General features: G+C 39.4%; 5 protein-coding genes across 9 annotated transcripts in view; 4 read left to right on the plus strand and 1 right to left on the minus strand.

Annotated features, from left to right (window-relative positions):
- Positions 1-8,725, plus strand: part of LOC103426921 (DDT domain-containing protein PTM) — a 9,990-nt gene extending 1,265 nt beyond the window's left edge. Inside the window, exons 1-11 of one of the 3 annotated variants that reach the window (XR_011579346.1) lie at positions 1-759; positions 866-1,480; positions 2,340-3,300; positions 3,542-3,806; positions 3,923-4,047; positions 4,249-4,709; positions 5,176-5,204; positions 6,270-6,920; positions 7,118-7,329; positions 7,914-8,268; positions 8,364-8,725. The exon at positions 1-759 is cut by the window's left edge and continues 1,265 nt beyond it. Coding sequence is in view for 1 of the 3 variants with exons in the window: in XM_070819156.1 (XP_070675257.1) it covers positions 1-759; positions 866-1,480; positions 2,340-3,300; positions 3,542-3,806; positions 3,923-4,047; positions 4,249-4,709; positions 5,176-5,204; positions 6,270-6,920; positions 7,118-7,329; positions 7,914-7,928 (4,093 nt within the window). In the remaining 2 variants the exon portion in view is untranslated. Of the gene's footprint in view, positions 760-865; positions 1,481-2,339; positions 3,301-3,541; positions 3,807-3,922; positions 4,048-4,248; positions 4,710-5,175; positions 5,205-6,269; positions 6,921-7,117; positions 7,330-7,913; positions 8,336-8,363 lie in introns of those variants that run through there. The other 2 variants (XR_011579347.1, XM_070819156.1) reach the window with 2 other exon arrangements.
- Positions 8,726-19,889: 11,164 nt separating this feature from the next.
- On the plus strand, positions 19,890-34,868 carry LOC103426929 (magnesium-chelatase subunit ChlD, chloroplastic). Its single transcript, XM_008365014.4, has 15 exons — positions 19,890-20,292; positions 21,994-22,172; positions 28,992-29,076; positions 29,151-29,467; positions 29,563-29,686; positions 30,470-30,562; positions 31,650-31,745; positions 32,304-32,441; positions 32,564-32,788; positions 32,887-33,042; positions 33,322-33,429; positions 33,910-34,044; positions 34,125-34,286; positions 34,440-34,560; positions 34,648-34,868. Exons 1-15 carry the CDS (start codon positions 19,999-20,001, stop codon positions 34,731-34,733), a joined length of 2,319 nt encoding a protein of 772 aa, XP_008363236.3. The 5' UTR covers positions 19,890-19,998; the 3' UTR covers positions 34,734-34,868.
- A 15,869-nt stretch (positions 34,869-50,737) lies between these two features.
- Positions 50,738-54,295, plus strand: LOC103427160 (uncharacterized). Its single transcript, XM_008365233.4, has 9 exons — positions 50,738-51,085; positions 51,172-51,219; positions 51,484-51,553; positions 51,711-51,801; positions 51,904-51,965; positions 52,612-52,844; positions 52,930-52,960; positions 53,052-53,180; positions 53,993-54,295. The coding sequence occupies exons 1-9, from the start codon at positions 51,077-51,079 to the stop codon at positions 54,181-54,183; spliced, it is 864 nt and encodes a 287-aa protein (XP_008363455.3). The 5' UTR covers positions 50,738-51,076; the 3' UTR covers positions 54,184-54,295.
- A 9,595-nt stretch (positions 54,296-63,890) lies between these two features.
- LOC103427272 (ubiquitin-conjugating enzyme E2 20-like) lies at positions 63,891-65,859 on the plus strand. Of its 3 annotated transcripts, none has more exons than XR_011579349.1 (7): positions 63,891-64,316; positions 64,511-64,538; positions 64,683-64,910; positions 64,997-65,060; positions 65,173-65,232; positions 65,358-65,535; positions 65,749-65,859. XR_011579349.1 is itself a non-coding variant. In XM_017330086.3 (6 exons), exons 1-6 carry the CDS (start codon positions 64,201-64,203, stop codon positions 65,402-65,404), a joined length of 543 nt encoding a protein of 180 aa, XP_017185575.1. In that variant the 5' UTR covers positions 63,891-64,200; the 3' UTR covers positions 65,405-65,859. The 3 variants fall into 3 exon arrangements, 1 of the variants encoding a protein (XP_017185575.1); XR_011579348.1 differs by having other exon boundaries at positions 65,358-65,526; positions 65,736-65,859; XM_017330086.3 differs by having other exon boundaries at positions 65,358-65,859.
- Positions 65,860-66,179: 320 nt separating this feature from the next.
- Positions 66,180-70,458, minus strand: LOC103427270 (uncharacterized). The gene is made up of 7 exons (XM_008365339.4): positions 70,089-70,458; positions 69,846-69,965; positions 68,446-68,976; positions 67,317-67,456; positions 67,099-67,219; positions 66,602-66,742; positions 66,180-66,460 (listed from the first exon to the last, which is right to left on the minus strand). The coding sequence occupies exons 1-7, from the start codon at positions 70,149-70,151 to the stop codon at positions 66,377-66,379; spliced, it is 1,200 nt and encodes a 399-aa protein (XP_008363561.3). The 5' UTR covers positions 70,152-70,458; the 3' UTR covers positions 66,180-66,376.
- Between the last annotated feature and the right edge of the window lie 354 nt (positions 70,459-70,812).

Below are 70,812 nucleotides of genomic sequence, written 5' to 3' on the forward strand. Positions count from 1 at the left end.
TTCTAATGAGACCTGGAAGGAAGTGTATATTGATATTAATGAAGATATTCCCATGACGAGCGTTGATGACCCCATTGACTGTGCAGCTGGTGAACGGCTTGATAATACATATTGTTGTTCCAGTGGAGATCTGAAGGCTGATGGTTCTCTTGGGATTTTTGAGACTAGCTGCATTAATGATAGTGGATTGGTGGAAGTTCCGGTGAAGGATAGTCTCTATGAGGCCCGCACTCCAATGATTCATGGAAACCTAGGCGATTCAGGAAGTCCATGCATTCAAAAAAGTAGCCGTAGAAAGAGAAGAAAACTACTGGATAATTTGATATCTACGACTACAGAGACAGTTTTGAGGAGAAGCGCTCGTAGAGGTTCTGCTCAAAATCATGTTTCTGTCAGCGATCCATTTTCCTCTTCTGCAGTGAGTGCAATAACAGAGGAAAAACCATCGATTTCTGGTTGTGAAGAGGCTGAAAATCCTAGTGTTCTTTTTCAGGAGCTGGAATTACCTCCTTCATCACAACATTTAAATCTAGATGGAATTCCCATACTTGACGTTTTTTCTATTTATGCTTGTTTAAGATCATTTAGCACTCTATTATTTCTGAGTCCCTTCAAGTTGGAGGATTTTGTGGCCGCACTGACGTGCAAGTCTCCTAGCTCATTATTTGATCATGTTCATGTTTCTATTTTGCAAACACTGAGAAAACACTTGGAGTGGCTTGCAAATGATGGTTCCGAAACAGCTTCTGATTGTCTGAGGTATATTCTTACCCCCCTCCCCATTTTCATATTAATCTGATGTCACTGCTTGTGTTACTTGGAACTTCCTTTATTGATTGTGAACATTTTGTGTTCTTCGATGCAGGAGTCTTAATTGGGATTTTCTTGACTTGATTACATGGCCAATTTTTATGGTTGAGTATTTCTTGATCCATAGTTCGGGACTGAAGCCAGGATTTGATCTCAGTTGCTTCAAGTTATACAAAACTGACTACTACACACAACCTGCTTCTGTAAAAGTTGAGATACTGCGGTGTCTATGTGATGATTTGATAGAAGTGGAAGCCATGAGGTTAGAAATTAATAGAAGGTCTTTGGCTGCTGAGCCTGACATGGTCAATGACCGGAATTTGAACTATGAGGTTTGTAAGAAAAGGAAGGCTCTAGTGGAGGTTGCTGGTACCTCTAATGCGAATGATGAGGTTGATGATGACACCACCGACTGGAATAGTGATGAATGCTGCCTCTGTAAGATGGATGGAAATTTAATCTGCTGTGATGGCTGTCCTGCTGCATATCATTCAAAATGTGTTGGAGTTTCTAATGATCTTTTGCCGGAGGGTGACTGGTACTGCCCTGAGTGTTTGATTGACAGGCATAGACCTTGGATGAAATTGCAGAAGTCACTCCGAGGTGCAGAGTTATTAGGAATTGATCCTCGTGGTCGGCTATATTTTAAAAGTTTTGGGTACCTTTTGGTGTAAGTCTATCATTTTTCATCTTTACATGGCTTAGTAAGTTAGTAATATATCGCTGCTGGTGTTACTAACTAATAGCAAAGATGACTATTTTTGTTATTCATTGGTCATTTTGCTCTTAATTTTGGCCTACGCAAACATGTTCCTTAAAATCATTATTCATGAGAAACAAACATGAATTATACCAAGTTCCATTGACGTAATTTGGAAAACCTATCAAGAAGTGTGGAATTGGTTGGTTGTCCCATGTTCATTTCATGGTGAATGTGTAATAAAACAAGTCATCTTAAGATTCTTCCTAGGACATCTAACTGAACAAGGTCTTAGATCTTAAATAATTAATTGCTAGACCAATCAGCTGTATTTCCATTTTGCCTAGTCAATTAACATGGGGAATCTTTTCTCCTCTGATTCCTCCACTGCACAAGTTGTCTATTTATTATCCTTATTCTTTCCTTTCAGAATCTCAACATCATAAAGTTGTTTTCAAAGTTTGGTTTATAGTTTTCATTGTGTGTGACATTCCACATGCATATCGTATACATTGTTTGCACCATTCCTTCCTCCACCCTTTTTTATTCTTCCTTTCTCCTACATCTCTCCCTTTATCTTAGAATAATAAATGATGGAATGAAAACTCAAATCTAAAAACAAAATGGTTACCAGATGGGCCTTTAGTGGTTGAGCTATTCTCAGATCCTTATGTGAAATGATATGTTCATTTTTCTTTTGGGATAATAATTTTTTGATTAAATGTAGATTTAAATGTTGTATTTTACTTCTCTAGATTATGTACCACTACTTGTCATCATATTTGGGTATGTGTTTGGCTTCATCTATTTATGGTTGTTTCTCTTGCAGATCAGATTCTTTTGATAGCGAGTCCGCATTCAACTATTACACCAGAGATGATCTGAATAAAGTTATTAAAGTGCTAAGGTCTTCAGGTTTTTTCTATGGTGGGATATTAGTGGCCATCTGCAAGCACTGGGACATTCCTGTTAGCTTTGATGGAGCATATAGTGAAATTGGCTGCTTGATGCCCCCGTACCCATTGGCATTTTCAGAAACATGTGCTGTTAAGAATGAGACTGATAAAGATAGAAAATTGCAAGAGAATTCAGGGACTGTGACAGCAATTCCAAATATAGCTTCTGAAGTGTCAGCTGAAACCATGCAAGTGGAAAGGTCAGTCATGCTGTGCGATCCAGATGAACCTGACTTTGTGGGACTTCATCCTGAAGACTGTTCTTTACCATCTGCTAGCTTGCATGTCAGAAAAGGAATCACTAGAAAAGGGGGAACTTCAGAAATGCATTGTGGAATTGGTTATATGAACTATTACAGTTTTGGCCAAATTGCTTCATCTGTTGCTGAGGAGTTGACGCGTAAACCATCAGAAAAAATTAAAGAAGATAAAATAATAACAGAAGAGGAAATAGTATCAGCACAGATGAAGACCATTTTAAAAAAATCTTCCAAGTTTTTCTGGCCAAATATTGAGGACCTAAATACTGGTGCACGGAAAGAGAAATGCGGTTGGTGCTTTTCTTGCAAAGCTCCTGCTGATGACAAGGATTGCTTGTTTATCATGAGTATGGGGTCTATCAAGGATGCTTCTAATAGTGATAGAGTTGGCCTTCAATCCAAAAAGAATGGGAAAGGTCATCTTAATGATGTCAGCTGTCAAATCCTATCTATTCATGATCGTCTGCAGGGACTTCTGTTGGGCCCATGGTTGAGTCCACTTCACACAGAACTCTGGCGTAAATACCTTCTTTATGCATCTGGCATTGCCTCCATTAAATATTTACTTCTCATGGTAAGGATTTTATTTAATTTTAATCTGTTTATAGTATAGAATTTGTTAATTTACATATGCTAAACTTTTAAGCTGGTGTTCCTGTCAACTTCTTGTTATTATTATGCTCTGGTTTTCTGGTTTTTTAATGTATCTCATTGATTTATTGCAAAGAGAATTTTGTATTACCATTACTTGCTTGGCTATCTTGATTTTGTTCTTTAATTCCATCTCTTAACATTGGTGGATATACATGATACAGTTGGAGGCAAATTTGCGTCATCGTGCACTTTCAGCGGATTGGTTGAAACATGTAGATTCTGTTAATACCATGGGTTCAGCTTCTCATGTTGTGACTTCATTACGTAGCAGAAGAAGGCCCAAGTGTTCAGATAGTGAGTCCAACCCCTCTTTAAATGCTGCCAGTGGATTGGGAATGTTTTGGTGGAGGGGTGGTAGGCTTTCTCGTCAGGTTTTCAGTTGGAAGGTTTTGCCTCGTTCCTTGACTTCCAAGGCTGCCAGACAAGGTCTGCTATTTTTTATTTCTATTTATTATGTGTAATTTTGCATTTTAGAGTTTTTACAGTTAAATCATCAACTGAATAATTATTCTCAATTGATTCGAAGTTGTAATATTCTGCAGCTGGGTGTACAAAGATACTGGGTATATTATATCCTGAGAATTCAGAATATGCTAAGAGAAGCAAATCTGTTGCCTGGCGAGCTGCTGTTGAGGCCTCAACTAGTGCAGAACAGCTTGCTTTACAGGTATATTTTCCATACCTTTTCATTTAAAATGGCGATGTTTAGATGTTTCACTGGCTTCTTAAATATTTAGTTTTTCTCTTTAGTTGATTGGCCCCAAAGCTGAGTGATTCAGTTTTAACATTTTTGGGTCCCCATTATAATTCACTCTCTTGAATGAGTAGTTTAGAAATTTGGGTCCGTAAAAATTTGTTATTGTTTCAGGTTAGAGAGCTTGATTCAAACATTAGATGGGATGATATTGAGAATTCACATCCTCTGCCAACATTGGACAAAGAATCTAGAAAATCAATCAAGCTGTTCAAGAAAGTTATTGTCCGCAGGAAGTCCTCTGAAGGGGGAGCAGTTAAGTATCTTCTTGATTTTGGTAAGAGAAGAGCTATCCCTGACATTGTGAAGGGATTTGGTTCTTTGGTTGAAGAACTGTCTAGTGAGAAGAAAAAGTATTGGCTGGATGAATCATATCTTCCCTTGCATCTTTTGAAAAGTTTTGAGGAGAAAAGGATTGCCCGCAAGTCTACTGATGTGAAATCTGGTAAAGTTCTTGAGGTTGCTAGAGTAACAAAGAGGCCCCGGGAAGAAAAGGGATTTATGTATTTGTTTTCGAAGGCTGAAAGATCTGAGTATTATAAATGTGCACACTGCAACAAAGATGTCCTGATAAGGTAATAAAAATTTATTATTCTCCATGTACTTGTCATTTCGTATTGTTTGTGCTTGTCATTGCTTATATTTCCCAAAATAGCTTGTTTGCTTCTGATTAAAATAAACTAGGAAATTCCTTTTTCTGGAACAGTTGATTTTCGAAGTCAGTTTGAGGTAATTTTATTTCTGATATCTACTGGATAGAAATGAATGTTAAACTAGTGGAGTTTCGTAGGCCTTTCACATAGGTTCATCTGTCAAAACATTGAGGTTCCTGTTAAGAAAAATTAGGAGGCATTTGGAAGATTCATAGTTGTGATGTTTGAGGAGTAAGTTCTATGATATGAATAGATGGGCATCTCTTGTGGCTTCCTAGTCTTGTTAAAGGACCAATTCTTGAGATTCTATTGTCGTGGTACATGTTAAATGTTGTATTACTTATGTTTTTACCAATCATCTTATATAAGTTTATTTTCAATATAACAGGGAAGCTGTGAGTTGCCAGTCTTGCGAAGGTGTGGTTTCCTCCCTCCCTCTCGGTTTTTTTCCTTTTTCCATTATAATATATATAAATTTTTAATACTTTGTCAAACAATCAAGCAAGCATGCCAAGCAATCAAATATTTGACTATTATTATTATTATTATTATTATTATTATTTCTCTAATTCTCATCATAAAGTCATAATAAACTAATAGAAACTAAGTTAGAAACATAAAATTAGCATGAACTTTATGAAAACCCTACCCAAAACGACATTGTTTTGGGTTTGGCCTTTTTGAAAGAAAAATAAGAAATTCAAACGCCCAGGTGGCACCTCAACAACGCCTCAGGCGTGCCTCCCAAAGACCTAGGCTAGTCTAAAGCCCACTCCCGGTGGGCAGAGGCATTTTGTTGATAGCCCCACCTAAAAACCGCCTAGGCTAGCCTCAATACTAGTTTTTTTTTTAAACATTGTTCCTTTGTTATGTTATTTTGAAACATTGCTGGTGGAACACTTTGTATTAGTATTTTGTGAAGTCTTCAAGCTTTTATTTATTTTACCAACTCATCAACCTCACACTTAAAGGCCTTATAATCCCAGTATATTAAATTCTCCGTTAATGGTCTTTTGCTTTCCTCTTGGCCCTCCTTCAGGCTTCTCCACGAAACCCTGTAGTTATCTTTCATGCTTGAAAGTAACTGATAGAAAGTAAATATGTAATATGTACCATTGATGGGAACTATTTGTGACACTAGACTTCATATGGAACACTATCCAACCTTATTTGGTTGACAATCATGCTCCTGTTAATGTTCTGAATCATTGTTGGAGTTCTTTTCTGTGGACAGTTCTTTCCATATTGTTTCCATTTCATTTTGGCAACTATGTTGAAGTAGTAATAGTGGTTCTTTCTGTTATTTTTCATTTTGATTTTGATGTACATACAAGTTAGACCCATTAAGAGGCAGCATTACTTATTGACACACAGCATGTTTTTTCGTTACTTTCTAATGAATAAAGGGTGCCCCTACAACTTTATGCTTGATGCCTGTCAGGGATTTTCATTGTCTTAACCTTGTAAGGTACAAAATTTCAGGATTTTTTCACAAAAGGCATGCCAGGAAGTCTGCTGGGGCAGTGGTGGCTCGGTATAAATATACATGCTACCAATGCCAGAAGGGATTGCGTCCGAAGATTGACACAAAAAGAAGGAAAGTTGAAACAAAAGGAGGGAAAGTACAGCCACATAAATGTAAACCGAAAGGAGGGAAAGTACAGTCACAAAAGTTTACAAATTCTCAAACAGGTCGCAGATCGATGCGTTTGAAAAACAAAAAAAAAGCTTTAGCTGGAGGACGACAAGTAAGATTGAAAAATAGCAAAACAGTTCCAGCAAGTGTACCCCTACGTCGTTCTCCTAGAAAAGCTAAATGTTTACCGGTGCAAAATAAAAGGCATAGCAAACGCAAGAAAGGGAAAAAAGGCAAATCCAATAAGGGCACATATAAGAAACCAAATACAGCTACATGGCAGAAGAAGAGAACGCAAGTTTATCACAGTTACTGGCTTAATGGTCTGCTGTTGTCCAGAAAACCAAGTGATGAACGTGTTATGCATTTTAGGGATAAGAAACTCCTTGTGCATTCAGAATGTGTGTCAACCATTCTTGATCAACTCAAATGCCACCTTTGTTGTGAAGCAAGATATTCGTCTTCTTTAAATTATATTTCTTGTGAAATATGTGGAGGTAAATGACTAGCAATGCAAGTGTAGTTTTAAATGTAATTAAAGTTATATTGTTATCGTGATTTCAGCAAGTTTTAGCTGAATTGTTGGCTCTCTGTTTTAGTATGCCATAATGCTATTAATCTCCACAGTTTGGATCCAATTCCTCTTCAATTTACATATTTTAACATATCCTTCACTACCTTTTCTACCATGCAGTGTGGTTTCACGGTGATGCTTTTGGACTGAATTCGGAGAACATTGGTAAGCTGATTGGATTTAAGTGCCACATGTGTCGTGAAGGGAACCCTCCTATCTGCCCCCACTTGGAAGATGTGAAAACTGATGTCCCTCAATTGGCTGAAGCTCAAATTGATGGTACCGTTGATTGTTCTGAGGAAGTACCTAACTCTGTCCCACCTTTAAGTGAGGTATATATGCATGTCAAACTTTGGCTCTAATAAATTGTGCCGGCTGTGTTGATGCAATAGCATCCGTACAATGAACATCTATGTCTCTTAATTTGGGCTTATATGGTATTAAATTGTAATTGGTTCAGTTTCCTTCATTCTAAACGTTACTATATCAACAGTGCGCTTAACCCCTGGCCATTCTTTTAATGATTTGGTTTTTATTAAAATAATAATAACAATAATAATGAACAGTAACCTCCAAGGCGTTGAGAAGTTCTTTGGTATTAAATTTTTAGCTTCTGCTCGGTGTTCTTTGTCAAAGAATTTAGGTGTCCCTTCTAGTGCCAACTTTAATTTCTTATTATCCTTTTTTCGGAGGAGTTTGTACTTGAAGTTATAATCTGTTTGGGTTTTGAGGTCGATGACACCTCATCTGTATTGTGGCTTCTTATAATTTTCTTTCAAGTAAAGTTTGTGTTTTGTATAAAATTTAAAAAAGTCGTTTAGAAGAAGTTGAGTAGTTGATGGGGGAGTGAAAATATTTGTCATTGGTAGTTCAAAGTTTGTGATATACTTACCAATTACCTATGTATGATTTGCAGATCACATGCAATTGAACACTTTTGGCATTATTGCAAGATGGGTACATCAGTGTGCTATTTGTTCTTTCTACACGAAGGCATTCTTATTAGTTGAGGTACTTCATTGATTAAAATTGAAGGCAGAGTTGTGGGAAGGAATGGGTTTCAGGATCCTCAGCTCGAGATTTTCGGTGACAGTGAAGGAAACCATTTTCTTAGGCGAAGGGGAATATCGCGAGGTAAGTTGCTTTCCTGTGTGAAGTTGTGGCAACAATGCCATATATGAAGAACCATCATAAAGAGCAAAGGAACCGACAAAAGAGGCAGAAGCGGTAGAACATAGGAAAAAGAATGTCCCTTTCTTGCTACAAGATCTGTATGTGTGTTGCGGTTACCTATTGTTTACTGTTGCATCTGGTGATAGAGGACATTTGTTCTGGATACTCATGTGTTATTTTTCTCTTGTTGCAGGTTTTTAATTATCTTTATAAGAGTTGTGATTGTAACGTGAAACCATTGAGGACGACCTGAGGCTGCGTTCCTGGTGGAGTTGCTATCTGACGTTGTTTAGGTTTGGACTTAGTTCAATTAGGTGATACTAACAATTATTAGGAGAGGATTAGTTTCGTGTTAGGGACGATGGACGATAGACCGCAGATGCTATTTATTCTTTCAATCAAAGTAACTAATTAGATTTTAAATTGTTGGTAACAGTATGAAACAGTTTCACAAGTTTGAGATTCCTAGTCTGCTTGATTTATTTGTATTGGTACAACTTGCAATGATATTGTACAGTTATCTCCAGAAAAATAAAAAAGTATGGGGATGATCAAGGGTTTGTGATTGTATAGGCGTCTGAGTATTTATGCATTTGGAGTATAGCATCGTTGTTTAAAAGAAAAGTTAAGAGAGAACTATGTTAGCCTTCCCCCATGCAAGTGTAGGCGATGAGAACAGAGAGCACATATGCGAGCAGACGAAGCCAAGGCCTTAGCAGTCCCGTGGTTTCCCCAGGCAGGGTGGGCGTTCATGCGAGTCCCTTCCAATCTCATTAATTTTAGTCCCTGCATATAACAAACACAAGATTACATTAATAAGTAGTCCAGTGAAAGATAATGAGGGCCAAATAGAAGCACCCAATGCATTTCATTACTTATTTAATTTAATAAGTGAAAGGTTTTAGGTTCAATTCTTGCCAAATGAGAAGTTGAATCACATTATTATGGCAAGCTCATTGTAATGTTCAACCCCCTTTACTGTAGATACTATCATTTGTTCAAAAAAGAAGAAAAAAATGCAAAGTGACAGTTAACTATTTTCTATCTACGTGAGTTGTGACAGTAAACCATTCTAAGCAAGTATTTTTGGGCTAGGCAAAGCGTCTAGGCAGAGGTGCCATTATTTTTCTTTAAAACAAACAATACTATTTACAGTAAGCGGGAAGAGTTTTTGGGCTAGACAAAGCGTCTAGGCAGAATTAGGTGCCATTTTCTTTAGAACAAACGATACTATTTATACTAAGCAGGAAGATATGGGCTTAGTCTCAAAGGAAGATAGCAATAATGTGGTTCAAATTTGCTTTTAGCGAGAATTGAACCTAAGACCCCTTACTCACAAGTGAAGAGGAATATCATTAAACCGTAGTATTAAGTGACGTCATTTTTTTTAAATGCTTATTTAGATGCCTCATTTTAGACTTTTATAGACTAAACATTTATGCTTTTTGAGTTTTGATTAAGCTTTTGATTAAGATACTCTGACTTGAACTACTTCAGATTAATTGAAATTAATTTACATTTAAATATCTTCTATATATTTTAAACAATTTCAACTATATTTAAGTCTAAAAATTTAAACTTTTCAAATCTAAATGTACACCCACGCCAAATGGAAATGTACCAACGTTAAAAGAAAACGTGCAACGTCAAATGAAACATACCAATGTCAAACGAAAACGTACCAACCCCGAATTAAAACGTACCCAATGCTCTAGATAGTTTTGTTTTTTGGTAGATAAGTCTCTTGAACAACTTTTAATTGAATCAGAGATAAATCCTTATTATTGTAGATATTGCTAAATCATAAGGATAAATCACATAATTTTGAATTAACAAAAAGTCTATTGTTCGTTGATTAATATAAAAAAAATGTTGAATAAAAACTTGAAAAGCATAGATGTTTAGTCTATGAAATTCAAAATTCAAGTGTTTGTATTAAAATACCTCTAAAAATTAATTGAGATAGTGACCAACCGCATAGCACCTAAGCAGAGTACAATATAGCCGTTCATGAAAATCGTCCACAACATCACACACGCTCGCAAATCCACTCACACTTGCAGTCATGCCTCCCATTATATTATCCTATATGTTGTAGGCCTTTTTAATTGAGCTATTCTAAGGGAATAGAGAGAGGGAGGCCGGCGGCAGTGAGAGAGATTTAATTGTGAGGTGTGTGTTGTATATCACCCCATTGTGCCTTTATTTATAGTAGTATGATAGGTTAAATCCTTACCCTTTTAGGATTACAACTCTTAATAGGAATTAAACTACTAAAGGGAATATAAAAGATATCCCTAGATACACTATGATTTACACAATCACATTCCTATTCCAAATATGACTGCAACACTCCCCCTTTTGTGTGTAAATACTCAACAAAACATCGCATCAGATCTTTAGCAGATAAGGTAGAACAGTTGATGAAGTCGTCAGCACAACGGGTGAATGCGAGTCTCAAATTTAAAGAAAGTATGCATTGGTAGTAAAACTCACAAAATCTTGCTATGATAAAACCCAAGGTATGGGGAAAACCCATAAACTAAGGAGAAAAGTGAGAAGTATGCATAGTGTCTAAAACGAACGTCAAACATAACGAAAGTAATGAACTCAACATAGTATGATCATTCCAGGATGGGTGCCTCGTTAAAACCTCGTTAGGTAGCAAAAACCCAGTGGGAAAACTGCTCCTAGTCGTAGGAAAAATAGTACATTAAGATTAAGTAAGTATGCTTCTAGATACTCCCCCTGAGTTAGACATAACTTCCAAATAAGAGAATTACAAGCGATTCAACTCAGATAATTTACGCATACTGATTCCTTGGACGAGCTTCTAAAAAGTAGACTTGGTGAAGAGATCGGCCAGGTTGTCCTGGGAACGGATTTGCTTGACTTCAATGTTCTGATGTTGTTGTTACTGATGAGAATAAAAGAACTTCGGCGCTATGTGCTTAGTGTTGTCTCCCTTGATGTATCCATTCTTTAACTGCTCGATACATGCTGCATTGTCTTCAAAGATCGTCGTAGGAAGGTCAACGATGGAAGTAAGACCACTAATGCTTCGAATATATTCCATGACTGCTCTAAACCAAAAGCACTCATGCGATGCTTCATGCAGGGCGAGAATCTCAGCATGGTTCAAAGAAGTCGCAACTAGCATTTGCTTGGTAGACCTCCAAGATATAGTGGTGTCTCCAACAGTAAAGACATAGCCCATTTGAGAACGTGCCCTATGTGGGTCAAATAGATATCCAGCATCTGCGTAACTAACAAGGCGGAAATCAATCTGAGAACCGATGGGGGCGGCAACTCTTGAAGATTTGTGGGTATATAACAAGCCCAAATCCGTCATACCCTTGAGGTATCGGAAAATGTCTTTAACACTATTCTAGTGTCTGTGTGTGGGCGCATTGTTGTATCTTGCCAAAAGATTAACAGCGAAGAAGATGTTGGGTCTAGTGCATTGAGCCAAGCACAATAAAGCCCCAATTGCACTTAGCTATGGAACTTCAAGTTCCAAAATCTCATCCTTATCCTCATTTGGATGGAAGGGATCTCGTTTAGCATCTAGAGTCCGAACGACCATAGGTGTACTCGAAGGCTTAGCTTTATCCTTATTAAAACGTTGCAACACCTTATGGGTGTAGTTCGATTGATGTACTAGGATTCCATCAGAACAATGCTTGATCTCCAGGCTGAGACAATATCGAGTTTTCCCAAGATCTTTCATCTCAAATTCCGATTTCAAGTGAGCGATAATTTCCTTAAGCGCTGCCGAAGTTCCAATGAGGTTCATGTTATCGACATAAACTGCAACGATCTCAAATCAAGAATGTGACTTCTTTATGAACACGCATGGGCATAATTCATTGTTCACATAACCCTGACTTGTCAAATATTCACTCAGACGGTTATACCACATCCACCGGATTGTTTCAATCTGTAAAGTGACATCCTCAATCTAATCGAGAGAGTGTTCCGTGGTCTAAAACTATTTGAACCAGTCAATGAAAGTCCTTCTGGAACTTTCATGTAGATTTTCGTATCTAGATCCCCATATAGATATGCGATTAACACGTCCATAAGCTGCATATTCAGTTTTTCGAAAACTACCAAACTGATTAGGTAACGGAATGTTATGACGTCCATTACAGGGGAATATGTCTCATCGTAATCAATCCCAGGATGCTGAGAGAAGCCTTGCGCTACGAGACGTGCTTTGTATTGCACTATTTCATTCTTCTCATTACGTTTCCTCATGAAAACCCACTTGTAGCCCATAGGCTTCACATGTGGTGGAGTATGAGCTATAGGTCCAAGCACCTTATGTTTCACAAGTAAATTAAGTTCAACCTGGATTGGTTGTTTCCAGTTTGACCAGTTTGACCAATCCGTTCTACGTTAGCATTCATCAACGGAACGTGGTTTAATGTCATCGCTAAGCATGATGCCAATAACTACTGTGTACTTAAATGCATCGTCGACGATCATCTCATTCCGATTCCAAACCTAATCCAATACTGCATAGTGGACCGAAATCTCACGATTCTTGGAAGGTCGGTTTGTCTCGTCTAAGACATCACTGTAATCTAGAATAACCTCATACGTTGGAACGGATGAGTGAGTGATTTTCATATTCAAACTAGGGTCACTAGTTGGTGTCGATTTCCTCTTCCGGGGTTGTGAATCCTTTGAACCAAGGGGTTTACCACACTTCAGGGTCGGAGTAAATGATTGGCTAGCCACCAATGTACCGGGCTACGTGGAAGGTGAGGCCTCCCCACCTTCGAGGATAGTTTGGCCTTCACAGACGGGATTATGATGTATGCGAGGTATATCTATCCTTGCAGGTGCATTTGAAGCAGGTATATGTGATCTTGTCACCTTTGCTAGATCAGTAAAAGCATCTGGCATGCTCTAAGCAATGCTCTGAAGATCTATAATTCGTCGCACCTCAGTTTCAGACTGCGCAGTGCGGGGATCTAAATGAGACATAGTGGGAGCATACCACGACAATTCGCAGCGTTCTACAAGAATGTTAGCATGCTTATCTCCCACTAACGATGAAAAGACTGTCTCATCAAAGTGACAATCTACAAAATGTGTGGTAAAGAGATCTCCTGTCAACGGTTCTAAATAGCAAACAATTGATGGTGAATCATAACCGACATATATTCCCATTTTTCTTTGAGGACCCATTTTTGACACACCCTGACCCGGATTGTCCACTAAGGCTCCGAATTGAGCTGTGTTAGCCGACACCTAGAAGGTGACGAAGCCATAAAGTGTAGTGATGTGGAAAATATGAATAAATTTAAACCTAAAAGTGCCTAAATACAAGAGTGCGCTGTGAGCGGGAATGAACCCATTTCATACGTGACGTTAGAGCATAAGTAAAGTACAATAGAGTGGATTGAAAATCATACCATCGAAGGTAATCTCCAATACTAAGATTTGCCACGAATCCTCGTCGATATGAAAACTCTGCTTCTAGAACCTGGAGGGATAAAAACAAGAGTGAGTGGGCCTGAAAATAAAGCTTTAATAAAGACCTTCTAAAAGATATAACCCCTCACTGTAATACCTGTATAGGGTCCAGGAAATCATACTACATATAAGTATGAAATCAAATGTAAATCAACAGTAAATCCAAGAATATTCCAATCACTACATATCGGCAACAGCATAATAAATCAAGTGCTCATCAATCTATGGTAACCCATGAGTCGGAGTTGCCTAACGCAACCTGTACGACTCATAAATCAATCTATGATAACATATGAGTTGGAGTTGCCTAATGCAACATGTATGACGCATAGGCAACTTGCACGATAATGTCGAAGTTACCTATTATTACAACCTGTGCGACAGTGCTGGAGTTGCCTATTATTGCAACCTTACAACAATGTCGGAGTTGCCTATTATTGCAACCTCTTGTACGATAATGCCGGAGTTGCCTATTATTGCAACATGTACGACAATGTCGGAGTTACCTATCATTACAACATGTACGACAGTGTTGGAGTTGCCTATCATTGCAACCTGTACGATAATGTCGGAGTTGCATAAAACATAAATATAGTCATGCCATCAATCAATCATTTCAAATAACACTATAAATTCACCTGAACTTACCTGTACGTCCCGCGTTCACCTTAACACTTCAAGGCATTCACAACATTTATATGTAGGAAATATGCATATGGTTATACCATAATGCAATCTAAAACCCAACCATATCATAGTATTTTAGAATATACAAATGTATATATGACATGGCATAAAATGCATAAATCAATTTAAAAGCGTTTGTGGAATTATCAATGATATACATACGATTAAAAGGAAAAGACCCACTCACATGAGGTTCGCGTTACGACACCTTAGCACAAACATCGGGATGTCACGAACGATCCTCACCTAGAACAATTATTCAGTCACATCTCATAACTCTTATCAATAGAATACATAACCTACATAAGACACATCCCAAGGACGTTCTAGAATGATTTGAGACCCATTGACCAAAAGTCAATTGTTGGTCAAAGATCAACGGTAGGGTCCACAACACTACGTAACTCAATCTGAAAGATTCGCATCTCAGATTTCCGATCCGTAACTTCCAAAGATACACATTGTGCTTCTAAAACATCATACTAAAGTTTCATTAGAATCCAACGGTTGGATCTCCACCAATTGCCAATTAAAGTGGCGGTCAACATTTTATTTTACGAACTTACAAATCCAATTTGGGAAGATCCATACGTCAGATTCCCAATCTGTAAGTTTCTAATATCCTTAAATATTACATAATATAATGTATTAAATTTTGGTGACGATCCAACGGTCGGATCGTCAATTCACATAATGTTCAAGTAGCGGTCTTTATCAAAACTATGTTCAAACGATGAGTTTCATCAATTGGACTTCACCTATGGAATTAGGGTGTCAAACTTAGCTTAGAAAGGATAGGGGTGACTCGGCTCACGCGTCGCGGCACACGGCGGTCGGCCACCCTAGTTCGCCAGAAAATTCAACTATCTCCAAAAATTCTCAAATTTTACAAAAATGAACATCTAAAAGAGTAGAGCAAGTTTTATACATGTGGCCAAGTCCAATTTAGCCAGGAAAGGCTCCAATTTCACTCAAACCCGCCAGAACCCTAAAATGGGTGAACTTCAATTCTTCTTCCTCGGTGTTCCAACGTCTCTACCACTGGTTGGGTCTTGATCCTGGGTCCAAGGGAAGTTGATTAAGGGTAGTTCTAGGTGGTGGAACTCGCTCGATCGGAGGAATCACCGTTGAGCACCTCTGGTGCTCTGGTAGGGTTCCTCACGATTTTGGACCTAAAAACCCTCAAATATGGGTGGAGATGGTAGAGGGAAGGTCACTGAGTATTTTCAAGTGTTGGATGGTAGTGGTTCAATGAAAAAAATGGCGAAAATCATCGGAGTTTGATCGGTGTAGGGGTGCATTGCCCGACGGTAAGGTTTCTTTATTTTATTTTCTTTTCTTTTTCTTTTTCCTTCTCCCTTCCTGATTGGTTCTCCTTTATCTATCCTTGAAGCTAATTGGCATTTTTCCCACAAGGTGGGAGTTCAAATAATTTATAAACTAAAATATAAATAACCACTTTCAAACGTCCATAACTATACTGTTACAATCCGGACTCGCGAACGGTCTTCACCTATGCGTTTGTACCAACAAGTACTACACAAATACGCCAAAAGAATAAGTCATACATTCCTTTAGACGATGGTCAACATAAGTCAAAATCCTTGCCTCTAGGGCATTTTCGTCAATTCCCTCGATTAAAATAAATAAAAACGTAATTTTTGGGACGGGTTGTCACTATCTACCCACCTTAAAAAATTTCATCCCTGAAATTTGAAATCATTTGCTAAACATATATATATAAGGAGGAAATCAAGCTATAGAGGTTTCATAAAAGAGACTGTCATTCCGTCGCGATCAAAGTGCAGTGATTCCTCTTTCATGCCTCCAAACTCAAACTTTCCTTCTCCTTTAGTACAATGCTAAAATATACAATCCTTTATAAAACATCAGGTAGAAAAATAGATGTATAACAACGTAATGTCAAAGTACGTATATAATAAAATGAAGTTAAAATAGTTGTACTGAAAACAACATCAAAAATAGCAAACTTCACCTACACACCAATTGATTGAATTGGTCACATGCATAAATATAAATCCATTCATTCAATTACTCAATTCGAGAAACAATATCCATAAAACGATTATCCATAATTCAAAACAAACCAAAACCAAACAAATTATTCCAAATACTTAAAAAAAATTGTCCAAAATTAAACCATAAACCTAGAAAAATAGGAAGGAAGGTCCGGCCACTCCTACTGGGTTCGGCCACTAGGGGTAAAACACCCTAAAACATGCATAAAATTTATTCATCCATAGGAGCTAATGCCTCCTAAAAATCTAATATCTCCACGGATGTAGTAGCATCTTCCGGATGTTCCACATGTTCAAAGTTAGACTCATGACATGAATGATACTTGGCAATGGCCTCGGGGGTAGCTTTGCATACACGTGACCAATGATCGTTTGATTCACAGCGGTAACACATGTCCATTTCAGTGGAAGCCGATTGGACGATATCTTTTCCCTTCTTGAAGTTTGAGGCCTTAGGGGTAAGGGTTAGCGCTTCTAGGTCAAATTTCCTCCCTTGGGTGGGCCTTGACTTTATGGACCTTGGGCCCGTGGTTGGGCTTGTTGCCCATTGCCACGGCCACGATGATTTTTATGTTGTTTGTGGCTTCTAGAATTTGTCACAAGCGTTTCAGGCGCGGCGTTCGAGCCAGTCAGTCGAGCTTGATGATTCTTCATCAAAAGCTGGTTCTATTTTTCAGTGAGAAGTAAAATAGAGATCAAATCCGAAAATTTGGTGAACTTATGTGCCCTATATTATTGATGCATGACAATATTGGTGGCATAGAAGGTCGAATAGGTATTCTCCAGAAGATCTGATTCGGTTAATTCCATTTTACAGAACTTTAGAAGTGATCAGATTTTACAAACTTCAGAGTTGTATTCATTCGCGGACTTAAAGTCTTAGAAGCGAAGATGCTGCTAGTCGCGTCTTGCTTCATGCAAGTAGATGTCTTTCTGGTGATTGAAATAGTTGGCCAGAGCAAGCCAGAAAGTGCATGGGTCCTCCTCAGTAGGTACTTGGTCTGCAATGCATCATGGATGTGTCTTCGAATGAAGATCATTGCATTAGCTTTCTGAGCTTCGTCGACGGGTTTGTCGTCGATAGGTGCCTCGATGGTGGCTCTAATACCCTTTGCAGTAAGATGGAGCTTCACGTCTTGAATCCATTTCAGGTAGTTTCTTCCATATACTTCCAGAGCAGGGAAATCGAGGGTACAACAAAAACGTGGTTAGTCATATGGTGATCCATAGACATATATCATAGAACATTCGAGTTTTATAGACATGTATTGGTTTAATTTATGCATGAAAGCTACAAGTTTCATGTGGTAAGTTTTGAATGAAAACTTCAAATTTCAAAGGCACTAAATATGAAACTACAGGTTCAATTTAGTTTTATGAACATTTAGTTCATAAAGGAGAGGTTCCTGCAAAAACACAGAATGCAATATGCTGATTTAAGTGCAGTGGATTTGAGTTGCTGTAGGAACTCAAGTGTGAGAGCTTCGGGACTATGAAAGGATGTCAACGGTTCAAAGTATAAAAATAAATTATTTAATCGTTAATGTCCAAAAGTGATCTTCAGGTCAATAATTTTGGATTAATTATTAAACTAATGGATTGCAGGTCACTTTTAATTAATTCAATATATTGGGACCAAATAAGGTTGATTGTAGAAGCAAAATAATGATATACAGGTTGAAAAATACGGGAGTGGGCCCTGCATTTCGGCTGCAGGTTGATTGGGCCTTGGGTCGTGTGGTCTGGGAGCCCAGCAACAATAATTGCTGGCTTTGGGCAAAAAATTGGACATAGGTGTAGGCCCATCGAAAGTTGCCCTTGGGTTGGTCTAGGGAAGCCCAACTGAAGCTGGGTTTCATGTTTTTGGGTTGGGGCAAACTAAGCCCAGGATCAAAAGCTACGAGCAAGCAGGCCGAAAGTTAGGGCAAGCCCAGTAAGCTATGGGCTGCTTCGGGCAAGCCAAATCATGGGACAAATAAAAGCCCAGCATCACTGGGCTACCTGGAGGTGGGCCAGGAACTTGCGGGACAATGGGTAAAGAAGGTTGCATACTTTCTTGGTTGGGTTAAGGGACTTCAGGCCCATGAAGCTTATTAGGCCGAAGGCCTGGAATGTTCGGGTCAGCGCAACATAGCCCAAAGGCTGCTACCGTGTGGTCCAAGGTGTCAAAACGATACCGTTCCATGATATGCTCCACTCGACTAGGCTTCATGCTAGCAACGGTGGTTCAGCGGAGCCACAGTGGTGGTGCGGCGGGCGTGCCACACTGTTTCCCAATTTTTTTTTCCCAACATAACTAGGGTAATTGTTTCTAATTTATTTATATGCTTTGACTCACAAATTTCACATAGCAATATCATGGCGTAATGCATGAAACATATACATATACACATATATATATACATATATATATATATGTATATATATAGGAAAATATAAACAAGGGGATTCATGCATCATGGGGAATGTTTTCATGCTTCATGGTCATTTCAAATATCTTCTTTTATTTTAAGCGTACCTGATTGACATAAAACAAATAAAAAGCCTTTGAATTTTGTGGAAGAGAACCTCCTCCTACGATCCATCAGTTCCTTAGCTTCTAGTAAGAGTGTGCTGATAATGTGTTGTATGCTTATTTAATTGAGCTATTCTAAGGGAATAGAGAGAGGGAGGCCAGCGGCAATGAGAGAGAGAGAAAAGAGATTTAATTGTGAGGTGTGTTGTATCACCCCATTGTGCCTTTATTTATAGTACTTAATAAGTTAAATCTTTACCATTTTAGGATTACAACTCTTAATAGGAATTAAACTATTAAAGAGAATATAAAATATATCCCTAGATACACTAGAATTTACCAAGGTTCTAAAAGTCACTAGGTGCTAGTCGGGCGGCGGGCTGGGGCCTAGCGCCTAGGCGGCTAGGCGAGGCCTAGGCGGACTAGGCGGATTTAAGTAAATCTATCATATTTCAGGTAAATAAGTGTCTGCTTCTACTTGAAATATATATAATTTCATCATAAACTACAAAATAGAATGCATATATATCATGAACTATTGGAACATAATGAAAACATGTGAAATAAGGATATAATGTTTGTTCATTCAAGTATGCAACAAGTCTCTTACAATTTATTGGAAAAAAACAAAATGCAAAATGAAAGTTATGTATTTTCTGTCTAAGTGAGTTGCAACCTAGGCGGGTCTAAGCGGGTGCCTAAGTGGGCTAGGCGGGTGCCTAGGCGGGCTAGGCGGGTGCCTAGGCGGGCTAGGCGGGTGCCTAGGCGGGCTAGGCGGGTGCTTAGGTGGTTTAGGCGGTGGGCTGGGGCCTAGGCATTAATCGGGGCGGTGGGCTGGGGCCTAGCGCCTAGGCGGCGCCTAGGCGGCGCCTAGGCGGCGCTAGGCAGAGATTTTTAGAACAGTGGAATTTACACAATCACATTCCTATTGCAAATATGATTGCAACACTATGTACTACTAAAAGCTCTCCGACAAACTCTTATGTATTCGGCTTCCGTCAACGAAACAGATTGCATAGAAGATAAGAGAGCAATATACAAACCTGTCCATCACATCCATTTCATACAAGTTCTCTCCTCTCCTCCCTAGTTTCAATTCAATGGCTTTCTCACCAACATCTTCGCCGTGTACATCTCTCTCACACCTCCATTCTTCTTCTTCTTCGCTACTTACCCTCTTCAGATTACAGCACCCTCTTCTCCTCTCTCCTTCCTTTTCTTCTTCTCTCAGTGCAAAACGTTTCGAGAGCCGTCGCACTCGCATTCGCGTCACCGCTTCTGCGGCGGCTGCCACTATTGAGTCTGGAAACGGCGCCTTACTCACCCCAGAAAAGAGCTTCGACTCCATTTCCTATGGAAGACAGTTTTTTCCTTTAGCTGCGGTTGTTGGCCAGGTACACATAAAATTTAAAATCCCATCTTTCTTTCTCTTCGCAAATGCTGTTTGGAGTTTTTATTCTGCATTTGCTTGCCCAAATTTGAATTGGGTTTTTCTAGCTTTTTGAATTTCTTCAAGGAATTAATTCTGTCTTGGAAGTTTATTTGTGTATGCTGCTGTGGGTTGGTTTTCTTTCATTTGGGTATTATCATGTTGGGATGATTTTTTCATAAGTAAATGTGGTGTTCTGGGGTTCTGGAGTTTTTTTTCTTTTTTCTTTTTTCCGTCAAATGATAGATTTTGTTAGTTTAGACGTTAGATTAGCGTCGATAGGGTATGAACCCACGCCAAGGGAAACATTCTTCTCCACCACTGCGATAGAGGGCCACTTGCCTATGGGGTTCTGGAGGACTAAATGGAATAAGGGATTGAACTCATCACATTTGATTTGAGGAGTATGCAGCAGCACGTAGTGATGATGGTTGGTTGGGTGAAGATAGTTACCTTTGTTTTAAATTACTCAAATTAATTATAATTAGTGGTTTGGTGATGAGTACATGGCATTAGGGAAAGATGGGAGGTTAAAAATATGCATACACGTGGAAGATAAGAAAGGCTTTGACTAAAGGCTATGTGTCGGTTGAGAAAGCAAGTGAAAGCCTACGGGATATAGGATACCCTATCTTGGTAAAATTTCAAGAAAGCTTATCTTGGAATTATTTCAGGAGGTTAAAGGATATAGCATACAGAATCTTCACCTGCTATCGGGATGTACAATGTGAAAAGGACCTTCAACGCAACACTGCAGTTGGGATGTACAATGTGAAAAGGACCTTCAACACAACACATAAATTTGCTCTGCGTAAATTTTCACTCCAAGCGAAATCTTCTCATCTTTGAGAAAAACACTAACTTTCCTAACTTCGTCCCTATGTTGGCAACTGGCATCTTCACTTTGGATTAACAGCACTGAAGCCATAGAGTCAGGCGAATGAGGAGCACCTTTAAACTGCTTCAAGTTGGTTGACTGTTTATCCATGTCTCTGCCGATAAGGAGTCTTCTGTCTTCTTGAAAGAGGTCATTTCATTAGCTTTTTCGACAAAGTGAGGTGTTCCCAGTTACTCAGTGTTCGGCACATTGAAAGTCGAATTGTATTTGGACTTCATAGTGACTAGCAGCCTTGTCTTCAAGATCTTTCCTCTGCCGCAATTGCTTGGATAACTGAAATCAACAGCGCGTTCGACACCACCACCACATTTCATTCTACTCATCGACCGAGCTCGGTCGTCGAGTTGGCACAACCGCATTCAACCGAAGGACATAGTTAGCTCATTAGTTATTTGGCCTGCTTGCCACGTAGGCTTAGTAGTTTCTAGGGTCAACATATATTTATGGTTAAACTGTTGCATATGTGGATTTGGCAAGTTGCCAAGGCAACCCAGTTCGACCCATTCCAGTAATTTAGAATACAGTCTTGTCTAAAGAGGCGATAGGCGTGCATTCAGAAATACCGTTCTGATTTCGAATGGTTGTCATTTTGCATTATTGATTCTTTTTTTTTCTTTTCTGTTTCAAGTCAGATGGCTGAATTGAACTTTTTCCAAGTTTTAGTATTAGATTAAATCCTTGTATAACAATCAACTTCTGTCATTGGTTAATCAGTGAAATTTCCATCTATGCACATTTTATGAATACTTTTTATTTATTTATTTGTAGGATGCTATCAAAACTGCTTTGTTGCTTGGGGCTATAGACCGTGAAATTGGAGGAATTGCTATCTCCGGAAGGCGGGGAACAGCGAAGACAGTAATGGCACGCGGGTTGCATGCTATTTTACCACCCATTGAAGTAGTCGTTGGTTCAATGGCAAATGCTGATCCTGCCTGCCCCGAAGAGTAAGTATACTGAATGCTTACAGGTTATTTTGCGATCAACGTAGATAGAGGGGATAATTATGGATGTAAACTCCCTGTTATGACATGATTCGCTTGGTTTTCTTGACTAAAGCAAAAACGAATTTTGGCTAATGCAGTTTGCAAACTTTTTCACACATGACAAGTTATGGAACTTTTCTTTGGAATGTTTGACACAATTGAGGTGACTTGAGCTAGAAACACATCTATGGAACACATTTACAACTGACATCTCAATTTTTCCCACACCAGATCATTTTTCCTTATGCATTCCTCCGCCCCGCACCCCCCAACCCAAAATGCATTTCATAATGGATTTTCAGCATCATCTGCAGGTTCACTCTATGGTTAGGTACCTCTAACCTTAAACGGTTTTTTTTTGCTCACAAAATCAGACTTAATTGACAAGCAGAAAGTTCATTTTCAGAACCTGCCTTAGGACTTACCGATGATATTAAGATCAGAATCTAAATATATTGGTGTTGTTAAAATATATTTATATACTCTTAACTTATTACAAGTGTCTCTGAGAACTTAGAAAATTTCTCAATCTTTGCTTAGTCTATCTTCTGAGAAAATTTTTAGGTTAGAACCACAGAGAAGAAGACATGTTTTGTTGCTCAAATAGTAAATGATGTTTTCTGCCCAAGAAACTCTTTTTTGAAATTTAAATTGGATCAACAACAACAACAACAACAACAAAGCCTTTTCCCACTAAGTGGGGTCGGCTATATGAATCCTAGAACGCCATTGCGCTCGGTTTTGTGTCATGTCCTCCGTTAGATCCAAGTACTCTACGTCTTTTCTTAGAGTCTCTTCCAAAGTTGTCCTAGGTCTTCCTCTACCCCTTCGGCCCTGAACCTCTGTCCCGTAGTCACATCTTCGAACCGGAGCGTCAGTCGGCCTTCTTTGCACATGTTCAAAATCACCGGAGCCGATTTTCTCTCATATTTCCTACAATTTCGGCTACTCCTACTTTACCTCGGATATCCTCATTCCCAATCTTATCCTTTCTCGTGTGCCCACACATCCCACGAAGCATCCTCATCTCCGCTACACCCATTTTGTGTACGTGTTGATGCTTTACCACCCAACATTCTGTGCCATACAACATCGCTAGCCTTATTGCCGTCCTATAAAATTTTCCCTTGAGCTTCAGTGGCCTACGACGGTCACACAACACGCCGGATGCACTCTTTCCATCCAGCTCGTATTCTATGGTTGAGATCTCCATCTAATTCTCCGTTCTCTTGCAAGATAGATCCTAGGTAGCGAAAACGATCGCTTTTTGTGAGCTTCGCTAGATTGCTCCGGTCATTAGTGTGGATAAGTATATAAATGGATAGAGATAGGAAAGCAAACACAAGATGTACGTGGTTCACCCAGATTGGCTACGTCCACGGAATAGAAGAGTTCTCATTAATTGTGAAGGGTTTACACAAGTACATAGGTTCAAGCTCTCATTTAGTGAGTACAAGTGAATGATTTAGTACAAATGACATTAGGAAATATTGTGGGAGAATGATCTCGTAATCACGAAACTTCTAAGTATCGGAGTGTGGTGTCGTCTTGACTTGCCTTATCTGTCTCATAGGTAGATGTGGCATCTTCTCTGGAAGTACTCTTCCTCCATCCAGGGGTGGTATCTTTAACTGGTGGAGATGCACAAGGTAATGTATCAATTTCACTTGAAGCTTACTTGTAGTTTCAGGCTTGGTCAAGCGCGATACAAACCATGTAGTAGGAGTCCCCCAAGTCGCCGAGCTCGGGGGTCTGCTGAAAGAGGTGACAGACAAGGTAAGCAATCAGAGCTCCGACTGATTGTTCACCTTCTCCCCATCTTGCAGCAGCATGAAGGATAAAGAGAAGAAAAATGAGAAGAGATGATATGAGATACTTTTGCTTTTGAAGAAGTAACTTTCCACAGGCTTATTCTTGAACTGAGCTGGAGGGTTTTCTGGTTTCCTCCAGAGTATAAGGCCGACTGAAGAATTTGAGGGTCAAAACAAGTCCATCAAATCTAGAGTACGTTCCACCCTGCTGATATGGGATACTTTTGCTTTTGACAGAGTAATGAATGTATCGGCACGTGTGCTGTTACGCTTGTCTCCACATGCTTCCTTGTATCCTTCGCACTTGCCCTATCTGTTCCTCAAGCAGATGCGGAATCTTCCCTGGAAACATAAGATGTTGAAGATGAGTACTCGAGAGCAATGCCAGGTAAGTAATCAGGTAAGGGGTTCCAGGCAGTCAGTTTCTGGCTGGAAGCTTGATTCCAAGTGCTGACTGATTGCTCTCTTTCTCCTTGTCTTGCAGGTAAAAACAAGGCAAAAAGAAAAGACAGGGAAAAAGCATGATATGGGATACTCTTGCTTTTAACCCTGATGATATGAGATATTCTTGCTCTAGTATAGCTTGTTTGCAGAGGTATTATCGGGGGGAAAGAAAGCTGAATATTTCGAAAGGCTTCGTTGGGAGTGCCCTCTCAGATATGATGAAGGGTTGAGCATTTTTGCAGGTCTGCCTGTCCGTTGGGGATGGAGGTCGACATATATAGGAGTCTCCCTAACAACAAGTAGTAATGCTATTCCTTTACCCTGCTTGGTCATAGCACGGTAGTGGGAGCTGCCAGTTTCACATGTTTTAACTCTGTCAGAGCACTTTGAAAAAGTGGTCTGTGGTATCTGGCTCTCGAGATTCGGAGAACGATGCCTCTTCGATTTTTGAGAAAGCAATCATGCTGGGGGTATGACTCTCGAGATTCGGAGAGCAGTGTCTCTTCGATTTTTGAGGAAGTAATCATGTTGGGAGTCTGGCTCTTGAGATTCGGAGGGCGGTGCCTCTTCGATTTTGGAGCAAGCAATCTTGTTGGGAGTGTTGTCTCGAATGTGAGTAAAGGTTGGGCATGTTTGCTAGTCTACCTTGCCACGAAGCACAAAGGTTGACACACAGGGACTTTCCAATTATCCAGCAATGGTACTGTTCCTTTACCCTCTCTTCGATTTTGAGAAAGTAGTCATGTTGGGAGTCTGGCTCTCGAGATTCGGAGGACGGTGCCTCTTCGATTTTGGAGCAAGCAATCTTATTGGGAGTGTTTTCTCGAATGTGAGTAAAGGTTGGGCATGTTTGCTAGTCTACCTTGCCACGAAGCACAGAGGTTGACACACAGGGACTTTCCAATTATCCAGCAGTGGTACTGTTCCTTTACAGTTGTGGGTAATAATATGGTAGCTAGACCTTCAAAATTTATGTGTCTAAACTTTTGTTAGTGCTGTTTCTTTGCTATTCTTTTACCTTTCTTGGTCAGAGCGATGTAGTGGGAGCTGCAAGCTTCACGTGCTCAACTTTGGCAGAGAACTTTGGCAAAGTTATTTGTGGTACCCATGAGCTATTGTTGCGTGTGGGAAGTGGGTGATTGAACAGTAAGATTCATGTGCTTTCTACTTCACCAGAAGTCTTCGACAGAATGCCCATAATTTCTGCAAAGCTGAGTGTGCGTGTGACAGGTGCTGACAAGGCTAGAAAAGTAGGTGCCTCTTCGATTTCTGAGATCGGCCCTCGTGGTCTCTGAGCAGCCCAGCTTTTGAGAAAGCGAGCGCCTCTTCGATTGATTCGGAGAACGATGCCTCATCGATTTTTGAGAAAGCAATCATGCTGGGGGTCTGGCTCTCGAGATTCGGGGAGCAGTGTCTCTTCGATTTTTGAGAAAGTAATCATGTTGGGAGTCTGGCTCTCGAGATTCGGAGGGCGGTGCCTCTTCGATTTTGGAGCAAGCGATCTTGTTGGGAGTGTTTTCTCGAATGTGAGTAAAGGTTTGGCATGTTTGCTAGTCTACCTTGCCACGAAGCACAGAGGTTGACACACAGGGACTTTCCAATTATCCAGCAATGGTACTGTTCCTTTACCCTCTCTTCGATTTTTAAGAAAGTAGTCATGTTGGGAGTCTGGCTCTCGAGATTCGGAGGACGGTGCCTCTTCGATTTTGGAGCAAGCAATCTTATTGGGAGTGTTTTCTCGAATGTGAGTAAAGGTTGGGCATGTTTGCTAGTCTACCTTGCCACGAAGCACAGAGGTTGACACACAGGGACTTTCCAATTATCCAGCAGTGGTACTGTTCCTTTACCCTTGTGGGTAATAATATGGTAGCTAGACCTTCAAAATTTATGGGTCTAAACTTTGTTAGTGCTGTTTCTTTGCTATTCTTTTACCCTTCTTGGTCAGAGCGATGTAGTGGGAGCTGCAAGCTTCACGTGCTCAACTTTGGCAGAGAACTTTGGCAAAGTTATCTGTGGTACCCATGAGCTATTGTTGCGTGTGAGAAGTGGGTGATTGAACAGTAAGATTCATGTGTTTTCTACTTCCCCAGAAGTCTTTGACAGAATGCCCATAATTTCCGCAAAACTGAGTGTGCGTGTGACAGGTGCTGACAAGGCTGGAAAAGGCTGGAAAAGTAGGTGCCTCTTCGATTTCTGAGATCGGCCCTCGTGGTCTCTGGAGAGCCCAGCTTTTGAGAAAGCGAGCGCCTCTTCGATTTTTGAGATCGGCCTTCGTGGTCTTTGAGCAGCCCAACTTTTGAGAAAGCAAACGCCTTTTCGATTTCTGAGATCAACCCTCGTGATCTCTAAGCAGCCCAGCTTTTGAGAAAGCAAACGCCTCTTCGATTTCTGAGCAGGCGCCTCTTCGATTTCTGAAGCTTCGTCGAGTGCAGATTTTTATAGGGGCTGGCATTAAGTTCCAAAGCACACTTGAATCTCCACCAGTAGAAGCTTCATTCTTGCACTTCTAAGATCTTGATTTGTCCGACCTCTTCTCTCTTCAACACCTTTGAAAATGTCTGGCCCCTCCGACCGTCGTTTTGACTTGAACCTTGTTGAAGAGGCAGCCCCGCCTTCTCCAGACAACATATGGCGCCCATCCTTCGTCTCCCCTACTGGTCCTCTTACCGTTGGGGATTCCGTGATGAAGAATGATATGACCGCTGCGGTGGTGGCCAGGAACCTTCTCACTCCCAAAGATAACAGACTACTTTCCAAACGGTCTGATGAGTTAGCTGTTAAGGATTCGCTGGCTCTCAGTGTTCAGTGTGCAGGTTCTGTGTCTAATATGGCCCAACGCCTATTTGCTCGAACCCGCCAAGTTGAATCATTGGCGGCTGAAGTGATGAGTCTCAAACAGGAGATTAGAGGGCTCAAGCATGAGAATAAACAGTTGCACCGGCTCGCACATGACTATGCTACAAACATGAAGAGGAAGCTTGACCAGATGAAAGAAACTGATGGTCAGGTTTTACTTGATCATCAGAGATTTGTGGGTTTGTTCCAAAGGCATTTATTGCCTTCGTCTTCTGGGGCTGTACCGCGTAATGAAGCTCCAAATGATCAACCTCTGATGCCTCCTCCTTCTAGGGTTCTGTCCAGTACTGAGGCTCCAAATGATCCCCCTCCGGTGCCTTCTCTTTCTGGGGCTCTACCGACTGCTGAGACTTCTCCTAAGCAACCTTTGTGAAGGCTCCCTCTTGTGTGCTTATTTTGACTCATGTATATGTACATATTTGTAGCTTATCGGGGATATCAATAAATAAGCTTTCCTTCATTTCAACGTATTGTGTTAAATACACCAAAGCCTTCTTCGCTAAGTTCTTTGAATTTTCTTTTGTTAAAGCTTGTATGTTGAAGCTTTCTGAGTGGAGCATGTAGGTTGGGGTAGTGTTCCCTTAATTTCCCGAGTGAGGAAAACTTCTCGGTTGGAGACTTGGAAAATCCAAGTCACTGAGTGGGATCGGCTATATAAATCTTAGAACGCCATTGTGCTCGATCCTGTGTCATGTCCTTCGTTAGATCTAAGTACTCTAAGTCTTTTCTTAGAGTCTCTTCCAAAGTTTTCCTAGGTCTTCCTCTACCCCTTCGGCCCTGAACCTCTGTCCCATAGTCGCATCTTCTAATCGGAACGTCAGTAGGCCTTCTTTGCACATGTCCAAACCACCGTAACCGATTTTCTCTCATCTTTCCTTCAATTTCGGCTACTCCTACTTTACCCCGGATATCCTCATTCCTAATCTTATCCTTTCTCGTGTGCCCACATATCCAACGAAGCATCCTCATCTCCGCTACACCCATTTTGTGTACGTGTTGATGTTTCACCGCCCAACATTCTGTGCCATACAGCATCGCCGGCCTTATTGCCGTCCTATAAAATTTTCCCTTGAGCTTCAGTGGCATACGGCGGTCACACAACACGCCGGATGCACTCTTCCACTTCATCCATCCAGCTTGTATTCTATGGTTGAGATCTCCATCTAATTCTCCGTTCTTTTGCAAGATAGATCCTAGGTAACGAAAACGGTCGCTCTTTGGTATTTCTTGATCTCCGATCCTCACCCCTAACTCGTTTTGGCCTCCATTGGATCAGCAATAGAAAATGTTAGTCCACAAGAATTTTTATGTGAATCTTCGAAGTTAGAATGGAAATGTTTTAAGTAACTATTTTTAATTCATGATGCTTAGATCCCTCGGGTCCATTTCTTGTCACAATGTCATTACAATGACCCGTATATTGATTAAAAGTTAAAACAAATAAAGAACCCTTCTTTTCTGTAACCATTCTCTTTCAGTCCGCACCATGTGCAGTTTTGATGGGAATAGTGGGTAGTGGCTGTTGATTTGAAGCTTAAATATTTACTTCTCTTTTATGTCCTAGAAAGCCCCATACAAGAAATTTTGATCAGATGTTCTGTTTTCACTTGTCCAGTTGATATTGTGCAAGTCTCTTTTAATGATAATGGTTTGGTTGTAATTCTTAAAGGTGGGAAAATACTTTACCTGACTGCATGGAGTTTGATTCTGCGGGTAATATCAAGACTCAGATTGTCCGGTCTCCTTTTGTACAGGTACTTTTTCATGGAAACATCTTTCATATTCATATGATTTTCATTTATGTAAATACCCTACTTTCACATTGTAGATTCCACTTGGAGTCACGGAGGACAGACTTATTGGATCTGTTGATGTTGAGGAGTCTGTAAAAACAGGAACCACTGTTTTCCAGCCAGGCCTTCTTGCTGAAGCTCATCGAGGTGTATTATATGTTGATGAAATTAATCTTTTGGATGAGGGTATAAGTAATTTGCTTCTTAACGTATTAACTGAAGGAGTTAATATTGTGGAAAGAGAGGGAATCAGCTTTAGACACCCATGCAAGCCTCTCTTGATTGCTACTTATAATCCGGAAGAGGGTGCTGTTCGGGAACACTTACTAGATCGTATTGCAATTAATTTGAGGTACAGATCTTGTATTTACCTAGTGGAACAAAACAATTTATCTATTTTTTTTATAAGCCTTCTCATTTTACTAATGATGCACACTTATTTTGCAGTGCAGATTTTGAAATGGGTTTTGATGATCGTGTTGCAGCTGTGGCGATTGCAACACAATTCCAGGAACACAGTTCTGAAGTCTTTAAAATGGTTGAAGAAGAAACCGAATATGTGAAAACTCAGGTAGTTAGTGGTTTTTTTGTACGCTAGATTGTTATTCTCATGAGAGACATTGGGTGTAATGACATGACTATCATAGTAAAGAAATCGCCGAGATTTAAAAATTATCCATTTCCATCATTACACCTTACACAATTTGATAAAATTTATTAACTAGAAAAATGAAATGGAAGAAAGAATGGTCCTTAAACTGCGTCGGTTCTTAGATCTTATTGACTTATTGTTTCCATGACTGGGGATAAAAGGGGATTAATTTCTCTATTGGTCCTTGCATCATTATGAGTCTTATTTATGTCTGGACTGTAAGAGATATTACTAGTAGTATTTATTATGCAATACTTCAGATGGTAGTTGGTGACGGAAAATATATGCCAGAAACAACAACAACAACAACAACAAAGCCGTATCCCACTAAGTGGGGTCAGTTATATAAATCCTAGAACGCCACCCTGATGTTCCATATCATCTGCAGCACTAAGTTTGATTAAAGATAGAGATGTACTTTCTAAAATGCTTTAGACAAGTCCTGTGTAGCTGTTTATCCCTAATTATTTAAAAAAGGAGTCAAGAAACCATGCTGATGAAACTGGAATACTAACTTTAGTCTTTAGATATGTTGAAGGACTATTGATATAGTCACATAGAAGCATGTGTACCCATAACTTGTAGGCAATAGATTTGTATCGTTGAATATCATGATATATTTGATAGCTTGTTCTCATTGAACTTTGTGATGTTGGAAGATGAAATTTATTTGATTCTTTCCATATTATTTATATGTTTCAGATCATTTTAGCAAGAGAGTATCTAAAGGATGTTACTATCAGCAGAGAACAATTAAAGTACCTGGTTTTGGAAGCTCTTCGAGGTGGTTGCCAGGTTTATTCTATGAAACTCGTTATTAAGTTCCGACATATTTTGCACGAGTTTTTAAACAATATTATGTGAAGCCATGGATTATGCTTCCATTGCATTGCCACTTAAGCTGCCAACTGAGTTGAAGATTCATAGTGTACTAAGGCTCTCCCTCCCCCTCATTGCTACCCTTGAACCTAAATGACCTGGGGCTAGATTAACAATTAGCATAGGCTGTGCAGTAGTGAAGTGTGACTCATGATCGTTGGCTTTTATGAGGTAGAGTTTAGTTTGGCATTCATTCTGTAGGAGTTGAATGCAGCCCAAAACTTAAGAGAACATAATTTTTTTATGCATAATGCATGGGGGGATGCCATACACATTAAATGGCAGTGTGGAAGGAGTAATGTGGGAAGCTTTATGGTTATATGCCCTAGTGGAGTTTTTTGGTTCACATGTTCTAAAATTGGGCTCAGTTTTGCCAACTTGGATCCCCAAATTAACGTGCCTTTTTCACTCAAATGCTTTATGGAGTTCGGAACCAATCATTATGTCCTTGTTGATGCCAAATCAGTGCCCAGATTTGGAAATGGCGTTCAAGAAACTTTTTAGGCTCAGGATTTGAGGGGGCAAGCTTGAAACTTGGCTGATTGGTTGCAGTGATAGATAATATCGCTGAAAAACATAATGTAATTAAAAAAAAAAGTGAGATCTGTAACAGTCGAGGGTAAAAATAAAAATCAATGTTGATTCTTACGACTTAGGAAACACAAGGGAAACAGAATTTGGCTCCCATGATATTTATTGCCCAAGCCGCCATGGGTCATACCAAGTCAGATGAAAGACCTCTTTGAAACCCGGGGTAGGCCTTCATCTGTCTTGCCATAAGCAGACCTAGTATTGTCAATAGCCTAGGGGACCAATCCAATTTATTTTACCTGTTTTAATTCATCTCTTCATCTTATTGATGTGGACTTAAGGAGTTAAGAAAATTTCTAATATCTTAACTTGGCCAACTCTTACTATTTGTTTCTTTTCTTATGCTTAACATGTTATCTTTTTCCCGTAACTGGGCCAGAAATTAACTTCAAATTTCATTGTGAAATATCAGGGGCATAGAGCTGAGTTATATGCTGCTCGTGTTGCAAAATCATTAGCTGCGCTAGATGGACGAGAAAAAGTTAATGTTGACGACCTCAAAAAAGCTGTTAAGTATATTTCTCTTTTATCAAAACAAGAAAACAAAGTTGTTTAGCATACTTCTGAAAGGCAGTGCACATCTTTTCTGCGTATGCCATACTCACATGCACTCGTGTTTGTGCATGTTGCAAAGTATTGTTATTCAAAACAAATGTGCTATATCATATACCAAGCAGGGGTAGCAGTAATCTTAAATCATTTTCCTTTGATGGCCATACTTACCGTATGTACTACTGCTTATTATGTTATTGAGTAGAGATGCATATAACTGTAATAAAAAGGAGACAATTCTCTTTGAACCATATGATTTTCCCTTGAAAATAGCATGAGTCGAAGTTGATATGATTTTGTGGAGAACAATAAGAATGGTGAAGAAAGCAGCAGCTGTTCGTTGTAGCTCAATTTGTTCATCATTTTTCTTGAATTAGCAGCCAACTTGAATAATGAAAGGGCTTTTCCACCTTACATCTTAATAGTTTTGTATTCATCAGTACTTGCATCATTATATTTTGCAACTTGCGGGAATATACACCGAATTTTAGCTCTGAGGTATTACCCACTTCAGGTAGAGCTGGTCATTCTTCCTCGTTCAATCATCAGTGAGAACCCACCAGAACAGCAAAATCAACAGCCTCCACCTCCACCACCTCCTCCACAAAATGAACAATCTGGGGAGGAACAAAATGCGGAGGAAGAAAAAGAGGTTTGTTAACAATAACATTGATTAAAAGTTAAGCTTCACACTGAAATTGGCGCAGACGGATTCCTTTGTTTACAGAGGGAAACACAAGTTTAACTTTTCTGCAAACTTCCCAATGTAACCAGGATGAAAATGATGAAGAGAATGATGAAGAGAATGATGAAGAGAATGAACAAGAGCAAGACCAAATACCTGAAGAGTTTATCTTTGATGCAGAAGGGGGTTTGGTGGATGAGAAGCTTCTCTTTTTTGCACAGCAAGCGCAGAGACGCAAAGGGAAGGCTGGGAGAGCAAAGAATGTAATATTTTCAGAAGATAGAGGTCGATATATTAAGCCAATGCTTCCAAAGGTTGACCACCCCATCTAGTAGACTTTCAGAAATTTTAGAAAATTATATTTGGTTTAAAAAATTTGCTTGACTTTTCTGAACAAGCTTTGTTTTTACAGGGCCCAATAAAGAGACTAGCTGTTGATGCAACTCTTAGAGCTGCTGCACCATATCAAAAGTTGCGTAGGGAAAGGAGCACCCAAAGCAGTAGGAAAGTTTTTGTTGAAAGATCTGATATGAGAGCAAAGAGAATGGCACGAAAAGCAGGAGCACTGGTATTAACTCCCTAGTTTAGTTACATGATTCATTCTCGCCGCCATGGGTAGCTTATGATGCAAAAGTGCTCTCCCTATTTTTCGTATTATAGTTTTTGAGCCTCAGTTTTGGCATAGGTTGCCATTCTCATAATCCATAGAATTTGATACTCAGCTTTTCCTAGGATTTGAGAAACTTTGACCAATACAGTGAACCTTTTTTATTGACATCTTAAATTATTCGAGTGTTCCTGCAAATACTTAATATAGATGAGCGGTTTTCAATTTGCTTCATGGCAGGTTATATTTGTTGTTGATGCAAGCGGAAGCATGGCATTGAATAGAATGCAGAATGCAAAAGGTGCAGCACTCAAGTTACTAGCAGAAAGTTATACGAGCAGAGATCAGGTGACATAAACTTTCATATTTGATTTAAAAGATGTCTACCACTAGTTTAGTCTCAAGAAGATTTCCCTTATCATTTTTTTGTTGAGAAAACGAGAAAAACAAAGTAGAAGAAAAGCAGAGTTTGTACCAAGTAAACAGTGAAATTTGATTGTGTTGAATTAGAGCTTTTATTTATTGACCGGAAAAGGAAAAGAAAATTTCAATTAATAACACGTTCATCAAAATAAATAATAGACAATAACAGTAGGATATAGGACCCAACCAAATTCTGGTGATTGCACTTCATAAAGGAAACAATGATTTCCATTTTTTCTTCATACATGTAATGAATCCTTCCCCAAATTTCTATAAGAATTCAATTTAGTTATTAACGTGTGCTTCTGATCGGCAAACCATGAAAGCAAATATAATAAGATATTCGTGAGCATGTGTTGTCCTGGTGACTATCCTTGTAACAGGTTGACTGGTAATGTCGTTTAGGTTTCTATCATTCCTTTCCGTGGAGATTCAGCAGAAGTTCTTCTGCCTCCTTCTAGATCAATTTCAATGGCACGAAACCGTCTTGAGAGACTTCCATGCGGTGGAGGTTCTCCCCTTGCTCATGGTCTGACCACGGTATGTTACTAAACCCTCTTGAGTACTGGCATCTCCACACCCTCGTAACTGACTGTAATCTGAAATTTAAACTGCTTTAGGCTGTTAGGGTTGGAATAAATGCAGAGAAGAGTGGTGATGTTGGACGCATAATGATTGTTGCAATAACGGATGGTAGAGCCAATATATCACTAAAAAGATCCACTGACCCTGAAGCCGCTGCTGCTAGTGATGTTTCAAAACCTTCGTCGCAGGAGTTGAAGGTAAATCTTGACTGCTTTCTTTGACATATTAATTGTAGCCTGGACGGTTGGACCTCACAGAGCATGGCCTTACTGAGATGTGCACATGTTTCCCCTCAGCGTTTCTCTTTTGCATTAACTTGTGGTAATTTTTATTGGTGCGTCTTGATGAAGGACGAGATTCTTGAGGTTGCTGGTAAAATCTACAAAGCAGGGATGTCTCTCCTCGTCATTGACACTGAAAATAAGTTTGTTTCAACTGGTTTTGCTAAGGAGATTGCCAGAGTAGCTCAAGGTTCTTTGTCCAACATATATCGAATATCACCTACTCTTCGTGATCTGTGAAGAGTATCATAATCTCATCATAACATTTGCTGTGCAGGAAAATATTACTACTTGCCGAATGCCTCAGATGCTGTGATCTCCGCTGCAACGAAGGACGCGTTATCGGCCCTGAAAAGCGCGTGAAGCATTAGAAATTGTTGTTCATATTGTTCTATTCGGGATAATTTGACTATAAGAGCAACTAATTCTTACCAAAATATGATTCTTAATTGAGGCAGAGCAGCTTAGTTTCCAATCAAAGTATATTTCTTGAGTTTAGTGTCATTTGTTCTTTGATGTGCAACAAAGGATCAAAAAAACCACTAGGGAAACTAATTGAATTCGTTCTTTGATACAGTATACTGCAACTGTAGCATTCCATGTCAGCCGTTCAATGCCATATATAAAAAAGTTTATATATGTCGTTGTATGATTGGCACGGAATGTAACGGTAGGGGTGTATCAATTTAATGAAAATCTTTATCTTCCCTTACACAAAGTATAACACACATTTTCGCATCCATCTTTACATAAAACGATATTCAAATCAAAACTCTAAACACGTCATCAACCTTTGTACTTAATAGTCTCACATCAAAGATACTATAAAATATTCCATGTCAGCCGTTCAATGCCATATATAAAAAAGTTTATATATGTCGTTGTATGATTGGCACGGAATGTAACGGTAGGGGTGTATCAATTTAATGAAAATCTTTATCTTCCCTTACACAAAGTATAACACACATTTTCGCATCCATCTTTACATAAAACGATATTCAAATCAAAACTCTAAACACGTCATCAACCTTTGTACTTAATAGTCTCACATCAAAGATACTATAAAATATTCCACGTCAGCCGTTCAATGCCATATATAAAAAAGTTTATATATGTCGTTGTATGATTGTCACGGAATGTAACGATAAGGGTGTATCAATTTAATGAAAATCTTTATCTTACCTTACACAAAGTATAACACACATTTCCGCACCCATCTTTACATAAAACGATATTCAAATCAAAACTCTAAACACGTCATCAACCTTTGCACTTAATAGTCTCACATCAAAGATACTAAAAAATACATATAAATTATATTTAAGAGATTCACTACTAAATTATTAATAATTCACGCAATTAATCATTGTAGCGTTAAAGGGTATGAAAATGTAAAAACATAAAAATCTTTTTTGGATCATAATAGCTGCCCAAGAATTTAAAAAAGGAAATTTTAACGAAAAAACTATCGGTACTGTTCACTTTAACGAAAAACCACATTTTTACACTAAAAAGTCAATCCTGATACTATTCACTTTACCCTTTATTTTGTCCTTATCGTTAAAACTCAAAGTTTTCAGGTCATTTTCACTAGTTTTCCCTTTAAAAAATCAATCGTGTACGGGTTTAGGTGGTCTGGTTCTATTTCCAAACCAAATTCTGGGGGGAAACCCACGCTGAAAGGGTTCCCCAAGTTGGTATGCCGATTTGGTCACTTTTCGGTCTTGATGGCCACCCAGACCACATCCGCCTCAATCGCGAGAAACGCTTAAGTTTATGACTTTTTATCACACAATTCTTAAAATTAACTCATTCATTAAGATGGTTCCTGAATAAAAAATGGGTAAATTACATAGTAACCCTTTAAGTTTGAAGTCTATTACAAGCCTATACAATATCTTTAAAACATTTCACTTTCATACCTCATGTACTATTTATTTCAAAATAATACCTCCGTTAGATTTTCCATCCATTGAACCGTTAAATGCTGATATGGCTGCCAAATGTGTGCCACGTGGCAACAAAATAATTTTTTATTTTTTATTTTTAAAAACCTGAATCTTAAAAAAAATAAAAAAAACCTTAGAAAACGCAGAACCCACCCCCACAACCTCTCCCCACCCTCTTCTCCCTCCCAAGCATTCCAACCACCTCCCTCTCCTCCACTCTCTTCACCTCCCCTCCCATCCAAAAACCCACCCCACCCCCACCTTCCCTGAGCCCTTTCTCCTCTTCACCCCCACCCCCTCCCCCCACCACCAACCCTCGCACCCACCCCCCCTCCGCACCCACCATCGCACCCACACCCACCCTCTTCCCTCCTCTACACCCCCCCCCCACTCCTTAAATCCACACCCATTCCTCCCATTTTCACCTCACGAGGTGATGGCGGTGTAGACTGGATCTGGTTTTTTTTTTTTTTTTTTCTGGATTGCAGGTAGGGGGTCAGGGGAAGAAGATGAAGATGGGGGAGAAGGGGGGAAGACGAATTGAAGGGTTTTTTTTTTATTTTTTTGGTGGGTTGCAAGGGGAAGAAGATGAAGATGAGGGAGAAGAGAGGAGGAGGAGAAGGGGGGAAGACGAACATAAGGGCTTTTTTATTTTTTCTGGGTTGCAAGGGGAAGAAGATGAAGATGGGGGAGAAGGGAGGAGGAGGAGGTGGGGAGGGAGGTTTGGGTTTGGGGGTTGCGGGGAGGTGTGTTTTAGTTTTTTTTTTTTTTTAATTTTATTTAGAAGATTCAGGTTTAAAAAAACATTAAAAAATTATTATTTTTTGTCACGTGGCACACATTTCGTGAGGTATGAAAGTGAAATGTTTTAAAGATGTATGAGGTTATAATAAACTTCAAACCTGAAGGGTTACTATGTAATTTACCCATAAAAAATTGATCAATTGAGTTTTTGAAAATTGGTTTTGCAAATCAGTATGGCCACTCCTTGCCATGTAAATTAAAAATATTTAAATAATAAATATTTTATTTTATTTTTTATAATTAAAAACCTAGAAAAGAAAATTATCTTCTACTACACCAGGATCTAGGTGTCCAACACCTTCAAATCCTTCAAACTTGAAATTCAAAATTTCAAAATCAACACCATGAGCTCCACCACTGCAACTGTCATAGCTCGTCCCGAAATATTATGTTTCTAGGCCTGAGATTACCTATTTACCCTTGAAAGATTTGTGTGGTTTATGAGGGTGAAATTTTATATGGTTAAACCCAAAATTTTCCTAAGTTTTGGAACACTTAGGAATTAAAATATGTATTGGTTTTGGTTGAGGACCGCGTGTGTCACACACACACATACACACTTTCACTCTCTCTCTCTCCTTCCTGTGCACTCTCTCTTCTCCCTCACGATTTTCTTTTATTTTCTGTACAAACCGTACGGACGAGCTTGGAACCAAGCATTTCACGCATGGATCGACGTTAAGAATGTAAGATTTGAACTCCTTGCATGTCCCTGAGTTCATATATGCTATTTTTAGGACCTGAAAACCTCAAAAACCCCGAGAACTCTAACCTTCGATTTGGTGCACTGTTCATGCACACGTAAATGTGAAGGGTTCAGGTGATTTGAAGCTTGTATGAAGCTTTAATACATCCCTACGAAGCTCGAAGAAGAAAAACCAAGCAATTTGTACGTCGGAATAGCAAGAACGGCAAGTTTTAAGTTTGGCCGGAATATCGAGGCTTTTTTTTGGGGTTTCAAGGCTCGACTCAGGCATGGTTTGATTCGTCTTAGTGAGATCTTTAAAATGGTTCAAATTTCATAAAGTTTGGTGTTGAAATGAGGGAGAAATAAGGGTTAGAAGTTTTTTCAAAAACCGACGAACAGTCGCTGGCGTCTAGTGACTCGTCGGGGAAGGAGTATATTCTGTCAGTTTTGATGGAATATGCTAAAGGTGTAAGGTGATGCCGTTAGTTTTTAGACGGAATATTTCAGAATTTAACGGAATATTCCCTAACACCGTTACTGCCACCGTCAATGTGCCAGGCACGTGCTTGCGAGTGGGCGACGCGTTTGGCCATGCCTTGGCCAGCGCGGGGGTGGTCGGAAATTTTTTCTAAAAATATGGGGATGTTCCTGAGATTGTGTAGATCACGTTGGTATATTCAAACACCACATTTGAGCATTGTATGAGAAGTTATTAGCTAGTTTTGTCTATGTGCTTTAAATAACATTTTTATAGTTAATTCGCATATAGGTGAGACTTATCTCGAGGACGAGCGCAGTCAAGGGCGACTCGAGGGCTACGACCCTTCGACATACCATGAGTGGGCTTTTGGTTTTCATTATATATTTATATACTTGTTATTTTCCCAGAAAATGCGTTTAAATGAAAGTATGCCTTGAATGCCATGCATATGAATTTATATTTTGTATATGAATTGAATTGTTTGCATATATACATACCATGAGTGGGCTTTTGGTTTTCATTATATATTTATATACTTGTTATTTTCCCAGAAAATGCGTTTAAATGAAAGTATGCCTTGAATGCCATGCATATGAATTTATATTTTGTATATGAATTGAATTGTTTGCATATATGAATAAATGTGGTGTTGTGGACACTCAGGTATGTACCAGGTGAGTTATGTTTTGTTATGAGAATTAATTTTAATGGCATGTGATTGAATAACGTTGAGCTCATGTAACTGCACCTAGGGTGATGTGATTTAGCCAAATATATGGCACATGCCTGTTATTGATGTCACCTCCCGCACCATATGCTCATATTGGATCCAATTTAGGTGCACAGTCTTGTCAAACAAACCATTATAGGTGGTTCCGACTTGTAGGTGACTAGCGATTTATCGCCCAGCTATTATGAGAGAGTAGTATTGAGCATAATTATATTATTCCCAGGTTTTAGGTTCTGACTCATAGGTGACTAGCGATTTATTGCCCACTCACGTTTTCTGTTTTGCACCCCTCCAGGTTTTAGGTAAGCTTGCTGTTAGTGGCCTTGAGGACTTCGACAGTTCTGACATATTAAAATAATTGTAGGACATCTTATACTACTATATAATTAGTACTTGTCCTACTGGACTGCACCTAGACTTTCTATGCTCTGATTAGGAGTATTTACTTTTGTATCTCACTCCTAACACTTCTTGTTTATTAGTGCACTTTAGTAGTTTTTTATTTTTATTTATTCGTATAACTCTCATCTTTATCACTTCCGCACTGTGCATATGGCTACGTCACCCTCACGTGACGGCCAGCATGCCTCGATCTCGGTTGGGGTGTGTCATCCCACATTGCCAAGGGGAGTGATCCTTAAATGTATATTCTCATCCCTACCTAGCACGAGGCCTTTTTGGAGCTCACTGGCTTCGGGTTCCGTCAGAACTTCGAAGTTAAGCAAGAAGGTGGCCAGAGCACTCCTCGGATGGGTGACCCACCGGGAAGTTACTCGTGAGTTCCCAAAAACAAAACCGTGAAGGCGTGGTCAGGGCCCAAAGCAAACAATATCGTACTACGGTGGTGGAGCGGGCCCGGGAAGTGATCCGCCCCAGGGCGAAAGTGCTCTGGGAGTGCTCTGGCCACCTTTTCTCTAAACTTCGGAGTTCCAACGGAACTCGAAGCCAGTGAGCTCCCAAAAGGTCTCGTGCTAGGTAGCGATGAGAATATACATTTAAGGATCACTCCCCTGGGCGATGTGGGATGTTACAATCCACCCCCCTTAGGGGCCCGACGTCCTCGTCCCACACTTCCGGCCAGGGATTAGCTCTGATACCATTTGTCATATCCCGGCCCGGGGCGGATCACTTCCTGGGCCCGTTCCACAACCGTAGCATGATATTGTCCGCTTTGGGCCCTGACCATGCCCTCACGGTTTTGTTTTTGGGAACTCACGAGCAACTTCCCTGTGGGTCACCCATCCGGGGAGTGCTCTGGCCACCTTCTTGTTTAACTTCGGAGTTCTGACGGAATCCAAAGCCAGTGAACTCCCAAAAGGCCTCGTGCTAGGTAGGGATGGGAATATACATTTAAGGATCACTCCCTTTGGCAATGTGGGATGACACACCCCAACCGAGATCGAGGCATGTTGGCCGTCACATGAGGGTGACGTAGCCATGTGCACAGTGCGGAAGCGATAAATTACAAAGAGACCCAGTCGAGCATTCATAAGTTAGGCAAACGAAAGGGTGGCTTTGGTAAATTTAGCTTTAGTAAATTTAGCCTCAGAAAAAGTGGCCTTCGCAAATTTGGCCTTAGTGAATTTGGCTTTAGCAAGAGTGCCTTTAAGTTTTAGCTTGGCTTGGAGAATATTATTTCATGGGCCTCATGCAATCAAAAGTTCAATTCTCCCCTATTTTACTCACCAATAAAAAATGGAAAAATAGGGCATTGTGGGAGATAAAATTCGATTTTGACTCATGGGCCAATACCAATCATCCAAAGAGATGATGTTGCGTAAGACAAGTTATGACAGGTAGACTAAAGGGAATAGCCCACAAGAAACATGTTAACTCCTCACTTGTGCATGGGAAGGAAAATGTGTCTGCATAAAGGGCTAGAGAAAAGGTAAAAGGGGGCAGATAGCCATCTCCACTACGTAGAACCACTAAGGAAGAGAGAGGGAAAGACATGTTGTTGTACTTGTTCTCCAATGTCAGAATCCTATAAATAAGGAGATGAGTCAAAGAACAAGGTACGCAATCGAAACCCTTGAGTAGAGAACACGAATTCAATTAACTGACTTGATCTTCGGAGTACCTTTTGCAGGTACCCCTACCTAAACGAAGCTTCGAAGAAAGACCAGTCGATGACGCCTCTAATGAGGGATTCGACGAACGTGTGGATTACGGTTAACAATTTCTGAAGGCATTTCTTCGTGTAGGAAATTTTGCTCCAACATATGGAAGAGCGAAATCAGTTTTGATTATATATCAAGATTCAATTTCATCTCTATCGAATTTTAAAATGATAATAGTTGATATAATTATGATGCAATGGGTTATGTTTCTAAGCTTTTGAAATAAATAAAACATATGGAGTTCACATTTTCCTTTCTATTTTTTTTATGGAGATGGTGACCTTCACAATGATGACAATGATGATTACTGCAAAATGTATGTATTCATGACATGATACTTAGAATCAAAACAGAAGGGAATACAAGTAAGAAGGAATCTAATTGAAAATATGATCAGAATGAAAAAGCATGGGAATGAAGGGATAAAAGTGAGAGTGAAAGATCTTACCCAAGATCAAAAGCAAAAGAAAATGTTGGAGAGAGTGAGGGAGAGATGCAGAGCTAGGGATTAGCAATCTCATGAACAAGAAGCCATTCCCTCATAACCTCATTCCCTTTTCACCTACCATGTGAACCCCTAAACCTTACCCTCTATTTGCAACCAATACACTAATTCCCTCAACCCTACCCTCAAATCATGCACCTAAATCACTCTTTTTCTCTTCCGAAATCATGCACCCACCCCATGAAGCCAGGGTAATGCTAAAGAGACCAAATTTTTAAACCAAATGATGTGGCTATTGATGATTGGATTTTCACTTAAATGTTCATTAACGTGCTTATTTCCTATTAGTGACACATCATTTGGTCTGCAAATTTATTTTAAAATTTTGGTCCACCTAGCATTACCCGGTGAAGCCCTTAACCCTACCCTCTCGCTGCAATCCACCCCCTCTCATTCTCTCCCCCAAGTGGCACACACACCCCACCAACACCAGATACCCCATCACCCCCAACCCCCACCCTAAGTGTAATATGACCGAACTGCCCCAAAATTATGTCCTTTGGATTTGGATTGAAGCAAATAAAAATATAATTTTGCATACCCACTGGACAGCCCACTCTAGGCCCAAAACTTACCAACCTTAACACTTTTTTCTGTGAAGAAAGGCCAAACCTATAAACACAATGGAAAAATTGTGAATAATTCAAAATCAAATCCTAGATGAATAGTGTCATTAAATTCCTAACTTTAGACTTAAGTGATTGACAGTCATCTTTTCTTTTCTTTCTTTCTTTTTTTTTTTTTGAACAAAAGCCATTCAATTAATAAAAGCAATAGCTACAATAAGGAAAGGGTCCCAAAGAAGAACTGAGAAACCCAACAACAAGTTGAGGTCCCCCAAAGAGGGGAACGAGGACCTTTAGGTGATTTTACCTACCCACTAGACAGCCCACTCTGGGCCCAAAACGCACTAGCCAAAACACTTTTTTCTGTGAAGAAAGGTCAAACCCAAAAACACAATGGAAAATTGTGAATAATTCAAAATCAAATCCTAGATGAATAGTGTCATTGAATTCCCAACTTTAGACTTAAGTAATTGACAACCATTTTTTTTTTTTTAACAAAAGCCATTCAATTAATAAAAGCAGTTGCTATAACAAGGAAAGGGTCCCAAAGAAGACTTGAGAAACCCAACAACAAGTTAATACTCCCTAAAGAGGAGAATGAGGACCTAAGGATAAATAAAGAAGACTAAGAGCAAAGCTCGAGTAACCACCCAAAGGACCGAAGACCCCAATATGCATTAGTGGGGACATGGTAGGCAGTCGATGGAAAGGATATGAACCAGAGTAGATAGGGGTCTGGGAACCCAGACGCCCAGACACATCCCTCTTTTACAATGCGAGACAGCTCAATCAGCTGCTGAGTTCACTTGGCGGGGAACCCAACACCACTTAAAAGTAGTAAAGCGGTGTCGGAGGTTTCAGATTTGATGGAGGAGAGAAAAAATAAACTAGTTGGCCTTCCATTTGTCACCATTAATATTACTCACCACAAAGGCTGAGTCAGATTCAAAGATAACATTTGTTATGTTATTTTGGATGACAGTTTGCATAACTAAAATCGCGACCTTGGCCTTTGCTTGAAGCGCATATGAGGATAAACCATTCCCACAATTCCCAGCCACTAAAAAGCCAAAGGTGTCTCGATCACAACCCCAAAACCCGCAAAGCCCGATTCTTTTGACTATGAGGCATCACAATTAATTTTTAGCATGGGGCCAAAAGGAGGAATCTAAGTAGAAGAGGGCAAAGACAAACCCGAAGGATCTGAGGGCACAAAAAAAGGTTAGCAGACCAAAAATCCTCCACCGCCAATAGGGCCTTTTGAACAATAAGAGCGGCAGATGGGAGAGAGCCATGAAAGCTGGTCTGACATCTTGTCTTTCAAATTTCCCAACATAAGAAAGCAACCAAAGAGTAGAAGCGGTTACAATTATTATAGACGCCATTAAAACAAAAAGACAATGCCAGGAACCAACGGTCAAATAAGGAGATAGCTTGAACATCGATTTTATAGCTGAGAGGGGAAACAAACCAAATTGCCGCAGTCCAAAGACAGAGGAAGATACAATGCTCCGCAGTTTTCGGGAAATCCAAGCAAAAATGGCACATTGGACTTTCTCGAGCTCAGTGTTGGAAAAGCTTCAACATTGTTGGAAAACAATTGCTTGTAATTCTCTATAAGAATATAAGAATAATTTGATCTTTGGTAAGACATTGAGGTCCCAAACAGTCTTCCAAAAATAAGGGTGGGTATAATGTGATTGATGAGCCTTACCTTAAAGGAAATAATATCCTCTCGAATGGAGTGCCCCAAGGCATATCCTAACTTGATCGAGTACTTCCCATTCTCTATCCAAGGCCAAATGAGGTGATCACAAGAAGATAGGTCTCCCAAAGGGTGCACTCAATAATTGCACTTTCCTCAACTGAAATGGGGGATCTTATCGAATCTAGATTCCAACATCCACTATTGATGTTGAAAAGCTCCTGCGCCAAAGATGGGGTAAGGGATGTACCAATTTTGTAAGAAGAATGCCCATCTCCAAGGGAAGTCAGCGACTTATCATTCCATATATTTAGCACATGCCCATTACCAACTTGCCATCAGGCTCTCTAGACAGTTAAATCCCTACCATGAAGTAAGCTGCTCCAAGCCCACGAAGCACGCAAACCCTTGGAAGCGTTAAGGGCATCCCCATTAGGAAAATAACACCCACGAAGGATACGAGCCTAGAAGGTCGTAGAAGGAGTGATGATCCTGTAAAATTGTTTGGCCAATAACCCAGAAAGTCATGAAGCCCAAAAAAATACCCGATAACAACCTATCCAGACAATGATTGGTAATTAAAGTAGAACGAGCTTCCATGACAAAAAGAAATAGATATGGTGACAGAGGGTCCCTTTGTTGTAACCCACGGGAAGGATTAAAAGAATCACCAAATTTCCATTAAAGGAAATGGAAAATGGCATTGTCTTGACACAAATCATAACCAATAAGATCCAACAATTATGGAAGCCCTGTCGGGAGAGCACCACCTCAAGAAAATCCCATTGAAGCCAGTCAGAGGCTTTATTCATGTCAATTTTCATGCCCAATTCAAACCCATGCTTAGTTTTTTTTTTTTTTTTTTTTTTTTTTTTGAGGTAGTGAGAGGCTTCATGCACCACAAAGATGTTATCTAGAATTTGGCGACTAGGTACAAAAGCACTTTGATGTTGAGAAATGAGACTTAGAAGGTGGATTTTTAATCTGTTCGCAAGAAGCTTGGAGAGAACTTTGCAAGAGAAATTGCACAAACTGATTGGACGGAATTGGGAGATTTGTTCCGAATTGGGAACCTTTAAGACCAACACCAAATTACTAGAATTCAACATGGGGGGAGGCTACATTGATCGGAGAATTTAGAAACCAGACCTGCCAAAACACCATTAATAGTGTCCTAACAACGCTGATAGATCATGCCATGGAAAAGATGCTTTTAGGCCCCGTACTCATAAACAACCACTTTAATATCTTCCAAAGTGAATAGTTGTAGCATTTCACGATTAACGGCCTCAGTGACCATCGGATAGAGACCTACCAAAGCGCCTTCAAGAGGACGAAAATCCTCGGACTTGAACAGATTCTTGAAGAAATCGTCAATGTGTTCACAGATCTTAATTTCATCGACAATCCACGAGTTCTCTTGGACTTGAAGCTCATAATCCTATTATGTTGCCGTATTTGAATTGTAGTTTTATGAAAGAAAGAAATATTTTTGTCCCTATCCCTAAGCCAGGAAATTCGTGAACGTTAGAGCCAGTATAATTCTTCCCTTCTTCATGCCTTGGCCAAAGGTTTGTGATGGTATTGGCCATTTCCTTTCTCATAGACTGCTCATTCGACTTGAGCTCGAACAACAACCTATTTATTGTTCGCTAATTGTTAGAGAATTTTTTGCTCTAGGCCACAATTTTGTCCTTACAATTCTCAATATTTGAAAACCATGATGAAAAGAAAAATCCATCAAAATTATCATTCCAAGCTTCCTTTATAACATATGGGAATTCAGGATCCTTGACCTATGATAATTCCAAACAAAAAGGCCAAGGCTAGTACATAAAGCAAGAGAAAAATATAGAATTATAAGGTGATGATTGTACCCTATAAAAGGGTCGTGGGTAAAAGCCACAACAAGCCAGTTCTCTAACTATGAGTCATTTGCAAGCACTCTATCCAGCCTCTCTTTGATCCTACCCAAATCATCCCAGTCCATTTCCTAAGTGAACTTTGGACCCAAAAAATCAATACCCACCAGGGCTTTAGCTTAAATAAACTCCCTGAGGTAACGATGTCTATTAAGCTTCCACTCTCTCCCACCAGATTTTTCATACGGCCCTAAAAAGTTCATTAAAATCCCTCATACAGATCCAAGGTCAACCCCTCCCGGCAGAAAGAAACAAGTAGTAAGTCTCCCAAAAATGCCTTTTTTGATGGCTACGAAAAGGACTGTAAAATCAAGAGACATAGGTGATGGAATCAGCAACATAATCTTGCACAATGGTACCCAAATGAAGTTATTGTAAGTCATAACTTGAACAATAATATAGTATTTCCACCAAAGGCACATGCCACCAAATCTTCCAGAAGCTGGCACAAAATAGATGTTGTTGAAACCCAAGGAGTGGGCAATACGAGCTATACATGCATCTTTACACTTAATTTCAGATAAAAACACAACCAAGGGCTTATTTACTCTTACTTGCTCTCTAAGGGCATCATCTGTCAAGTCTTGCCCAATCCTTGACACTTCTAAACGAGGTAGATCATTCGAGCCCTGTGGTTGTATCAGGCCAGCCACCACCACCCTGGAGGTTTTCTTGGTTTTCCACCATCAGAGCTTTACCTTTATCTTGTTTCGCATGGAAATAAAAGATACATAACTACTTAAGTCCACCACCTTATCCTTTTGCTAGGAATTTCACGTTGCCGCCAACAGCGAGAGGCCGATACGACGGCTAGTATACGGTTTACGACCTGGGCCTCTACCCTTACGAGAAGCTTCATTTAAGTGAATTGTTGTTGCAGCATCAATCTCATTAGACTCCAAAATGACCAACTTTGCCAGGGCCTTTTTAGAATAATTTTTGCAAGGGAAGAGGCCACAAAAATCCCTATCGTACTGTATTGAAGGTTTGGGATAGAAGTTGTCATTGTAAGTACTGGAGGGGGAGGGGACATAATGCTAGTTAGGGCAGTTTGTATGATAATGGGTCTGTTGACTTGGGTAGGGGGATTCATTTTTGGCATGCCCATAATGTCAGTGATGGTTACAAGAGCCCCATTGGAAAAGTAAGTAGTTGAGACAGTAGGTTTGTTTCCACTTTTCGGGTTAGAAGATAAGGGAAGTTTGGTGAAAGAGGTGATTGGTAGGGGAAGATATTTGATGAGTGATGGCTAATGGCCGACAAGTTTGGGTATGGAAAAAACTTTTGTAATGGTTGATTGGGGGTGGGTCCATTAAGAAAAAAAGGAATAAGTCCTAGAATTATAGATGGGAAAGTTTCTCTGAGAAAGTCAAAGTTAGATATTTTATGGCATGTTGTTGGATAGGTGGCTTGGGGGTTGCTGGGCTAACTTGACAATGGGAATGGCCCCGGTGGTAGACAGTTGAAGTTCCAGTGACGACCCGTCAATTTGCAAGGCTAATCCATGGACAACACATTTGCATAGAGAGTTTATAACCTTAACTGATTATGCATCCATGGCATCTGTTGAGCCACGCCTGGTGTTAGCCCATTCCACCGTTAGGAGTTTCTTTCATTGCTACTACCAACTTGGAGGTTGGTTGATTGAAACTTTTACACCTTAACTTGTTGGTTGACCATGTTAGTTTTGCAAGAAAACTCTGTATTGTGATTCCTTACCTCAAAAGCACAGTACTATCCAAATGACCTAACTTGCCACACCTAAAGCAGAAGTTTGAGCGGCATTTAAAATTGAAGACCACTCTGGTCTTCCCCCTTATCACGTCGTTCTAGCCAGAAATCATTGGGAAGAGGGTTCCTAGCATTCAGTTGTAGATGGACCTGAAGGCAGTCTTTGATTCTTTCTAGGCCATCGAACGGGTCTTCCACCGCCAACAATTCTCCAAAAGGTTGACTAAAGACTCAGGCATTTTTAACAGAGAAATATTCCAAAGGAAAGCCACGCATCTGAACCCACTAATAGACCTAATGGGAGGGGATCTTGTCAAAGGATAAATGAGGTGGCCACCATTGAACCGCTAAGCAATCCCCCACCACATTTCAATGACCGTCTTCAATAACTCGGCTCGCATCGTTCTCAAAAGAGCCTTGATTGTGAACGTGGAGTCAGTGAGCCACGATTTTGAAGTCCCCATACAAAAGCCAAGCTTTTTTTATCAAACCAGTGGTGTTGTCCCATGGGGATGGAAATTCTACTATTAAGAAAGCAGCCATGCATGTCCCTGCTCTTGTGTTTGAGAGATCCAGATTTCTTTCCAGTTGAAAGAGAAGATTATTAGTATCTCGTGGTTCTCTTCCATCTTGGTGTGTCTCAGGTGATTGTGAAAATGGGTTTTTGTAATTAGCACTTTGTGGTGGGGGATAACAGTGAAGGTTGAGATTTGGACGGTTAATGGCTCTGGGCTCTTATAATCTTCCACATTGTTGATTCGCATCGGTTCCCCACCTTGGACAATCCTTGAGGATGTTCCAAGCATGATGCAACTTAAAAGCTTGATTTTTTAGTGTAGTTCTTGTCTTGTAAATTGTCATTGCTTTGTCACCCTATGCAACAAATACATAAAAATAATTAGTTGCAAAATACTATTATATACATGACAAGTAAAATATCAACAAAGAAACTCATAATTTCTGAGGCGCCCCTTCCACTAGGCATGTCAACCATGACTCTCTCCAAGCTTCCCTTCCACAAAGTGCACGCTTTGTTGATAATCTTCCACCGATCATAAACACCACCAACTTCCCTTCGACCGGCATTGGAGTTTTCATGGAACTTATCAACGATTTTACCCCACAAATCCTTTTTATTTTGATTGGTGCCGACGACACCATCTTCACTAACAGAAATCCATGCCAAACATAAAGCAATACCTTCATCAAAGGTCCAATTACGACCTCTAAAATGCTCTTTAGCCATCTTGAAAATTTTGGAAATGAGAAGAAATGGTAGAAAGAAAAATTGGAAGAATTGTAGGAGAAAAGTGAGTTTTGTGTGGATGTTTGAACAAATACATAGGTATTTATAGAATTTTTGGTTGAATTTTAAGTTAAATAATTTTTTATAATTATTTTAGCCGTTGGATTTAAATTTGGACCGTTAGATCCTTTTTTTTTACCGTTATATTTGATTATATTCGATCTAAGCTGTTTGATTCAATATATATACATAAAAAACTAAAAAAACAAAATTTGAACTTGGATGATATAAAGTAGCCAATGGCTATTTTTTGCATTTGGCTGATGATATAAAGTAGCCAATAGCTACTTTTTGTATTGAAAGCTGGGGGAACACCCCCACGTGGGGTTGCTTTTCTTCAGCAAAAATGTGGGGCCCATTTTACTTTGTGGCTTAAAATGTGACCGAAATTTGACCCCCATTTGGGTTTTAGGTTTTAGATTTATTTTAGGTCATGGGTTGGAGTGGGTTTGGGGGGGGGGGGAAGGGAAATTTTAGGTTATAAGTCATGGTTGGAGTTGGTCTAATGGGAGGTTGAGCTTTTGTTTGGGAAGTATGGATGATTTTCCCAAAGAAAAAGTGATATTGGGACACCTAGTGGTGTATGTGATACTTAGTGAGATAAACACTAAGACTTCATTGGGGAAGGGGGGACACTGAACTTATGAAAATTAAAAAAGGGTACCAGAATTGAACTGCTAGCGATGAGTAAATGAAGCTCAGGACCGGTTAAAAAGGGGAAGATATTTTGGATCTTAGGAACGTATGGATAAAGGACAAAAAAGCTATAGAAGAACACCGGGAAGAGAGAAAGTGAGATAAAGGGACTTCAAGTTTGGTAAGGAGTAAATCGGAGAGAGAATAAAAGAATGGAAAATTTGGGTTTCGAAAATTAAGCTCCATAAGCCAAAAGAGAGAAATTATGAAGGGTTGCTTGATATGATGGAAAAGATGATTGATTTAACTGGAAACTGGGTATGATATTTAAGGTAATCAGGGTCTAGGATTTAGAGGGGGAGAAAGGGCTAAAAGGGGTAATACTGTTACAGGAGAGAGGGTGAGGGTAGATCTGGATGAGGAGAAAGAAAAGGGACAAGGGCTCACCTAGAAAGAGTACAAGTGAGGGAGAAGGCTCATAATGGAGGGGGGCTCTCACAAACAAGATTTAAAATATCGATGATATCGGAAATATCGGTAATAAAAAAACACGGAAATTTCGATGGAAATATCGAGATATTATCGATATCGATAAAAATTGAATAAAAACCACGGAAATTGTAAGAAAAACTTGGAAATTTTTATTGAAACTTTGCAGGGTGTTTATTTAGTCAATTATCTATTAGTTTATCACAAAAAATTGGAAGGAAATGCATTGCATGATGGATCTAACTGATTTAAATTGATTATATAGCGAGCTGGCAAACATTGTGACTGTAGAAAATATGTAGTAATTAATCAAGAAAATTTAAACACACCATAATCATTTATGTATAATGAATTGGTACAATATTTTACACTTTATACATTGCATTGTAAGATACATGAATGACTTAGTACCACATAGAGTTCCTCTCAAGGTCTAAAATATCGATGATATCGGAAATATTGGTAGTCCAAAAATATGAAAATTTCGATAAAAATATCAGGATAATATCGATATTTTAGACCTTGCTCACGAAGGAGAGGGAATGTCGCAGAGGAGAGGTATATTAGATTCCTCAAAGACTGTTGACCCAGGTGTTTATTTACCCAACTTATGATGAAGATAACCGAAGGGATTTTGTGATACAATTTGAATTTAATAACATCAGGGGATTTTTGTGTAATTTTAAAAACCTAAGAAGGGTATTCCTTAAATACAAAAAATCTAACCCTTCCTGTAAGGCCATTTAACCCTCCACGTACGACATCGTATTACTTGTTGACCCGCTTTAACCTGTTTTTTCTCTCTCCCGCTCCTCGCTTTCTGTCTCGATCGGAGACTGACAAAGCCTCTTCCCCTCCCTTTCCTTTTTGAAATCCCCAATTTTCCCGCCTTCTCTCGTTCGATTTTCCTTCTGGTCTTCCTGCTTTCTAATACAGTCAGTCGTCGTCATCCTCCTCGGTTTGCAAGTAGCAGGGCGATTAGGGTCAGGGTTAGGGTTTTTACCTGGGAGAGGCCTCAGGGAACAGCGATCGTACTCGTCATCGAAAGGAAGAATTGGTTAGGGTTTCTGAGAAATGTCGATGGTAGGATTCCCCTCCATTTTTACATTCCTAAATTGCTTCTACTGTTTTTCTGTATTTCATTTTTCTGGGATTTTGTTCGTTCGCAGACGGAAGCTCTCTACTCCAAACTCTACGAAAAGTACACAAAAATCAAGGTGTTCTGTGTTCTTTCCCATTTTTTTGCTCATTCATTATTTTGCTTAATCAGTTAATTGTATGTTAAATTTGCTCAGGAGAAATTTGAGGTTAGGGAAATAGAAAGTAATTGTCTTTTTGTACTTCTGAATTTTGGGTATATTGTAAACGTATTTGTAAGGACCTACGTGCTGCCTATACTCTGAATTGGATATATCTATTTAATCTAATATGTTGTGTCGCTCTTTTTTTCCTAATCTGCGGTGGTTGTTATGCCATGGCAGACGAAGAAATGGTCGGAGTTGGATGAAATTGGTAGAGAACAAGAAGGAAAGTTCAAGCATTATGTATCTGGTATTTATTTTTCCGTCTTAGGATTTGTTAGAATTATCATGCTTGATCTCCTTTCTCACGTGTTTTAAAAACATGATTATTTTCCATAACTGTGACTACGGCTCAAACTTTACTGCCTCTCTTTGACCCAACTTTGTTGTTGATTACTATCTTCCAGTTGCAGAGGAGTATATACAACATTTGCGAAATCAAAATGAGAGGTTGCGCTTGGAAGTTGATGAGCTGAGAAGTGAAGTGGCTTCTATTAGGCATGAAATTCTAAGTTCTGTTGGATCCATTAGAATTCTGATTTGTCAAATTTTACTATAACAGCCTTACAGGCTATGAAAAATGTATCACATGGAATGCAGGTCCACCAAAGATGAACAATGTACCGAGTACCAGAATCTTTTGATGGAAGAGAACAGGACAAGTAAGACAATGCTGTAACTACTATAATCCATGTGAAAGCATCTGGATCCTGAGTTTCTTTCTTTATTCTAACTGAGCTTATAGGAATTTTCTATTCACGTATACTATGGAGCATGATCTCGGTGAACCCCGTATTTATTTTCTGATAGGAACTAAAATGTCATTATTTTATAGGTTTTTGGAAATTGAATGACTGATTTTGCATATATTGTTAGAAGCTAAAATGTCACTCATGTATAGAATAAAGATTGTTGTTAATAGTTATCATTAAACATGTAATTCTTGTTCTGAAATTCTTGTTATGGTTGCAACTTACAAATTACTTCAGGTCTGCTTCCATCACCTGGATTTAAAGAACTCTAGTGATGTTACGAGAGTTCACCTGTCCCTATTTTAATGCGAATAAAAATATAATCACAATGCTCTTTAAAAAGCCCATAAAAACGAAGAGGGTGTTAGATGGACATCAAATGTGGAAGAAAGACAAATCACCCAAAAGAGAAACAAAATGGAAAATCATTTTCGCTTGTGTATAGGATTCCTTAAATTTGGAAAGCATTTATGAGCTTCTTTAGTTTTCTTTTGCTCAACCTGTGGTGGTCATCTAATACCTCTTTCTGTTTATTGATGACTCATATATTTGGCAGATAAAGAACTTTCTGAAGAAGTAGAGAGGCTCCGAAAGCTGCAACAGGTGGGAAATCTATCGAATGATAGCAACACAGACAATGGTGGACTGTGTACACCTGCTAGTGGTCAAGTATCCGGAGCAGTAGGAAATCTCTCAAAGAGAAGGACAAGTAAACGTAGGAAGAATTCCCACTCTGAGACAGAGGATATGGCTATGCCTTCTAGTGGGGCGGTTATAACTGTTCAAGAGGTATTTCTGATAATCCTATAAAAAATATATTTGAGCAGAAATTTATTGGCTCCTCTTTTTTTCACTGACTAATGTAATCTTTCAGCCACAATGGTGTAGAACTATTGAAAGACAAGGTATGTGTCTCCATCTCTGAAACTGAGGCTTTTGGTATGGTATTTTTTCACATTCTATTGGGTTGTTTTAGGCGTTGTATGTTGTTTCCAGGTTGTGCAAAACCAATTGGCCAAGTGAACTGCGTGTTTCAAGTGCTTGTTGAGTATATGGTGGATTTAAAGTTCTCAACTGTTAGTCAAGCCGAAGAAATATGCATCTCAGCTGTGCATCAATCAAGTGGTAATTCTTAGAGTTTGAGCAGATTCTACATTCCAGCTTGAATTTTTCCCTCAAATTTGTCACTGTTTTTCTCCTCTAGTCTGATAAGTGCTAGCATTCTATTTTTTCATTGTTTGGTATATATTCTCTAATTCCGTATAATAAGCCCAATATTTGTTATTTTAGTTTTAAAAAGAATCCTATGAATTGGTAACTGCCTGGGTGTAGTGAGCACTTCTCAGAGACAACATAGATGGATATTGGAATTGAGTAAGAGCTGCTAGTGAACCAAGCCACTTTCAGACTACTCAAGCTTTGGGCTTTAACAATTCTGATTTTCTGACAATGCCAATTGAGCCTAATACCTTATGAACATCAATGTGTCACATTGTAGGTTTAATTTCTTATTTAAGTGGAAAATTGTCATTTGACAAGATTACAACTGAGTATCAGAGGCAGGCTTGTAGATAAGTCTATGAGTATGTTCAAAGTTTTGGCTTAGCCTCCTAAGCTCCTACGAAATCATGCAAAACATGTTGGAAAAAACTGAAACATCAACATTCAAGCGAAGTGCTAGAATGGCAATCCATTTCTGACATGCTGAGCTAGCTAATACATTTGCCTGAATTACCGAACTGAACAAACAAGTCGATGTTAGGCTGGAATCTGACTACCTGCTAGTGTAATGTAAAGCATATCCTCTCTGTAATTATTTTCTTGCCTGAAGCACTGGAATTGAAGTTTTATGCTTGCATGTTCCTACACTGATGGATGTTATGTGTCTCATGAATTAGTTGGTATCAACATTTGATGATTATCTATGGTTGTAACAGGTTATGCCTTCAATCTTACATGGATGAACAGAGCTGCTGGTAACGAAGTAGAGCTTCTGTACCGCACCTCATCCTTGGGGACCCTTGAGAGGGTAGCACCAGAATGGATGAAGGATGACATAGTGTTAAGCCCAAACATGTGCCCTATCTTCTTTGAAAGGTTATCTCGTGTTGTCAAGCTGCACTCCTAGTCCCCCCCCCAAAAGTTCCTCTTGTTGTCTAGGGATCGTTGTAGGTTATATATATTGGAAAGTCTCAATTGCACATTTTTATTACTATGATCTTGATATTCTGTTCCCTTCACACGAAGTTCATTCATCGATTTTGGTGTCGTCAAGGCTTGAATTGAAGGATAGGTCGTGCATGTTGCAAACAACAATTTGATCACCTTTGTGAAGCATTCCGTTAACTAGTACCGCATCGATTCTTATCCCAATGCCTTGTGTAGGCTTAACCTCCAAAACAGTATACTTCACTGCATCTCGGTAAGTAAGCTCCTTAGCATACGTAGTCTTTTCAGTGCACTTGGCCATAGTAACAACGAATCTGGAATCCCTTCACCAGTGATGCGCTTGTAGGTACAATACTGCATATTTAAACAGTGCTCCATGAATTGAGTTTTGACTTTGAGCTTCCTTTCGAAAAAAAAATTTCACATGCTCCGGCTGCTACTCCATTGCCTTCTCAATTGGTGGGTTACGGCATGCTTTCCACCGGGAGAGTCTGTCCACCTTATTCAGTGCAACAATGAGTTTCGTATTCCTTGTTTTCAAAAGATTGAATGACTCTATTGTTTGAGGCCGTAAGCCATCCATAATGCCAACAACCAAAACTGCAACATCACATAAATCAGATCCCCCCGAGCAGATATTAGCGAATGGATGATGCCCTGGGGTATCAATGACCCATAGACCTGGGACCTTCATCTTCGCTCGTGCTTTCAATTCCCTACTTCTTTCATACATGTTCTCGGCAGGAATATATATGTTGCACCAATCTGTTGAGAAATACCACTAGCCTCACGTCCCAGAACATTCGTACCTAAGTTTTACCGGGGTCAACGTGCCCCATAAATCAGCAAATAGGTGACTGAAGGTTAGCATCTGAACTAATTGCAATTGGTGCTTCTTTTTCAACATTTTCTTCTTCCTTCGTACTTGTGCCTTATTTCTTATTCCCAGCCTCCTGAGATTTTATTGATTAAGAACGAATGGTAACTGCAGTCTTGGTGCCTGCATTCTTTACGTCTTTTTTCTGCACAAGGTTCAGGCTCATACGAAGATCCATGTTTAAGAGAACCATTAACGACAGCTTCATCCCAGCTTTTTGCATCCCATTCGGCATCCTTATTCTCACTTTCTTTTGTCCCTTTCTCCTTAACAGATTCAGCGCTGCAAGATCTTTTCTCTACACGCATTGAATATTCCACCTCTAAATCTACAGCCTTGTCACATTCCACATTATCCATCTCTAGTACGCCGTTTAGATGGATAATGTGGAATGTGACAAGGGCCTTTTAGCCGGGTTCTCATTGTCGGTAGTAGGGATAGGCAACCCCAGGACGATACATTGGCAAGTATCTGGTTTCTCATTGCCTCCCGCCGGCAAGCTGCTTCTTTTTCCTTTGCACCTAAAGTCTTGCCTTGTCTCTTCTTTCGTAACTTCTCCTTTTCCCTTTCCTTTTGTGACGTCGGACCTCCTCCTTTTCCCTCTCGAGTTGCTCCTCCCTGAGCCTGTCCTCTTTTTATTTCCTTAGTCTCTATTCTTCCTCCTCTTTCCTCCTCTCTTCCTCTTTTTTCCGTCGAGCAGGGCCTCTTGCTTCTCTCTGACATGCTTCGGCACTTTCTTTGCCGCAGCCGCTTTTACCGTCACCTGCTGCCGCTGATGCCTTTTCTCCTTCTCCTTCTTTCTTCTTCTTTTCCACAGCAGACTGCATAGTAATATCAGCAACTTCTTCGTTTTCACCCGGATCAGCGATTAGAGCAACTGTATCAAGTTTGGACTCATGATCACTTGAGAATCAGCAGCTTCAAATCTAGGAGTACTCATCGTATTTGTTTGATCTTGAATCTTAATGAGAGCTTAGAGTTTAGATAGTTTCTTAATGTTAATTGATATGAAATCCCTTTATATACTCATCCATCACAAGCCCGACCATGGCCTTTAGGCAATCGGGAATCTTTAGGATTCCTTGGGAGAAAAGGAAATTGATGTAGGACAAGATATGATTCAATTCAGACGAAGCAAGACAAAGAAAATAAAATGTTTCAAATTTTGAACAAGATGAATTAAAGTTGCGAGATATTGGATTCAAATGATATGGCAACAGAAAAGGCAGCAAGAAATATTCGGGAGTCATAATTGGACTTCTAACATGTTTTATAGAAAATCACAAGCAGAACAAGACTCATGATTTACCATGAGTTGGGTCGTGTTTAAGGCAAAGTAAGATGGTTTTGATTTCTAGATGAAAAACGAACTTGTCGTTTTACGTTCGATTTTACTTCTTTTACATTCCCTAAGACTCCCTGTTCTAATGACAATCGATCATGGGAAACGCAAAACTCTAAGCGACGTTGTTCGTAAGGGAAGTACCGAATATTGAATAGGAACACGTTATGGGATTCGCCTATAGCCAACCTCATCAATTTTTCATGGAGGATATTCATTATTTCAAAGATTGTGAATGTATTGAAGGATTTCTCCTATGGATTGAAGATGTTAAGTTGTTCTTTGAAAGTATGAAGATTCTAAAAGAGAAGATCGTGAAGATAGCTTCCTGTTCGAGCAGGAAATCTCACGGGGAGGGGTCTCTAACTCGAGCACACAGCTCCCCGAGAAGTTGGCACTTTGGTTGATTGTCGGGTCTCTGCTTGCCAAGATGCTGCAAGAGGAGGACAAAGTTAGTTCTAAAATGTGCCTTTGTAGGGCCTTAGGTGTAGGCCTTGAGGCTCGCAATCAAAATTAAGTGCTAAGGCATGCCACTACCATCTCTGTATGGCAGATGTAGAACAAGTGTATTTAAGCCGTTACTTGCGCCCTAAGTTACTCTGACTTCTTGTTATCAAAGGACTGTCGTATATGGGTTAAGTCTACATTAAGTTCTTTTCTATGCCTTGAGATCAAGGACTTTTAGTTCTTTATCTTGTATGCTTAAAGGGTGGAGATCAAGATCTGATCAAGTCATCAGTTTTAATCAGTTTTAATCTTCTTATGACAATAAAACCACTAAGTGAACCAGATCTGAGCACTGATGGAACTTTGGATCATCAAAAGACTAGAAATGACTTGAATATGTACTAGGGAATACATTGTAACAACAGATCTATTAATTGAAAGAAAAATAAAAAGAGGCAAGCAAGATTTCACCTTGTCGGGCAAGGTTAAACGTCTTGCAATCTCTTCTTTGTTGTAGTTCTAAAGGGTTAGGATTGAAAGAGGGATGAAGGGTAAATGGGTTTACACAAGAGAATTGATACTACAACATTTGAAGAAGGTAGCAGAGTTTTTTCATAGACAAAAAATGTCTTTCTAAAGGAATTCTAAGGCTAAAAGAGTGCAGAATCTAGACAAAGCACAACTTTTTGGATATTTGCTTGACTGAGAGGCAAGTTGTATGTTTGTTTGTTTGATTGGTTGACTGTTCTTATCTCTGAGCCTTCTTCCCCTATTTATAGGTGAATTAACTCGACTGTACTATTTTTGCTCTTGCCCGAAAGCAACTGAAGGGTAGTGAGTCATCAATATTTTTACATATTCTGCCCTTCAAAAAGTGCTTTTGGGCCGGGAGTAGGTGGATTTCCATTGGTTGTCACTTCTCTTGTAAGCACCTAACCTTTGCATTAAATGGGGAGCCATCATCTTGCCTTGAGATGGGTATCTGGCCTTGGTGCTGGGCTTCAGGCAAAATCTCCTTTATTGAGCTCTTTTGGGCTTTCATTCCTTTAAGCCCAAAGTTAAATATTAACCCAAGCATTTCCAAAAGGGAATATCCAAACCGCAAACAAGCTCAGCCAATTGTCGAAGCAAAGAAGGGGGAAGAGTCTCGAATGAAGGTGATTGGAGAGCTGAATGATGAGATCGTATTTGAGGAGTCGACAACGAATTCTGACATGGAAGTTGAATCGCCAATTCAAAATGATGTTGTTATTGAAGGGGAAGCCATAAAAAGAAGAAGACAATGATCAAGTTGGCATCTATGACGAACAAGATATTGATAAAACTCAAACTATTGTGGTCGATATGACTGTAGGAGATAAGCCATTTTCAAACACGAACATGAACTACCTAGCATGTGAACCTGGACAACAAGATGAGTCAACTACATATTCAAATCTTATTTATGGAATCGACCACATAGTTTGAAGAAGTTTTGGCTCCTCATATTAGAGGTTATATGAGCTTATCTAGCTTCGTGATTCCTAGTGTCAGTTGTTGATGCACAAAACCGGAGGTTTTGGAACAACGTAAATCCGACCTTGAATCTGCAAGAAAGTAAAGAACACAAGATGTATCGTGGTTCACCCCAATGTTTGTGCTACGTCCACACTGATGTTGATATTGTTTCTCTGTATAGATGTATGGATTACAAGTGTGAGGGGGAGTCCCCCAGAGAAAGAGAGAGAGTTTGAGAGAGCCTCTGTTTAGGGGATCTAAGGCTTGAGGATTATGAGGGTGAAGAGTCCCTTTTATAGACTAAGGGCTTCTCAGTTATTACATATTTGCCTCTTCATTTATTACATAATTACACTTGAGTCCCCTGAGTATTTATACGAGGTCTAAATATGAAGGCCCTAAGTATGGTACAAACAGTAGTCCCCCAAGTCTTCAGTCAAAAGAGTCTTTTGGCTGGAGACTTGAAATTCAGTCCATGTGTGGGCCGAAGTAACTAGATGTCGTCTAGAACTGATACTCGATATAAGGCGGTGCTCAATGTGAAATGATGCTCAACTAGAAGTAGCACGTGTTGCGAGGCTGCTCGGCTTGTCGCTTATGTTGCCTTGGTTGGCTCGGCTTGTGATGTTGAAGGTGAGATAGTCCCTTTTATAAAATAAGGGCTCACTCCTCAATACATAAATGATAGGCTAAGAGTGATGCTCGCAGCGAGGCGGTTGCTCAGTAGGCGGCGATGCTCTCTAATGATGGTGAGGGAGTCCCTTTTATAAAATAAGGGCTCGCTCCTCAATACATAAGTGATGGGCTAGAGTTAATGCTTGCGGCGAGGCGGTTGCTCAGCTGGCGGCGATGCTCTCTAATGATGGTAAGGGAGTCCCTTTTATAGAATAAGGGCTCGCTCCTCAATACATGAATAATGGGTGCTCTCTAATGAAAGTGGGGGAGTTCCTTTTATAAAATAAAGGTTTGCTCCTCAATACATAAATAATGGGCTAAGTCCCCCAAGTATTTTTTATGAGGCCCAGTTGGGGAAGCTCAATATATAATACATAGTGTAGTCCCCCAAGTCTTCAGTCAATAAAGTCTGTTTGGCTAGAAACTTCAAATTGAATCCATGTATGGGCCGAAGTGGCGGTTGTTCGGAGGCGGTATTTGTATACCCTGCATTGAAGCTTTATAGGTGAAGCTTTGCAAGTGAAGCTTTGAAGCTGGAGCTTTTGTAAATGAAGCTTTGAAGCTGGAGCTTTGTAAATGAAGCTTTCGAAGCTGATTGACATGAGTGATGCTCATGAATGTTTATGTTGATTGACATGAATGATGCTCATGGATGTTGACATGAGTGATGCTCATGGATGTTGACATGAGTGATGCTCATGAATGTTGACATGAGTGATGTTTATGAATGTTTATGTATGATTGACATGAGTGATGCTCATGAATGTTTATGTATGATTGACATGAGTGATGCTCATGTATAATTTTGGAGTATTGGACGTACTTTTGATCACCTAGTGGGTGATAATATCGGCAGGCTACCGAATAATTTTGAAGTACTAGACGTACTTTTGATTACCTAGTTGGTGATAATAGCGGCAGACTGTCGAATAATTTTGGGGTACTGGACGTACTTTTGATCACCTGGTTGGTGATAATAGCGGCAGGCTGCCGAATAATTTTGGAGTACTGGACATACTTTGCCGAATAATTTTGGAGTACTAGACGTACTTTTGATCACCTGGTTGGTGATAATAGCGGCAGACTGCCGAATAATTTTGGAGTACTGGACGTACTCTTTTTTTTTTTTTTTTTTTTTTGGCCTTCTTTACACATCAGTATAACTATACAATAATTGCTCCAGTTTGCATAAGACAACTTAATAAAATATTCATCAATGATAGTGGGTATGGGATGTAAAGATAAGAGCCTTATCTTTGTGGTTGTTTTCCATAAGTGTGAATGGATGATTGAGTGTGGCAGAGGAGAGACATGGGCATGGTGGGAATGATGTTCAATGTCTTATCTTTGAAGATTTGCATGCCTACTTTACAGCAAACACATTCATAGCTTTTCCCTACCGTCCACCTTCAAATTATGCAGCAAATTGGTCTCTTTAAATACACCCACTTGCTCCTTTTCCTGTAGTTTTTTTCAGAAAAGTGGGAACATGCATGATGAAAGTTGGTGGGCATTTTCTGCACTGTCATCGTGCCAAGTTGATTCCTTTAATCAACAAAGAGCTTGGGCTGCTGTGCATTAATTGCTCATTTTCCTTTAGCTTCATTGATTGATTGAATCGGGCTCTTTATGCCAGGGTAGGGATGTTGCGGTTCCTCTTATCCCTGTCCCGACAATCAAACCCCTCAACCCTCACTGCTGGTTTGCTCACAAAATTGGTCCGAACACAGCCTCATTTCCTTGCGAACGAGGAAGGAGACGATGACTGACCTGACAGGGCAGGTATTGGCAACAGTGCTGAGGACGAGATGAGTTACTCATCCCCAAATTGAGCGTCCTGAATTAATGGGTTAGCTACTCTGCTAGGCGGCAACCCACTATAAAATGGGTGCTGCGAGGCCATTTCTGTACACGAAAATTGTTCAACACCAAAAAATCCCTTAGTGAGAATATTGTCTAAATGTTAAACCCAGCATTTGAATCACAGAACTCCGCCTAGTGGCCGAAATGCCACCGGAAAGATCTGACGGGATCGTTGATGAGGCCGAAACGGCGAGGTTTGGGGCAGACGACGAAGTCTCTGGAGCAAGACCTCATGTCTTCGCATGCTGAGAGAGCACTGTTTTACTGCATCGCACAATGATTCATTTTCTCCTCAGTTCAAAACGACGACGTAAAACCTTTTGAGTCTGAGTGAAGAAGTTAGCTGCTGGTTGGAAAAATGGAATGGAAAATTAGGGGGAGAGGGAAGGTGCTTGGTTGGTTGGAAACAAGGTTTGACGAGGGAGGGTCTTCATCCAATTTATAGAGCCATTTTGCTAATCCTCTGTTTCTAATCCTCCTCATCTCTCTTGAAATTTGCTGCTGATGTGTTGAGTCGGTCAAGAAGGTGCTAGGCTGCCAGCACTGATCCACCAGTTTTATGAATGGGAGGACATGTTGCTCAACCCAGCCCTCTAGCGACTTGAATAGCTCAGCTTTTTCAGGCGGCAGTGAGTGGGCTTTCTGCCCAGTTAGAGGTGGTGGGGAAGCTATGGCCATGTGAAGGCCATGAAAGAGTTTTGGTGTCAATGTAGAGCGAGGTCTGCATGGCTCGAATTTGTTTCTTTTGCACTGCCCTTCTTCCATTAGAACCCCTTATTTCTTCTGCACGATCACCCGCTTGATCATGGTTATTGTGAGTAGAAAGTAGGTCACCTGCAGGTTGATCACCAGAGAAGACGCCGATCCAATCAATGTCAGATAGAATCTGGACTTGGTGATGATGAGGATCTGGAGAATGATGAGGGTTGTTGAAAAGGTTGATGGAGAGAGATGATGATGAGGGAGAATTTTCAGAGGGGGGTGGCCAATGTCTCTTGGGTTTTGCAGATCCACGGTGGACAGTGGTGAGTTTGTGAAGGTTTCACGGTGGTGAGATGAAAAAATGAAAGAAAACCGACATAGCTTTTCATGTCGATTTCCCACAGACGGCGCCAAATGTTGATGCACAAAACCGGAGGTCTTGGAACAACGTAAATCCGACCTAGAATCTGCAAGAAAGTAAAAAACACAAGATGTGTCGTGGTTCACCCCAATGTTTGGGCTACGTCCACACTGATGCTGATATTGTTTCTCTGTATGGATGTATGGATTACAAGTGTGAAAGGGAGTCCCCCAGAGAAAGAGAGAGAGTTTGAGAGAGCCTCTATTTAGGGGATCTGAGGCTTGAAGATTGTGAGGGTGAGGAGTCCCTTTAATAGACTAAGGGCTCCTCACTTATTACATATTTGCCCCTTCATTTATTACATAATTACACTTGAGTCCCCCGAGTATTTATACAAGGTCTAAATATGGAGGCCCTAAGTATGGTACAAACATCAGTCAATTTAAGATGAACTCGAGGTTCCTTTCAAGTGGAGCTTGATGTAATCAAGGTATGGGTAAATTCTGATGAAGAAAGATAAAGCAAATAAAATATTTCAAATTCTGGAAAAGATGAATTAAAGTTGAGAAATATTGGAGTTAGTCGACGAGGTGATAGAAAATGTAGCAAGAAATATTATGGTGTCATAATTAAGCATATAATATGTTATTTTAAAGAACATCACCATCAAAACAAGACTCATAGTATACCATGAACCCATAGAGTTTCAGGCCAAAAATGATGGTTTTGATTTTCAAAACAACGTTTTAAAGTTTGTAATTAAAATTAGACTTTTTGTTTTACGTCTGATTTACTTCTTTTACATCCTTAACACACCCCTAAACTTCCCAATGATCGAGTTAAGTCTATTTAAGCCCTATGGCTCCCAATGTAATGTCTCATTTTAAGTATTATTCAATAAATCTTTTGGTTTTTTTTCCCAACTCTAGTGGATTTCAAAAAACTTTGTTCTTCGAGAGTTTACGTTTGTACCTCTTCTATTGTGTTGCGTCTGGAATCTAAATGGGCATGTACATTGTACAATTAATCCTAAATTAGATTTTTTTTTTTCGTCATCGAGAGATTGATTAAATTTATTTGTTTACTATTAATCAAGTTGACCATAGGTCGGAACTAAAATAACCCAATTACAAACTTGCACTCAAAAATTAAAGTACACATACACCTATGACTATAAGGCCTATTCATATATTTTCATGATAACTAAAAAAAATTGAAAAACATTTGGAGTCTCAAACTAAAACATGTGTGCCACTTAGTACTATGGTCTAATGGTATTCTTTTTTACTTATAAGTGAGGGGTTTTAAGTTCGATTTTCTTCAAATGCGAATTTGAATCACATTATACGGCCGACCCATTGTCAGGCTTGACCCATCATTCACCCTCTTAGTGTAGATAAAAAAATAAGGGAAGTGCTATTGGCACTTCAAAAATCTCATTTTACATTCCTCACAAGTGTATTTTTCTTTCCTAATATAGAAAGTTTGGAGTGTAGAATGAGATTTTTTGAGTGCTAATAACAATTCTCAAAAATAAAATGTGTGTGATCCCAACTCTCACTTGAGACTGAGAGATACTTAACTAACCCATTTTAGAAATTAACTTTCTTAATATGTTTTTATACATATTTATCAATTGTAAAACCATAATATTTGACATTCATACAATTTTTTTTTTAAACTATTCGATTCCAGTTAATAACTAATTCGATATTAATTTATTATATTTAGTCCAAATCCCTTACTTTTTGAAGTATTTAAAGTAAAGTTGTCACGAACTCACATGTAAAAATGGGTATCCCTACGTTTTACGGATCACAATAAAAATTGGGCCCGTAAAAAAAGGAAAGTAAAAGATGGAAACCAAATAAGTAGCCGTTGAAGATAAAGAAAGGAAAGAACATATTACAATAGGACACCAGCGGCATTTGCAACGTTCGGAAAATTTTGAATACCTTTATGCCCCTCTGTCCGACGTCGTTTAAGTCCCACCCCATCAGCGTTTTAAACCAAACTCTGCAACCCCATCTTCTTCCACATCTCTCTCTCTCTCTCTCTCTCTCTCTCTCTCTCTCTAACTCGTCACTCAGAAGAGGGAAAGAAGGAAGGAAAGAAAGCCCTTCTCTCTCAGTGCGTTTGAAAAGCGGAGTCTCCGGTTGATTTCCGTTTTCGATTTCTGTTTTAGGAAAACGAAGAGAAAGAAAGAGGGATTATGGCTGCCGTGAACCAAGATAACAGTCTGGTAGTGGCCGGAGCCACTGCCCCCTCGAACACAAAGCAATCTCAGCCTCGCCCGAAGACCGTTGATTCGCAGTCCGTTCTCAAAAGGTACCATCTTCATCCTACTTTACTGGTGAAGAATGATTAATGGGATTTCTGGGTTTTTTTGGGGGATTCTCTTTGTCTGATGAGCTATTTGAATAATGGATTAGGGTTTAAATTCACTAAATTTGTTTTGATAATTGGAGGTTTTCGGGGTTTATAAATAATCTAACCCTTTATTGTTGTGTTTAATCAAACAGGCTGCAATCTGAGTTGATGGCCTTAATGGTAAGACCTCCCCCAAGACTCGATGTTTTCTCCTTATCTTCCGTTTGGATCCTTATTAGAATTTGATTGAATATGTTTCGAGATAGTAATTTTGATGTTTGTTAGATAACATTGGATCGGATTGGATTGGATTGAATATTGTAGATGGGTGGGGATTCTGGGATATCTGCATTCCCTGAGGAAGACAACATATTCTGCTGGAAAGGGACAATCATTGGAAGCAAAGAGACCGTGTTCGAAGGAACGGAATACAGACTCTCCCTCACCTTCCCCAATGACTATCCCTTCAAGCCTCCAAAGGTCAAGTTTGAGACTCTCCTCTTTCATCCCAATGTCGATCTCGTCGGCAACATTTGCCTGGATATCCTTCAGGTAACTTCCTCAAACTTGTACTAGTCCAATTCACACTCTCAATTAAAATATCGTTTGTCCTATGTATCTCAATCAATTGGTTGCAGGATAAATGGTCATCTGCTTATGATGTGAGAACCATACTCTTATCCATCCAGAGTCTTCTAGGAGGTAATCACTTTTCTCTTCTCGAACACGTTTGCTTATCGAATTGGATAAAATCTGAATTGAAACGAAGGTTGAGTGCGTACCGAATTTCAATCTTTGTTTATGTGTATTGCAGAACCAAACATCAGCTCTCCTTTGAACGCTCAAGCAGCACAACTGTGGAGCAACCAAGAAGGTAACAACGCGTTTGAATTGAATTTCCTTTTACTAATTTTCGGAAGGAAATTAAAAAAAAAAAAGCTTTGTGTTACCATGAGAAGTGTCTGACTGAGTAATGCTTTCTGTGTGTGTGCTTTGCAGAATATAGGAAGATGGTGGAGAAGTTGTACAAAGCTCCGAAGGCTTAATAATCGAGACGATGGCAAAGAAGTTGTGTTAGATTAGAGAGAGTTGAGTGATTACTATAGAATCCAAGCCTCTCTAACTTGGATTAGAGAGCATGGATTGGATTAGATTGGATTGTTAGGAGGTTTTTTTAGTAATTCCTTGATTTGTTCTCGTTCTTGTGTTTCGCTCTCTTGTTTTCCAGATGAGATATTAGGCAATGTTCATCAAAATTCTGAGTTAAAAATTGTCCTGAGTTTCTCTCCCTCTCTTCTTGGCTGTTCTCTCTGTTTGTAATCCAAGCCTCTCTCACTTGGATTAGAGAGCATGGATTGGATTAGATTGGATTGTTAGGAGGTTTTTTTAGTAATTCCTTGATTTGTTCTCGTTCTTGTGTTTCGCTCTCTTGTTTTCCACATGAGATATTTAGACAATGTTCATCAAAATTCTGAGTTAAAAATTGTCCTGTGTTTCTCTCCCTCTCTTCCTGGCTGTTCTCTCTGTTTGTTCAGATTTAAGATTGTTACAACAATTGAAAACCCGTGTTCCAAGAGACGGGTTATTGATCCATTAGGTGTTGGACAAGCCAATTGTTTATGTTAACAAGCAACATTCTAATGATAAATCGTCAATTTGTTTGATTCATATAGATGATGACCAAACAGTCTTCGAATCGAATGAATATTTCTAAAGATGATCTTGACATCATCAGGAAACAAATGGCAACTTCAACCAACAATTGGGGTTTTGCTGTAGGGCAGAAATCTTGTGGTGACTTCAGAAGCAGCAGAGCTAGACTTATAAAACCATATGCAATCATTACGATTAATAGGGATCTAAATCTCAAATACTACGTAAAATAAACAACAGGCGTCTAAGCTTGTACAGTGTTGCGCAATATTTTCACCGCCACCGCCTGTTCTCATTCGTAAACCCAAATTACTTCTTTTAAGTTCAACCCAGATTACAAGCTTGACTGAAGAGGTACAAAAATCCTATGGCTTTGATGATGTGAGCTGCCTCAAATTGTACTTGGCCAACTGCTTGTACTTGTCAACAACACCGATCAAGCAAATAGTCTGTCAATCAAAACAAAATGGGATTTTAAGCTAAAAAGAAATCAACAGTTCAAACACGAGTATCTTTTTACCATAATTCTTCTTTCGAATGGTGGCGTGACAAAAAAGAAATAGGCACACAAGGAAAAGAAACTTTCTTACCCTGCAAATTTCAACAACAATGGTCTTATCAGGATTGTTGAGGTCAACTTTGTGCGGTGCAGGCACAGATTTTGCCACTGCATTTATGATTTTCATCCTGTCAATACCGGTGTTTGCACGGGCTTCATACAGGACTGCAAACTGAATGGAAGATATAATAAAATCAGAAACCATCTCAAGTATCTAGTAGATTAAAATTTTGTTTATACTCGAACTCAAACAACTCCGAACTATACTCAGGTGTAAAAAACAAATCACAAAAGGAAAAAAATGTCAGAAAAAGCTCATCAGATTTATTTCCAGTTCATTAATAAATCTCCCACTGGCTACATTCAGCAAGTAGAGGCAGCTTTTCCATCACAGAACTTTTGTCTTATGGTGAAACGATCTATTAAGGCAGTCAAAATGAATTAAAATCGGTTTGTAATGATAAGAGAGATGTGGATATCTTTTTTGTTAATAACAAAAGGCAGACGAGGATTAATGGCATATTTTACCTTCCGAGGATTCTGAGTTTCCACTGGAAAGTGCTGTTCAAGAAGTGGTTTGATTGCTCTTGAAATTTCCTCTTCTGAAGAATAGCATGCTACTTCAATGGGTAATACTCTTAGGATAAACCTATAATATGCAAGTAATAACAGCCAGTTTGAGAATTGAGATCTTTCTTCCATACATATTCTTTGTAAAAATAACGTAACAAGCAAAATATATAAACCTTGACATGTGTTTCTTCGTTGCAGCAGCAGATGTCATCATATGCTGCACAATTGCGCTAGGGCTAGGATCTCCCTCTCTCTTCCGCATTTGAACAAAGACAACACCATTGCAACCCGATTCAAGGGTGGAAAAGCGTCTCTATAAAATAATCCAACATCAGCATAAGAAACCATTCCCTTTAAATTGATTGCAAGGAAAGTTAGAAGGATTAATCATGTAGCACACACACCAAGATATCTGAAGAGATATGCAACTAACTTAAACCACCCAGAAAAAAACTTATTTCGCATTCAAAACCACCGGGAAATCAAGGAAAAAGATGGTCAAGCTAAGCATAGGTAATGAACAATTAGAATTCAGTATGCTAGAGCTAGTACTGAAAAATACGAGGGACATGGAATGAAAATTGGATCTGTAAGACAGGCTAGAACAGAAAATTACTCCTTAGACACTAAATTCAATAAATTAAGGTGTTCAACTATGCATGTCCTTCAAAAGAACTAACCTGAAGTAGGAGAAATCCTAGGAAATGAAAGAGGAGATGGTCATACTAACTAAGCTAGTGAACAGTTAAAATTCAGAACGGTAATGCTAGTACAAAAAAGAGAGAAATCAGCATCACAAAATGAAACTCAGGCAAGTACAAGAATGTAAAAAAAACAAAACAATCTAAATAAAAAACCTAAACATGACAATAGGGTAGTCTATGACATACAATTTGCAAAAAGAAAACAAATAGATGCATGAACTAATGGTAATTGATTATATGACGATGTGCAATACACTTGTCTATTTTTAAATTGTTAGAAAAAAATCCAGCATATGCCAAAATAATGCAAAAGAGATGAGAAGTTAAACAAAATGATTCATAACCATATTAACCACAAGCCAAAATAATCTTACCCAGCATAAGGGTCATGATGCAAACAAAACTCAGAAGAAGCAGAGCTTGCTAGCTAAAATTATAATACAGACAAAATGAGGTTAGGCATCTAGTATTCCTCACAAATGTTTTTCTCTTTATTTCGGACACAAAACCATGCAACCTTGATACATAAAAGGGAAAGAATGTGGCACACACAAGTTCGCACAGTCAACTAACATATTAGCACATTATAGAAGCTCACCTTGTTCTTATCTCCCAGTTCTTGAAGCTCGGCTTCAATTAGCTTATCAATGGACTTCTCTTCCACTTTGTATGGGATTGTACATTTTGATGAATCTGTTCCAAGACATTGTTTCTTTGCTGGTGGCTCCTCAGCTTCATTTGCACAAATTTCCTTATTTAAATTATCCTCTTTCTTGTCATCAGTGTTTTCCCCAGTTTTATTTTTGTCACATGCGTCATTTTTCTTCTGGTGTTCTGATTTCTCACTTGTTGCATTATTATGACTGGCATCATCACTACGAGAATCACCTTTACTCTCTTCACCCACTTCACCCTCTTCTTCTGCTTCCTTGTCCTCTCCTTCTTGTTTCTTGTCCTCTCCTTGTTTCTTTTCATCTCCTTCTTGTTTCTTTTCATCATCATCATCATCATCACCCTCACTACTGGAAGAATCAGAATACGAGAACACTATTTTCTTATTTGAAGGTTTAGAGGGTGCCTCAGAAAGGTTTAAACCCGAATCCTTTCCACTGACTAGCTCTTCATAAAACTGCAAAACAAACCAAAACAACCTAAGAGATCAGTTTCTCACCTAAAACAGCCAAGAGGCGGAAAAAAAAAATAGTCCAGAACACCATCTCATAAATTTAAGAGCACTCGGCATTTTGATTTATGGGAAAGAAGAACTAAAAGTAGAAACTAAGATACACTCTCTCAATATGTTATGAATTCTCTTAAAAGAAGATACACATACACATAAACCAATACATATACAAATTGTGCTCTTATTTATTTACCTGTACCAATACGTATGCAAAGAGTTTTCTTATGGTCCTTAACTATTAATTCTTCAAACTTGGTGGCGCACATTTAAAGATGAAAGCAAAGTTAATAAGGGGGAACCAACGGACTTTAAATGATACCCTCTTCTCTTGGCCCTGTCACTATCAGTTCGCCATATTCGGTATGAACTGTTACTTCTCCCAAAGGGCTAAACTGGGATAGTCCATGGGTGGATGTGGAAGGACTACTCTAGGAACCACCGCAAATCTTTCAGCTATGTGGATGAACGGTACATTACATGGTATTGATATTATTATTCACCTTTTGGCCGTTGAAACGAAACACAGATAGTAGTAGGTCTCTAAGAAGCAGCTTAAAAAGACGGTTACGCCAAAGTTGGGCCAATCCATGCACAAACACAATTAAGCTAGATGAGAAATCCAACCCAAAAGCAGAAAGCAACAAAAAAGAAACCCCACACAGATTAGTAGCCAAAAAAAGCAGAAATTTGGGAAAAAAAGCAGCTCCCATATCAGCAAGTAGAGTATGAAAAAGGTAGAACAAGTAAAAACCCAGATAGAAAATTGGGAAAGAAAAATGGGATTTGAAGAAAAGAGAAAAGAAGAGAGAGCTTACAGAGTCAATAACATTAATGGCCTCCTGAGAAGCTTGGCGTTCCCTTCCGCCATCGCAAGTGATGAAGAATCCTTCCACCCCTGGGTGTAATGGGTACGCGCCTTTCTTCTTCACCGCTTTCTGTACATCATTACAATTTAACAACAATTAACTTCTCACTTAACAAATAATTCAACTCTGTCTAATTATCTCAGAGAAATCGAGAGAAAGAGAGAAAGAGAGAAAGAGAGAAAGAAAACTGACGTTGTAAGGGAGATAGCGCTGCTTCCCCTTCTTGGACTTTGTGGATTTGTTGTCCGTCGCCATTTGTGAGTTTCAGTTGCAGTTTGAGAGAAGACGAAGGCAAAAGACGAGGAGGCGCGGCGACAGCAGTTGCAGTTGAGCAGTTGATACTTCCTTTATTGGGTGAGTGACCGAGTCCACAACGCTGGGCCTTGAGGGCCTTGTTTTTTGCTGGACTACAATAACCCCGGATTGGACTCCTTTTATCTTTGTGAGTCAACCATTCGATTACACTGCATTCTCTCCCGCTTATACGAGTGAATTGTTGAAATTTAACTAAATTGTGATTACATTCACATGTGAATAAAATGTGCATATAAGCAAAGCTTCTCCAGCATATAGCCATCGTTCATAGAATTTTAAATTTCATTTCATTTTTTCAATTCTTAAATGGCTGAGAAATGAAAATCACATGTCATTCTTCTTCTTAAGCACTTATGTTTATTTATGTCTGTTGTTTTCTTTACTTTATTCAATTCAATGGTTAGAACTAAATAAAAATGCTAAAAAGTGCGTGAAAATCAAAATTATACCCAAGAATGTCGGGAAACTTATACAACGCATAACTGATATCATACATCTCACCGTCACCAAGCCCACGAAGAAGCTTAACAACTGGCTCAAGCTCAACAACCACACTAGCATGCAATACTTGTGGCTAATTCTTAACGTATTCACCTGTTTC

Source organism: Malus domestica, chromosome 03, assembly GCF_042453785.1.
Source record: "Malus domestica chromosome 03, GDT2T_hap1".
In the NCBI taxonomy this organism is placed as follows: Eukaryota; Viridiplantae; Streptophyta; class Magnoliopsida; order Rosales; family Rosaceae; genus Malus; species Malus domestica.

Coding starts and splice junctions, on each gene's coding strand:
- LOC103426929 (XM_008365014.4), top strand. CDS start 19,999: ATGGCTTTCTCACCAACATCTTCGCCGTGTACATCTCTCTCACACCTC. Junction 29,468..29,562: donor CGTATTGCAATTAATTTGAG/GTACAGATCTTG, acceptor CTTATTTTGCAG/TGCAGATTTTGAAATGGGTT. Junction 29,687..30,469: donor CCGAATATGTGAAAACTCAG/GTAGTTAGTGGT, acceptor TATATGTTTCAG/ATCATTTTAGCAAGAGAGTA.
- LOC103427160 (XM_008365233.4), top strand. Junction 51,966..52,611: donor GATGGAAGAGAACAGGACAA/GTAAGACAATGC, acceptor TATATTTGGCAG/ATAAAGAACTTTCTGAAGAA. Junction 52,961..53,051: donor TAGAACTATTGAAAGACAAG/GTATGTGTCTCC, acceptor TGTTGTTTCCAG/GTTGTGCAAAACCAATTGGC.
- LOC103427272 (XM_017330086.3), top strand. CDS start 64,201: ATGGCTGCCGTGAACCAAGATAACAGTCTGGTAGTGGCCGGAGCCACT. Junction 64,911..64,996: donor TTTGCCTGGATATCCTTCAG/GTAACTTCCTCA, acceptor AATTGGTTGCAG/GATAAATGGTCATCTGCTTA. Junction 65,233..65,357: donor ACTGTGGAGCAACCAAGAAG/GTAACAACGCGT, acceptor TGTGCTTTGCAG/AATATAGGAAGATGGTGGAG.
- LOC103427270 (XM_008365339.4), bottom strand. CDS start 70,151: ATGGCGACGGACAACAAATCCACAAAGTCCAAGAAGGGGAAGCAGCGC. Junction 69,966..70,088: donor AGCGCTATCTCCCTTACAAC/GTCAGTTTTCTT, acceptor AATGATGTACAG/AAAGCGGTGAAGAAGAAAGG. Junction 66,461..66,601: donor TTGTTGTTGAAATTTGCAGG/GTAAGAAAGTTT, acceptor TTTGATTGACAG/ACTATTTGCTTGATCGGTGT.